At 43.6% G+C, this 72,089-nt stretch overlaps 1 long non-coding RNA gene and 1 pseudogene across 1 annotated transcript; both read left to right on the top strand.

The window, feature by feature from the left end:
- The first annotated feature begins 14,719 nt into the window (after window positions 1-14,719).
- LOC119533039 lies at window positions 14,720-27,280 on the top strand (annotated as a pseudogene).
- A 9,558-nt stretch (window positions 27,281-36,838) lies between these two features.
- LOC119532488 lies at window positions 36,839-53,240 on the top strand. Its single transcript, XR_005216548.1, has 3 exons — window positions 36,839-38,650; window positions 42,885-42,921; window positions 52,475-53,240. It is a non-coding gene; the product is annotated as an uncharacterized LOC119532488 (long non-coding RNA).
- Window positions 53,241-72,089: the final 18,849 nt, after the last annotated feature.

Genomic DNA, 72,089 nt, shown 5'->3' with positions numbered 1-72,089 from the left:
ACTTCTCTGAAACATTTGACACATTCACTCCTTCAATTCAGTCAACAAACAGGCACGGTACCAGATGTCAGGGAAAAACAGTACTGCTACATATTAGGAACAAATAAATTAAGATGCATTCAGTAATCTTGAGCTACTCACTCAAAATCAGACATACGCAAAAATAGTTGCAACTCTAGGAGAAGTGCAATTATAAAGGTATAAATTAGCTTTAGCAGCAGCACAAACGAGAACATGATCAAATTCTGCTTGTGTTGATCAGGGAAGATTTCATGAGGGGACCACTGAACCTATTTTCAGGGGATGTGTTTTGGTCCACTGAACAGCCTGTCAGATGTTTTAGACAAATAGCATCAAGTGTAGTTTTGAAGTGGTTGAAGCCTAGGGTGTGTGTGGGAAATGACAGATATCAGTAGGGGTTCGAACCCAGCTCTTGAAGGGCTTTGGCTGGCATAGCCCTAAGACCAAAGAACATGCCAGCTACAGAGGGAGGCATGGGTTTATTAGGACTTACGGACAAGAGAGAGTTCTTCCTAGTGGCAGCCAGCTGGAAAATGGAATTAGTGTTCTGCAAGGGTGGGGAGTACAAGGTTGGTTTATAAAGATTTAGGATAAAGACATTCCATAGGGTATGAGAACAGAGTTTCAGTAGAGTCTCATGACAACAGGGGTCTGGATATTTGTTATCAACAGTGATCAGGGGAGGGGAGTTTCAATGCTTTGTTTACGATACCATCTGTACATACTTTCTTCCTTGATGAAGTCGGATGACCTTCAGCTTCTGTCCCAGTCACACTGACTACTACATGCTGTGGGGCCTTAATCCCCGTTAGGGTGGGGGAGTCCAGGCCCTGGGTTCCCACAGTAGGCAAGTGGGCAGGAGCAGGATGTGGAGAGTCTTACATGCCACATTCAGCAGTGTGGATGGGACTCTGTAGGCAATGAGAGGATATCCAAGTACTTTAAGCAGGGAAGTCACTTGGTCAAATAATTTTGACAACAGTCTGCAGAGTGGGCTGTAGGAGGGCAAGACAGGAGGGAAGAAGATTAGGAAAGAAGCACCAACAATGGCCCAGATAAAAGACTGGGGACACTGAACTCAGACAGTAATCCTGGGAATGGAGAGGAGGGATGAATTTGAGAGCCACTATAGAGTTAGACTAGACAGACAAGAGATAATGAGTGGTGTAGGTGTCCATGGAGCATCCCGGTAGAGACCAGGCCTCCACAGCCCACATCAGAAAGGGTCCTTTCCTTCAAAATACTTTCTGTTGGGAAAGTCTCATAATATACTACGTTTATCAGAACCAGAGAATTTTTATTGCCATCTGCCAGAAAATTGCAATGTATACAAATCATACAACTTTGGAATCCACAGTTTTAATTTTATTTTTTTTGTTTTAACTTCAAAATAATAATGGTATCTGCAATGTGAATGGTGTCCCCTTCACAAACACACTGCAGCCCAAGGAAGATATATGTAGCAGGCAGCTAAATATATAGGTTTGGGGGGGAGAGGCAAAAGAGAGAGTGAACAGTGAACAACGGGGTCTTACGGATGACCACAAATGTATAGATCAAGAAAAGGGCCAAGATGGAACCCTGAGAAATACTAAGATTCAACGAATAGTTGGAAAAATGGAAACCAATAGAGGTAAAACTTGAAAATGTCTTCTCCTTTGGCTTCAGGGACAAGCAGTTCTCAAATGTGGTGGATGGTCATACAACTTCCATTTGTGTACTTTATAAACTAAGACCACCAACTTTCCTCTCATGTGCCCAATTTGGATTTGTACATTTGCCCCCAAATCAACATTGTTGGCTATTGTACAGTGGTGCTGCCTGCCAGTCAAAAGTTCAGTTGTCTATAGCAGTGCAATCTTTGCACATTGGTACTTGAGCAAGGATTTTAAAACTGTCCTTCTTCAAGAAAAATGAGAGGAAAACCCAAGAAGAGAATATGTTGTTATTAATGAAAAGAAGCTTTTGGTCTCAGGTCAATATAACTTAGACCAGTAAAGAAGTTGCTGGTGTTCAGAAAGCAATAGATCTTTATCCTCAGTTGGCTGTTTATTGGACTTTGATTGTGGGTTTACTTGTGAAAAGGAACAAGGAGAAGACGAAAAGAAAAATACAGAACCAACACTGTAAATATAGTGAACATGGGGACCTACATTTCTATCCTTTTTGAGAATGGACCTCCCTTCCTGTTTGACCCAAGTATGTTCAACTCTCTCCCTCTGCACAGTGTCTGACTGCTCCTTCTCAGTCATCATCCTGTGAGCATTTTCTTGTTTATTACCTAACCACACAATTCCCTGGAGCTCTGTCTTTGAATGAATCCCTCTACATGTTCTCCTTCAAAGATCTTGAAATTCTCATCATTCCAACCACAAGCTTATGGTAGATACTGCCCTCTCTGGACCTCGGAGAGGCTCTGGCCCCTCTCTTAAACTCTGGCTTCTCTTCTTCAACTTCCTGCCTGACATCTTCCTCTGCTTGCCCAACCAGCGGTATGTCCATTTCTGTGTGAAATTCCTGCAAAATGGACTCTTCTGCCTCACTTTTTTTTTTTTTTTTTTTTTTTTTGATTAACAATGACTAGTATTTATTGAGTGCTTATTATATGCCAAACTCTGTAGTAACAGTTCTTCAGCCTGTGTCTTACTTATTCTTTTTTTTTTTTTTTTTTTTTTTAAATCATCATTTTATTGAGATATATTCACATACCACGCAGTCATACAAAACAAATTGTACTTTCGATTGTTTACAGTACCATTACATAGTTGTACATTCATCACCTAAATCAATCCCTGACACCTTCATTAGCACACACACAAAAATAACAAGAATAATAATTAGAGTGAAAAAGAGCAATTGAAGTAAAAAAGAACACTGGGTACCTTTGTCTGTTTGTTTCCTTCCCCTACTTTTCTACACATCCATCCATAAACTAGACAAAGTGGTGTTTGGTCCTTATGGCTTTCCCAATCCCATTGTCACCCCTCATAAGCTACATTTTTATACAACTGTCTTCGAGATTCATGGGTTCTGGGATGTAGTTTGATAGTTTCAGGTATCCACCACCAGCTACCCCAATTCTTTAGAACCTAAAAAGGGTTGTCTAAAGTGTGCATAAGAGTGCCCACCAGAGTGACCTCTCGGCTCCTTTTGGAATCTCTCTGCCACTGAAGCTTATTTCATTTCCTTTCACATCCCCCTTTTGGTCAAGAAGATGTTCTCCGTCCCACGGTGCCAGGTCTACATTCCTCCCTGGGAGTCATATTCCACGTTGCCAGGGAGATTCACTTCCCTGGGTGTCTGATCCCACGTAGGGGGGAGGGCAGTGATTTCACCTTTCAAGTTGGCTTAGCCAGAGAGAGAGGGCCACATCTGAGCAACAAAGAGGCATTCAGGAGGAGACTCTTAGGCACAAATACAGGGAGGCCTAGCCTCTCCTTTGTTCTGCCTCACTTTTTTGCTTTTATTCATGGTATCACGATTCTCTCACCAATCCACCATCTCACCTCTGCCTCTATGTATAATCAGTGTTTCTTACATAGCCCCTCCCATGGGGTCTCTTGCAGCCTTGCTCCCCTTTCCATTCTTACTGGCATTGCCTCAGGTCAGCCTCATCACCTCTAATTTACATTCTCTAATAGTCTCCCCACTTCCAATATTTCTCCTCACACATCCACCCAAACAATGGTGGCAGAGCACTCTCTTAACTTGGACTTCCAAACTTTTCATTTCCGTCCTTAAAAACCTCACTGTAGTCTGCCAAATTAAGCTGAAATGACCATGCTGAGTATTTGTTGCCCTCTTCAGTGTATCTCTTTTGCTTGCTTTTGTTCTCTTATCAAACTGAACTTTTCTGAATACAGGGTCTTTGCTGCTTCTGTATTCGCTCATGATCTGTTCATATAGTGAACAACTGCAGCTGTGATTTATGTCTTCCATCAGGCTCCCTCTCCCAACCTTCTGGTAAAGACCTCTCTTTGTTGAAAAGGACCCTAGCACTCACCCTCTGCCTACCCCTTACCAGGCCCAGCCAAACAATCTCATCTCCCCACCTACAGTTTACGGATGGACATCACATGACCCAAGCCAACCCCACAGAACCCTCCTGGAGAAGAGACTTTCCTCTTTTCTGGTGTAGCTAATTGTGTAGTAAAGAATTTGACCCCACCCAAAGAGAAGTCTGGCCTTTGCCCTCAGCCTCTAGGAGGTGATCTATGTCACATCTGATAGCAATGCCTTTATTTAGATCAGGAGCTGGCCATACCAGATATTAGGATGGGATTGGCTATACCCACTGGTCTTAGGGTAGGGCCTGGCCACACCAGAAAGACGAACCATGTGATTTAGAGTGCAGGTATTGGGTCATGTAGCCACTGACCTGGAGAATGAGATCAACCACGTGGGCAATCAATCAACCTTCATGCCTATGTAATGGCTCCCCAATAAAAGCTCTGAGCACTGAGGCCTGGGTGAGCTTCCCAAGCTGGCAGTACCACAGGCATATTGTCACACACAGTCACTGGGAAAGTACTGAGTCCTGACTCCACAGGCAGAGGATGATGGAAGCTCCACATTTAGTACTTCTCCTGGACTCTTCCCTGTGTGCTTCTTCCCTTGGTGGATTTTAATCTGTATCTTTTCCCTGCAATATGCCATAACTGTGATTATAATTGTTTTCAGTGAGTTCTGTGAATCTTCTAACAACTTCTAGAAGTTGAGGGAACCCCTCGAAACCCCTCAAAAATGCAGATGGTGTAAAAAGTGAGGGCGGTCTTGAGGATTGTTCCCTCCAAGTTTGTAGTTGGCCCTAACTCCTTGTACTAGTGCACATGCTTCTCCCTTCACTTCCTGCCACCAGAAGCATGTTGTATCTGGGTGTCAGAACTTCCCTGAAAGCTGGATAACTAAAGGGAATTACAAAAGAGGAGGAAAAATTTAAATCTCCATGCTAAATGTGACTATTCCCACAATCCAAGAAAAAAGCTGCAGGGAAGTTAAACATTTCTTAGAGGACACTTTCAGTTCCTAATCTTGCTCTCTGGATCAGACCTTACTGCCAAGTGCCTCTTCTAATACATATTAACTCTGTCTCCAGAAACGTGCCTGCCCCACATTCACTGCAGCATCCTCTTGGTGGGGAGGGGTCCAGATGCACAGGTAGAGTTCACAGGGCACAGGGACAGGGCAGGCACCCACCACTGGGTGGGCCACTTTCTCTTATGCAAGATAAAATTTCCCCTTTCCATTTTAACACCAGAATGGAGGCAGAGCTGACTCTCAGGTTGCAGATGTCATAGATATACATTTTACTGACCTTTAAATGCAGTATTCCAGGGCAGATTGATTAGTCAAGATATTTGTAAAGATTGAAGTGAGCCTTACTTTTTATAGCACCTGAATTGAACTTTACATACGATTTATACTCACATAATATAATTCCAAATAAATTGGTAAGGTAGGTTTTAAAAAACTTTTCATTTTGAAATAATTTCAAACTTACATTACAGCAGTTATAAAAAATAATACAGAACCCATAGATAGAACTCCAACTACCCCACCCCAGATACCTAGATCCACCAACTTTTAACATTTTGCCATATTTGCTGTATCATTCTGTCTATCCATCTAGCTGCCCATCCATCCATCCCTCCATCCCTCTACCTGTCTTTGTCTGTTTACTTTTAAACATTTGAGAGTAGGTTGTATACATCATGCTCCTTGATCACTTAATACTTCTACATATGTTTCCTAAGAACAAGGATATGCACTTATATAACCACCTTACATATAGTTATCAAGTTCAATAAATTTAACATTGACATAAAGCTTACAGTCTATATTCCAATTTTTTCATATGACTCAATAACATCCTCTGGCCTTTCATTCTCCATTATTAAATCCAGTCCAGGATAATGCATTGGATTTAATTGCCATCGTCTCTTTAGTCATTTTTTTATTGTGGAAACATATAACATAAACTTTCCTATCTTAACCAATCCCAAGCATAAAATTCAGTGGCACTAATCACATTCACAATGTTGTTCTACCCTCACCAGCATCCATTACCAGAACTTTCCCATCACCCCAAACAGAAACCCTGCATCCATTATGCTTTAACTTTCCATTCACTCTCCCCCTGCCCTTGATTACCTGTACTCTACTTTCTGTCTCTATGAATGTGCTTATTCTCGCTATTTCAAATAAGTGAAACCATACAGTATCTGTCCTTTTGTGTCTGACTTATTTCATTCAACATGATGTCCTCAAGGTCCATCCATGTTGTGGCATGTATCAGAACTTCATTTCTTTTTATTGCTGTATAATATTCCATTGAATGGATATACCACATTTTGTTTATCCATTCATCTGTAGATTGACACCTGGGTTGCTTCTACCTTTTGGCTATTGTAAATAATGCTTCTATGAACATTGGTCTAAGCTTCTATGAACATCTGAGTCCCTGCTTTCACTCTTTTGCATATATACCCAAAAGTGGGAATACAATCTTAAGATAGTTCTATCTTTAACTTTTTGAGGACTTAAACTGTTTGTCACAGGAGCTACACCATTTCACATTCCCATCAAGAATGTTACAAGGGTCTCTATTTCTCTGTATCCTTGCCAGAACTTGTGTTTTCCATTTTTTAAATAATAGCCATTCTAGTGGGTATGAGGTGGTATCTCATTGTAGTTTTAATTTGCATATCCCTAATGGCTAATGATGTTGAGCATCATTTCATGTGCCTATTGGCCATTTGTGTATCCTCTTTGGAGAAATGTCTATTAAAGAAGTCCTTGGCCCATTTATTTATTTATTTATTTATTTGTTTGTTTTTTGCTATGTGTATGTCTTTTTGTTGTTGAGGGTAAGGTAGTTTTAAAAATTAATAGTTATTTCTTGTATGGGAGGCCTGATGCCTTTATGCTGTGGCTATACAGCATCCAAACTGGGGTAAAAAATCTAAAACAAGACCATGAGTTTTAAAAATTTCCACAATGAACTCTGAGTCTCACAGGGGCTAATTTATGAAAAAAAATATGACAACCATTCCCACAATAGCGTTTTAGGTTGATTTTTAAAGGCAGGTTTGATGATTGAAAGTGATTGCTGTTATAGGAGAATTAAATTACCAACCAATAGGAAACCAGATTAAATGTTAGGATTGTATTATGGATGGACTTAGGACTGTCAAAGTTGATATAAGTATGGCCCCTTCTCTTGATCAGGGCTCACAAAAGACCCAAGCTAATATTGTCACTTAGCAATTCAGACCTTTGCGTTTAGATAACGATCTCTGCCCAGACCTGTGAAATGTGAGCAGAGAATAGGATCGGGGGTGAAAGGAAGGGTGAAGACTGTAAGTGGGTTTGTAATTAATTAATAAAAAGCTAGAAAAATCTATGGCTTTATTTGTATTACCATTGTCTCAAGAACACAAGTATAATTTTTCAGATAGCCTTGAAAAATCTGCAGCAAAAAATAATGGCATCATTATTGGGATTATAATATAATTCTAATGGGATTCTCTAGAGAGTGAGCCCAGGTTTCCAGGCCTGAGTCAGTCTCCCCTGGTCAGGAGGAAGATGAAATGGGCCCAGCTCGTTAATCTCCCCCAAAACCCTTCTCCAACCTCCACAGATTTCCTGCAATTTTCTGACTTATCTGTGAGTTCCTGGGGCATTTTGCTACCATCTTTCCAAACACTCAATATCAAGTATTGAATGTGATTGGGAGAGTGGTTATGCAGACCTCTCAAATCACGCTGTCCCTTTCCTGATTAAAGATTTGCCTCAGCACCTCTTGGCAGAAAGTTCCTGGATAAGATGGAAGCCAGAAGCTGAAGACTGATATCTCTGACTGGCTGGAAGTCCTCAGCAGGTCTCTTGGTCTGAGTTTGTTTCTTCACCTATAAATGAGGATGTTGGTGGTGGTGGTGACATTTGTTCTATCTGCCCACGTAGTTCTTAGGATGCTCAAGCAGGAAAATGGATGTGAGAGCCAAATGCCAACTCTAAATCTGGATGGAAAGGTGAATTTCTGGGGTTGGTGCTCACGGCTGGCACAAGGCTTGGTTCCTTGTTTCCCCTTCCCAGCCGACCATCCTCCACTTCAGAAGAATAAACAGAGTCATGTCTCCTGGAGTGCCAGCTCTCCTGGTTCACAGCAGGTGTCTATGGATCTACTTCATCTCCAGAATGAGCAGGGGATCCCTAACTGAAGATCCACAAAAGGGAGTGGGGATGGATTCTGGATCAGCTCCCCTCCATCTCTCAGGCTTTCTTCCTTTCAGACCCTAATTGATCCTGGACCAGATTTTATCAATCTTTCCCCCCTCACTCTTTCTCTTCACAAAAATGTTGAGACAGTTAGGATCTCTCCTCCCTTGCATTCAGTGGGTCAAGCCCTGTGTTAGGTGCTGGGGATAAAAGTTGCTCAAAGTCATGGAGAGAAGCCCTAAAGGAGTAAGTGCTACAGGACAGAGTCTGGGACTAGCCAAAGTTTTTACAAAATATGCATTATTGTTATTGTTACTCTTACTACTGGAGCATAGAGGAGTGACTTGGTTCTGTGTCTGTCCTTTGACTCCTTCAACCTATCAAATGAAAGTGCTCTTCAGCTCAAGATTGTATCTTATTTCATTGTTCCTGAAAGCACAGGCAGTCTGTGAAGGCTGCTTTGGTTTGTGGGAGAGCCAGGAACTGTTTTAAAGAAGCCCAACGCATGGGAAGCTCTGTTGTGGAGACCCAGGTGGCCCTTGGACACAGGCTTCCAGGGGGTGCCAAGCCCCACAGAGCCTGGCTGAGCAGACCAGAGTTTTCCCCAGGGATGAAACTCAGGGGAAAGCTCAGCTGCAGGCACCCGCTGGTGTTTCCTCTCAGCTGCCAGCGTTGCTCAGAGAGAGGAAGCTCCGGGGCTGCCTGGAAGGGCGGGACCCTGAAGATTTCAGACAATGATGAGCCAGGCAGCCAAGCTGAGTGTGGAAAATTACCCTGAGGTTGCTAGTGACACTTGATGTCTTCAAAGAATCCAAACCCTCTCAGTTTACAGCTGAAGAAACTGAAGGTGCACAGCCAGGGAGAGCAAGGACCAGGTCCTGCTTTACTCCTTCAAAATACTCAGGAAGGGGTTACGTTCCCATGGACCCTGTGCTGATTCCCTTGTGCTCTAAGTTGTCCGTTGCACTGAACACATTTTTCCACCAACACCTTCCTCATTCCACAGAAACCATTCCCCTTCCAGGGACACCTTCCCTCTTCTGCAGACACCATCCCCCGGCCAGGGGACACCACTCCCTGCCACAGGCACCTCCTCCCTACCAGAGACACCCCTCCCCTTCCACGGGTACCCTTCCCCTTCCATGGGCACCATCCTCTTCAATAAAAGAGGGCCCCAGTTTTGTAATACATGTATTCATTTTATGTAAATCACCAGTTGTGGCACAGTGGTTGGATTTCCCCTTTTGTCCTTGCAACTTACTATGATTTTACTGATTCACACTCACATAGGCATTGAAGGGAAACAGTGAGATGTTAATCTAGTCCCAGGGGGGCTCTCCAGATGCTTCCATTTTAAAGATTCTGTTCTGTTTGTTCACAATGTGGCAAAATGTTCTTGTTTTGTCTCTAATTCCACGGCCCTTCCTTGAACATAGGAACAGCGTCTTCTTTGCATCCTGCATGATCCTTTGCAGTTATCTGCCTGAAGAATATTTGATTATTCAATTCAATAATTAATTCAACTATCTCTTCTTGAACACCTATGATGTGTGCATCATTCCTGTAGAGTATTAAAAAAAAATAAGTAGAGGTGAAAAAAAAGTGAGGTAATAGAATAGAACAACTCAATAACAAAAAGACAAATTACTTGAATAGATATTTCTCCAGAGAAGATATACAAATGGCCAATAAGCACACGAAAAGATGGTCAACATCATTAGCCATAAAATGCAAATGAAATGCAAATCATAACCACAGTGAGAGATCATCTCACACCCACTAGAGTGGCTATTATTTAAACAACAGAAAATAGCAAATGCTGACAAGGATACAGAGAAACAGGGTCCCTCATACATTCTTGGTGGGAATGTAAAATGGTGCAGCTGCTGTGACAAACAGTTTGATGATTCCTCAGAAAGTTAAGCAGAGAATTACCATATGACCTGGCAATCCCACTGCTAGGTATATACCCAAAAGAATTGAAAGCAGAGATTCAAACAGATATTTGTATACCAATGTTCATAACAGCATTATTCACAATAGCCAAAAGGTGGAAGCAATCCAAGCGTCCATCAACTGATGAATAGATAAACTAAATGTGGTATATCCACATGATGAAATATTATTTAGCCATAAAAAGGAATGAAGTTCTGACATGTGACAACGTGGATGAACCTTGAAGACATAGTGTTGAGTGAAATAAGCCAGACACTAAGGGACAGCTATGGTATGATTTCACTTATATGAAATAGCTAGAATATTTGTAGAGATAGAAGTTAGATTACAGGTTACCAGGGCAGAGGTGGGGGTGGCGGCTGGTAGGGGAGTGGGAAGTCAATGCTTAATGGGTTCAGAGTTTCTGTTTGGGGTGATGGAAAAGTTTCAGTAATGGACAGTGGTGAGCACAGCATTTCAAATGTAATCATTGTGACCAAATTGTGTACTTGAAAGTGGTTAAAATGGGAAATCTATATTGTATATATGTTACCACAATAATAATTTTTTAAAGAGAGTGGAGAAAGTGAGTGTAGTAGCTTATTTCATAAAGGTTGGTGGGGATGAGGAGAGGCAAGGTTGAGACAAGGCTTGTAGACGAGGGCAGGGGTAGAGGAGAGATCATGGAAAATAGGGGAAGAGTGATTGTGGGTAGATAATTGATGGAGAGAGGTATGGAGGAATCCAGAGGGAAAGAACGATGTCGAGAGCACAGGCAGATGAACTGATTCTGAAAAAAGGAGGGTCACTGCTTCAACAGGACTAGTGGGAGGAAGGAAGGGAGGGGAAGAGGAGGGAGGGAGAATAAATACGTAACTAAAGTTGGACATGGAGGTGAGGGCAAGGACTGCATAACTGCTGTCCTTGGGTTTCCACTGATCAGTGGATGAACCAGGGGACTTGAGCCTCAATGTTGAGGAGCTTATGCTACCAAGGATTTATTGCTGAGGCTTCTTGGAAGTGGCATCTGTGATACTGAAATGGCCTTGTGGCCTGATCGAGGAAGATCTGGGAGGTAGCGGGAGAAAGAAATACCAAGCTGGGAAACAAGAGTTATCTTTAGGGGCACCGTTCCCTCCCTTCCACCCCATGTACAAAGATCCTGAGGTCCCCACGGGGACCTCCACCTAATTGGCCTACCCCAGTGCCGAAGGGAATGCTCCTTGCTGGGGAGCCATAAACTAATAACTGCTATTGTTTCAATAGGTGCTCATGACTTTGTGTGGTTTCCTGTCTCAGGTAACAGTGTGATGTGATAGTCGTAAGAGAGTGGTGGGGTTAGATTTTAATTCACACAGGCTTCTCTACAGCCCTGTATCAATTTGCCCAATTGTTAATTCTCAAAGATACAATTCAACAATCAATTCACCATATGACCAACTTACCAAAATCTTATTTCAAGGAGTATCTGTATGAATATATTCATGCACATATTTTTCTCAGATATACTCAGTGAATATAAATATAGTCTTCATGCATAGTCATTGATTCTGAATATATCCAATAAATAGGAATATATTTTTATTATGAACATAGCTGACATACATATTTATAGATATAATTTAATATGTATTCTTATAAATTTACTTTTAGAAGATGAGATGTATTTCATCCACATTTTAAGGAATGCTCAATTTGGCAAAAGCTTTGAAACAAAGAGTAGTTCAGACTTCTCATAAATATATTCAAGAAAAAAATATTCAGTTAACATATTCGTATTAGAAGATGTAACATCAAAAAAGAATTTGTTAAATTCAGTGGCTACTTTCAGGGAAAATATTTCTTAAAACAAGATACTGATAAATTTGGCTAATTGATCATTGATTTCCAGCCAATCTGGCTGCTTCCTCTGTTAGCACTGGCTGATTAGACTGGCCTCTGTGCAAAGAGTCTGGCACTCGGGACCTTGGGGTCTATAGTAACAATTCTGAATGTGTGCCAGGCACTGTGCTAGCTTCCTTCCCAAACATCATTCCCCAAATTCTCACAACAGCCCAGGAAATAGGCAGGTATCATCCCATGGTACATTTGAAAATGTCAGAACTTAAAGCAGTTAAATGATGCTCGAAGATCACAGGGCTAATCATTAGGAAGAACATCCCCTAGCTCTGACAGACCCAGGGGGCGATCCCAGTTCTGCTGGTTCTGGCTGGGTGACCCAGGCGCCAGTGGCTTAATGTCTCTAAACCTCAGTTTCTTCATTTGTAAAATGGGGACAATACTACCACTCACCTCATAGGGTGTTTGATTAAGTGCAATAACGTACCTGCTTGACACAGAACCCGGAGCCTAGAAAGTCCTCAAACGTTAGCTATCATTATAAATTTAGGGAATATGGTAAGTAAAAATACCAGACATTTTATGGCAGTGTTTGCAATGTGCTTTCTGTTTATCAGATCAGGAAACCAAGGCTGAGAGAAGCTGAGTGACTCAGTTGGGTGCCTCAGCCAACCAGTCATGGGAAGGGGACTCAATCCAGCCTTTTAGCTCCTACCAGAGCCAAGTTGCTTCTTCAGCCGATATCCTCGAGATATTCCGGCTCCCGAGTGCGCTTAAAAGTCAAGGTCTGAGGAGTGTGAGCCTGGTGAGGAGCAGAAAAATCATTTGAGGACTCTTGTCCACTTTCAATAAAGATTGCAGGTTTTGAAATCTTGCTTAAAGCCTTTGGCCCAGCTTCGTCAAGAATCTGCCGAGACATCTTACACTCCTACTCCCCAGTGGCCTGGAAAGATGAAAAAGAGCTGTGGGATAAAGTTGAATTTTTGAGCCCAACTCCTCCATCCTTTCTCTTGCAGAAGAAAAATGATACAACAAAACAATTCACTTTGTTTCATTTTCAGTTGATCCACTAGTATGAAGTGGATAGGGTTGTAAGTGAACTTTTTTTTTCTTTTGTCATTTCTTTTGATATGGTTGTAACGTTTTAATAAAACACTGAAAAACTTTAAAAATTTACATTAAACTACAAGCTTGAATGCAACCTAATAGAACAGGAAAATACGGTTTTAGTCTTCTCTTTAATTATGGTACTTGTTTAAGGTTTGCTTAAGCACTGCTCAGTTTTTAAAAATCTATTTTATTGAGCTAGTAGAACTGCTGATTTTAAAAATAGATTTTAAAGCACTCTACGTCTGTGTAGAAATAGTATAAAACTACAAGTTAAATTCTGTGTAAACTGAAATAGCACCATCTTGAATGTCAGGAAAAAGACAGACCTTGGAGATTGGTCTGTGACATACCACCCATGGGGCAAAAATCAGCCTCAAGTATTAAAGCTATAACACAGACAGTATTAAGATTATTTTAATTATTAGGTAACTTGCTAAGGTCAGTAAATAGAAATTCTCCCATAGTAACCAATGCAAATAAGACTACGGGAATACTCAGCTGGCCAACTATCTGAAGTATGTTAAAGGAAGGACTCAAGTATAAACAAAACACCTTATATTTATTTAGCACTCTAAGTTTTTAAAAGGTCTTAAGTTTTGTTAGTCTTATTTGATTTGATCCTTAAAACCACCCCATGCTGTAGGAAGGCCAGATATCATTCTGGTCAGTGGGACTCAGAGAGGTCAAGGTCACGGGGCTGGGAAGTGGCAGGGAACAGACCAGAACCAGATCTTTGGCTTCAGCTGAGAGATCTGTCTGCACTATCATCAGCCCAGCGTCTTTGTGTGGTGCCTGGGATTCACAGCCAGTGCACATGGATTGTGTGTAGGATATGGCAGTGGACCAAAAGCAAATTATGGCCATTCATACAGTCAGTTCAAAATGGCATTATCTATTTCAAGTTAGAGACTTTGGGACAAATCAATGTTCAGGTCTGCCCAGAACTGGTAAATGCAGAAGGAAAAAAGAGAGGTGATGAGCACTTTAACACAATTTACAGATTAATGCCTTTCTCACCAACAAAAAAGTTTCCCAAACCTTGAGGAAGTGGAGGAGGGTGGGGGGAGGAGCTCTGCTGGTGACAGGCTCTCTCCCTTGGAGGAGAGAGTCACACCTTCAGAACAGTGAGAAATGAATCATGTCTTTTGTATCAGGACTTTGCACAATTTTTCTGGGAAATGTGTCATTGAGGATACAATAGAGATGACCTTTTGGAGAGCTTAGCATTTTCTGGTGGGGACAATGCAAATCAATTTGGGGATTAAATAGCAAATTAAAATGAAAATTAAAGGCTTTTGTAGGCTGCATTCACCTTCCAAGGAGATCAGCATAACCAGCCTACTTGAAAGAGTCAGATTTGGTAGCAAAAGGGCAACGGGGTGAATTTTTTAGTCCCACCTTTCATATTCTGAGTGTCTCCTCTCTCCAAAAAAAAGGCAGGAAAAGCAGCTACACAGCACCCCTCGGTTTCCATGTGCATCGTTATATTTAAGCTTCACTGAAGCAGATGTGTGGTGCCTGTCTTGCAGATGTCATGGCTTAAGGCCACAGCTAAGGACATACATACCCTGGTGAATCCTCCACAGGAAGTAAAGTGATGTCCCAAGGATCGCAGAGGGCAGGATTTTCCTTGTTGCGAGTGCTGAGGACTGAGCGCTTCCTGCCTGTGAGGAGGCAGCCTCCTGGTGAGGCCTTGGGGTCCTTATCCCCAGGAGTGAACGAGGAGGCTGCAGGGTGCCTGGGTCGGGCCTGCCCCTCTCCCACACCAGGCCCCTTGGCAGATCTTGGTCTGGTTGGCAGTTGGGGAGCTGCTCAGTAAGCCCTCCCACTGATCCTCCCTCTCAGACCCGCCTGACATGAGAGGAGGCCCCGAGCGCCTCTGGGAGGCTGGTGCAGCCTGGGTGGTCACGGCTGGAGGGGGCTGCCCACAGCTCTGGGAACTTGATCCTTTTGGCTCTCTTGGCATCAGCCTTTACCAGGACAGTGAATGAATGCCAGCCTTCTCCCATATCCCTCCAGGAACTCACACGAAAGCAGCTGCTCATAATAAATGTGTGCGTTTCTTATTCTAAGTGTGTCTGAGGCTCTGATGAGTTCTATTTATTGCAGCCCTCAGCCCCGTAAAAGAGGAGGATGGTTCCAGATGGTTCCAAAGACATTCCTTAATGACTGAGGTTTTAAGAAATTGGGCTTTCACTTCTCTTGTGTAGTTTATTGTTGCAGGCAGCAGCCTTAATTTTGATGTTTTTATCCTGAACTATGAAGTATCTTCAAGAGAGAGAATGAATGAGAATATGAGTATGTGTGTGTTGTGTGTGTGTGTGTGTGTGTGTGTGTGTGTAAGAGAGAGAGAGGGACTGGCTTGGCAGACTGAAATGCTCAAGGCAGGATGGAAGATAAAGGCCCAGAAAATGTGCAGCTGCGGTGGAATCAGGGACTTAAATATGAGTTTTGAAACTAGACACAGAAAGTGAGGTCACATCACTCTGTACTCTGGGTCCGCCTTGCCCAGTGGCCTGACTCAAGCTGAAAACCCACAAGGGGGGAACTTGCTGAATTTCTCTCCTGAGAGAAACTGTAGTTTTGAGAGGAAGGGAAGAGCTACGGAATCAGGTGTACAGAATCTCTGCTTGCCCTGGAGACTCTCAAGGGCTCTAGGAGGACTGCTTGGGTGTTGCTTCATAAAACCAGGATGGCTACAGCAATACAAACTCAAAGATCTGCCATGTCACACCTTGTGTGTCAGGAAGAGTCCCATAGGAATTCCACAGTTCCAGGATCCACTCCCTCACCTTCCCCCCCACCCCCCACACACACATCCTGCAAGTGACTGACTTGGGAGGCTTGAGGGTAGAATAGATCTAGATTTACAGAATCATAGAGATTGGAAGGGACCTTGGAAGTCCAGTCTTTCTCTTTCACAAAGATGAAATTAGTCTCCCTCTTTGGCCTCACCTTGGCCTCTTTGGGCATCTGAAAATTTTAGTTACCTCAAAAGTTTTTTTGTGAGGATTAAGTGCAACAATGTGTAGAAAATGCTTGGCACTTATTCAATGAATGGGAGCTGTTATTATCACGTCAGGGGTGGCAGGATTGGGGTCAGGGGGAAGTGCTTCAGTGTAGTAAAAAAAGAGAATAGAGTTTCCTGAGACAGTGTTCATATGTACTGAGAGTCTTTAGGGCTGGAAAGAACCAAATAAATCACTCCATTCATTTGTTTTATAGATTATGAAAGTGAGGTAAGTGCTTGCTCAGGATCCCTTGGCTTTTCTGGAATTCCATATCCTGTCTACACCGTAGGGAAACCACCATGCTTTTAGCCTAATGTGCCAGTTTGGATATATTATGTCTTCCAAAAGGCATATTCTTTAATGCAATCTTGTTGGGGCAGACTGATTAATCTTTTTGATTAGGGTGTGACCTCTTGATTGAATGTTTCCATGGAGATTTGACCCCACCCATTCAGGGTAGGTCTTGATTAGTTTACTGGAGTCCTTTAAAGGGAGCTCACACAGAGAACAGAGAGATGAAAAAGTCCCGGGATATGCTAAGCCAGGACACGCAGATATTAGATACTTGGAAGCTGACAGTTGTTTGCTGACGCTTTTAGATGACGCTAGCCCAGAGGAAAAAACACCCAAGAGAGGCTTGCTAATGCTTACAGATTCTTGGAGATGCAGACAGAAGGATATTTGGAGATGCTAAGCTGAGAGAAACCCTGAGATATTTTGAAGAAAGCCATTTTGAAACCAAAACCCGGGAGCAAAGACTCAGCGGATGACATCTCATGCCTTCCCAGCTAACAGAGGTTTTCTAGATGCTATCAGCCATTCTTCAGTGAAGGTATACTCATGTTGATGCCTTAATTTGGACATTTCCACGGCCTTTGAACTGTAAATTTGTAACCAAATAAGCTTCCTTTATAAAAGCCAATCCATTTCTGGTATTTTGCATAACAGCAGCATTAGCAAACCAGAACACCTAGAAATTCCAGTGAGATGGTATCTTGTTTCTGCAGCAGCAGGTGGGGAAGGGGGCTCCTAACACACCAATGCAAGCACTCCGTTTTTACACACCACCTCCACTACTGTTACTGAGGTGGGCAGCGGAACATTTTATAGATGAGTGAAAGTGCTACAGTCTCAACTCCTGAGAGAAAAACTAATAGTTACCTACAAAGGCAAGTCCAGGTTTGAAATTAATGACTGTGGGATTGAGAAATGATTTTGAGATTTTGTTTAAATTAATCTGCATTCCAGTAGCCAATATTGCTTAGGAAAAACTGCTCGGTAGAATTTAAGAGATAAAGATCGTATCTGTTATTTTGATTCACGGCCTCAGGCAGCTTGGTGAAGGGAGAGACAGGAGGTTTTGAAGCTTTTAAGACTTGTGCAGAAGTATGTTTTTCTGAAATAGATTTGCTTTCAGTATGTGGTAATGACTAGCTTTGGTTCTGTTCTAGGGTTTTACCTGTATTTACTCATTAAATGTCCATAGCAACTGTAGGAGATAGGTGCTAGAATTATACCCATTTTACAGGCGAGAAAACCAAGACCAGAAACTAACATATCCAAGGTCAAATAGCTAATAAATGGCTGCATCAGGACCAAATCCCAGAGTCTGGCTCCAGAGCCCATGCTTTTAGCCACTATCCCCTACCACCTTCGGAGAGTCAAGGTACAGAACTGAATGTGACTAGGGACCATTTAGACCTTCCTCGTGAACAGGTGCTTTTCATCACATGACTATCCCAGGACTGAGTACATGGAGCTGAATCCTCATGGGACCCTAATGTCCTAGTCTGGCTGCCCCCATCCTGCTGTTGCTCTGGAAATTCCCCTGAAGCATGGGCGGGATCCTTTAGCTTATAAAGTCACCCCTTTATGCTGCTGGATAAAAATCAGGACCTAGCTCTGCTCATTAGCCCACAAACGGGATAAGGAGCCAGCACCAGGCTCAGTATTACAATTTTTTTTTTAAAGATACTATTTCTTCAGCCCTCAAGAATCCACCCAAACCAGCTCTAAGGAAGCAGCATATTTCAGTGAAGAGGATAATGAAGGATTCAACAGTAGTAAATCTAGCACCTAGTTTTTTAATTCCCCTCTCTCTTCTTTCTGATTCAAAGATGATGGCACCATAGAGTCTCAGAACAAATTAAATTATGTGATGAGTCTTCAGAGAGCAGCAATAAACTCAATAGCAAATACATGGAGAAGAGGCATTTACCCGAAATTTAGTTTGAAGAAGTGAGTGAGTGAATGCTTCAATATCCTTTTTATGAAAAAGGAAGTATACTACACACTAATATCATCACATAAATATTTACCTCATTCTTTCTCATGACTTCATAGAATTCCATTGTTTGGCTGTATCAGAATTTATTTAACCATCATCTATTAAAGAATATTTCAATTGCATCCAGTCTTATAACAAATAATGCCGAAATAAATATTTACACACACCTGGGAGAGTGTGTATTTTTGTTTTTGGTAACTTCTGTAATTGTTTTCATTGTTATTATACATGGGAGAAAGAAACTAGAATAGGAACTGTTAGGTCAAAGGATATTTGTATTTTAAACTTTAATTGATATTGACAAATTATCCTCCAAAGAGGTTGTAGCAACTTGCCCTTGGTGAGAAGGAGTTTTAAATGCTGAGTCTAGCCCTCCTGTTATCTGATTAGATTTTAAATACAGTTTTGCTGTGTCGTGACGGTTAAGTCAGATGTTGATGAATACATTAAACAGAATGGGGGCATTTGTCAAAATATTTTGAATTGCTTAGAGGGAGAGAGGGTGGGAGCCTAGTGGATCCCTGGCAATGACCCCCCACTCTCATGGGTCATGAAGAATAGAATCAGATGTAATGATCTTGCCTGCTAACTGGCAAATGGTCACTTGTGCATGATATTGTCATATTTCTCTGGGACTTCCCAATACAATACTGTTCGGATCTAAACCCAGGTTGGTAAAGGTTAACATCTATGATAGAAACACGTACACTTCCCTGATTACATCAGATAAGCATATAGACCTTATCTGTATAAAATGCACCTTTCCCTCTGAAATGTACACCTCAAGGTGGGCATTCCTGGATCAGAGTAGGCTTGGAAGACATTCTTCATCCAAGTTGCCCAAGAATTCAGCAATCCTTTGACTTGTGGTTTCTGCAAACTCCCACCTATGCTTGGAGGGTTTTGTGTGCAGGAAATAACTCCCCAGATCAGGGGTACTTCAGACTTGGCAGGTGTCTTAGTTTCCTAGCTGCTAAAACAAATACCGTACGATGGGTTGGCTTAACAACAGGAATTTATTGGCACCTGGTTTCAGAGGCTGGCAGGCTTACTTCTTCCCAGGGTCTGTATCTGCTGGCTGCTGGCAATCTTTGCTGTAGCCTTTTCCTTTCTCTTCCAGATTCGGTTGACTTCCAGCTTCTGACTGCTTCCCAAGGCTTACTCTCCAAGTCCAATTTCTTTTGCTTATAAGGACTTCAGTCATATTGGATTAAGCCCGCCATGATTCTGTTTGGGCCCACCTGAGCTAACAACATCTTCAAAGGTCCTATTTACACATGGGTTCCCACACACAGGACTAGGGCGGGACCTGAACATGCCTTTTGTGGGGGACACGATTCAATTCCCAGCTGCAGGGGAGAAGATTAAAGCTATCAGCCATGGCAAGCATTGTAGATTAGCCTGTGTAAGTTCTATTCTCATCCTTCATTATCAGGGATGGTTAAAAAAAAAAAAAAAAGTCAACCATCTTATTAACCTCATCTGTATCTGGTATGATTTTATTACTTTCCATTCTCAAAAGGCACAGACCAGCAGGTGACACCTAACCTAATCTGAAATTATATTTAGATGTTAGAAAATAAATTTCCTGCTGAGCCAGGCCCAGAACTAGATGTCCATTCTATTAACAAAATGTGCTGAGTGTCTTTGCCAGGCCCCACCCTGGGAAGGCTCTGCAGGGGACATAAAAGAAAAATAAAGCAGCTAGATGCAGGATAAATCAGAGCAGAAAAAGAGTAGATACAGAGAATAGCTAGGGAACTGTTACAGCAGTTCAGGAATGAGATGATAAAGGCCTGGAGTAGGGTGGTGTTAGCAAAAACAGAAGAGAAGCAGCAAATCTGAGGGTCACCGAAGGAAGAATAAATCAGACTGAATATTATAGTGCAGTGCAAAGAGCATGGGCTGGATTCCAACCTCTACCTCACAGCTGCTCAAGATCCCTAATTGTGCTGAGCTTCCATTTCCCACCTGTGAAAATAGGGCAGTTGTGCTATACCCACTTCTGTGGATTATCAAGAGGATTGGTGAGTTAGCACACATCTCCCAGTCTGACACTGTGGTGAGACCTCAAAACCTGTTTGTTCCCTTCCCCATCTCTCCATCTCTGTAGCCCACCCTTAGCCTCTTGGAAAGAGATTGCCTATAGAGAACAGAGGAAAGAAAGATGAGAGGAGGGAAGGGAATAATGATATCTGTTTTCTGGGAGGTGCCATTGGCCAGATGGGAAAAGTCAGGATGGGGAACTATTCAGAAGGGAAATTTGGGGTTGTGTTTGGAAATTTGGAGTTTGAAGTCAGGGTGGGCTGGTCATGTTGGTGGCTGAAACACAAGGGCTGGTGTGCCAGAGCGGTTGCAGAGAGGTTGGGGTTGTGGAGGCATGTGTCTCTGAATTCCTAGGGGCCATGAAGAAAAGATTAAACAGGAGCCCTGAGCTCTTGCTTGGGAAGAGGGGGAGTGGTAGTATGATGCCACATCCACTTGTCACTAAATGATGGTGCTGCACAAACATCTTTGCAGTTGGATTTCAAGTACAAGTAGGTTTTCTCACCAAAGAGGCTTTAAACTCTTTCTCAGCTTCTCTGCATAAATAGAAGAGGCAGCAGCCAGCAAGACCTCAAGGCTGGGGAGGATAGGTGGGAAAGATGTGGAGCAAGGGCATCAGCAGCCATTGCTGAGGTGGACAAGCAAAGACCTTGGGTCCAGTAATGAAGACCCTAAAGGTGAAGCCGATGTTGCATCACTGGCCACCAGGAAGTTATAGAAAATTAGACACCCATCTGAAGGTGACAGCAGAGACATCAGTCTCCTGGCTGCTCCAGTTACAGGTTTTTATCAATTTTTGAGGGAAGAGAACATGGAGACTGGTATCAGAACTCACTGCTTCTGCTTCTGTTGGACATCAAAGAGTGTCTGTGTGTCCCCTGCATTGTTAAGTCCTTGGGACTAGATGTATGTTTTGTTCGACTTTGTATATTGTTTTAGTTTCCTGGCTGCTAAAACAAATACCATACAGTGGGTTGGCTTAAACAATGGGAATTTATTGACTCATGGTTTTGAGGCTAGCAGAAGTCCAAAATCGAGGGGTCAGTAAGGCGATGGTTTTTCCCAGAAGACTGTGGTGTTCTGGAGCTGTCTGCCAGCAATCCTCGAACTTTGACTTTTCCATCACATGGTAATGCACATGGCCGCGTTTTCTCCTTTCTCTTCCGGGTTCTGTTAACTTCCAATTTCTGGCTGTTCCCCATGACTTCTCCCTCCATCTGACTTTTACTCTGCTTATAAAGGACTCCAATAATCTGGATTAAAGCCCAACCTGATCAGTTTGGGCCACACCTTAACTAATAACACCTTCAAAGTTCCTGTTTACAAGTGGATTCACACACATGGGCCAGGGGTTGGAAACTGAACATGCTTTTTGTGGAGGAATTGATTCAATCCCCAACTTATACCAAATAGATTTCCTGCTGCACTTGAGGCAGAAACAAAACTATCATTCTACTCATGTTTACTGAGTTCCTACCAGAGGCCAAGGTGTTTGACCATTCTCCATGAGCCACTGGTGATAAACTGACACAATACTGTATCTTGATTAGACCACAGGCCCTCTCCTCCTTCCTTCAAAACAGAAGGATTAAGTCACGATTCCTGATAGTAGATGATCCCAACAGAAGGAGCAGGAGGTTTAGAGTGGAGGACTGGGTTCATCTTGGGCTCTACCACTTGATAGCTCCATGACTGAGCAAGTCACTGAGCCTCAGTTTCCTCCTTTATGCAACAGCCCAGCGATACCACAGCTTTATGGCTAAGCCTAAATGAGCGCACATGAAAGCACTTTGTAAAATGTAGAACTCTGTGACAATAGTAATTAGTAGTAGTGCAGGCCCAACCCTATTTGCTCTGAGGGCAAATGGAGTTACCTCAAAGCTGTGGGTGAAATAATTCTTCTCAGAGTTAGCAATAGGGAGAGCAGCTATAAGAAAATGAAATTTGTTTCCCACCATAGGTGGTTCAATTGTGTCTCCCAGAAAGATATGTCTAAGTAAGTCCTAACCTCTGGTGTCTGTGACTGTGATCACATTTGGAAATAGGGACTTCGCAAATGTAATTAAGTTAAGGATCTCAAGATGAGATCATCCTGGACTCAGGATGGGTCCTAAATCCAATGACTGGTGGTCTTATAAGACAAAGGAGAGAGAGAGTTATGCCACAAAGCAGAAGGCCAAATGAAGCTGAGGTGGAGAGCGGAGTGATGCGTCTATAAGCCAAGGAACGCCAAGGATTGCTGGCAGCCACTGGAAGCTAAGAGGGATGCATAGAATGGATTCTCCCTCAGAGCTGCAGAAGGAACCAACCCTGCTGACACCTTGATTTTGGACTTCTCCAGAATTGTGAGAGAATAAATTTCTGTTCTCTTAAACCACCCAGTTTGTGGTAATTTGTTATGGCAGCCTTAGGTAATGAATACATCATCCATGTTGAGAAGCCTTGCAAGTGGGGTGGCCAGTCTGCTGAGTCACCCTCAGCTGTTCACCCATCTGTCCTTGAGGACCATATTCTCCCCTGAGCTGTCCATGCTTCCCTTGGCAGCTTTTGGAACATAGTTGCTGAGTGGCATACTTATATTTTGATTATGGCTGCTCCCCTTCGCAGAAGGCCACGGTGAGTTCCAATTGTTTCCAAATCATATTTAACACTTTGGTACATGCCTCAAGGTTTTGTTCTTGAAGGAAAGATCTGGACCATCTCATTCCCTGGAGCCATCAAATTTATTTTTTAAATAATAAACATAGTATTTATGCAGTAGTTTACAAAGCAAACCATGGCACATGATGGTCTCTGGATTTTTGCTTAGATCAGGGATTCTCGATCTTTAGGGTATATCAGAATATTCTGGAGGGCTTTTACAACACAGATTGCTAAGTCCCTTCTCTTCCCTATCTTCTCCCCCAGTTTCTGATTCAGTACATCTGGGCTAGGGCAAGAGATTTTGCATTTCTAACAAGCTCCCAGGTGATACCAATGCTACTGGGCTGTAGATTACACTTGGGAACAGCAAGAGCTGTTGTAATAGCAAAAGGCTGGCAGCAACCCAAATGTGGGCACATTAGGATCATCTAGGGGAGCTTCTAAAACTCCCAAGCCCAGCCTGCATCCCACACCTATGATTAGAATTTCTGGAGGTGGAAGCTGGGCATTGGTATTTTTTAAAGTTCCTCGGGTGATTCTAATATGCAACCAAATTGAAAACCAAAGGCTTAGAGGTTCCCCCCACCCTACTCCCAGAGAGAAGCTGAGAAGCTGGGAGATGGCTGGCCAGGCTGGGGGCCCATCCCTGTGCTCAGGCCTGGAGCTCCAGTCCATGTGTAGGTAAAGGAAGAAGACAGATGAGACAGTACCTCCCTTGTGCCACCTGCCCAGAGGCTCAGTCTGGGGACCCAGCAAGAGAGTGATGCTGTAGCTGGGGTTCAAATGTCCTGGAGGAAAAGCCCTGTTTCTGGTCATTTATTTGCTTTATGAATTTGATCACATTGCTTAACTTCTCTGTGCTCTACTTTCCTTATCTATAAAATGGGGATCATAAAAATACCTACCTCAAAGCAAAGCTATAAAAGAGTAAAGAAGAAAATGTATTTAAAGCACCTGGCCCAGGTGGTAGACATAAACAGTAGACACTCAGTAAAGGCTAATTTCCTTTCACCACTGTATTAGTCAGGGATCTCTGGTGAAATGGAACTGACAGGAGAAATCTGTAAATATTATGAGATTTTATAAAATTGTCTCATGCAACTGTGAAGATGCCCAGATCCAAATTCCATAGGGCAGGTGGCAAGCTGGGAACTCTGATGAAGGATTTTGATGAATACCCTAGGAGAATCTGGCTGGATGGAAATTCGCTTTGCTGACTGCTGAAATCATCACTTCTCCTTTTAAAGCCTTCTACTGATTGGCTGACATGTCTCTCATTGCTGAAGGCAATCTCCTCAGTTGATTGTAGATGTCATCAGCCATAGATGCAATCAACTTACTGATGATTTAAGTCCATGAAATATCCTCACTGTAACAATTAGGCCAGTGCTTGCTTGATGAAACAACTGAGCACCATTACCTGGCCAAGTTGACACACCAACCTAACCATCACAACCACCTTCCCCAGTTACTTGTTTTCTCCTCGTTCTCATTCTGATCTGGCTGGCTAGGAGAGATAGAACCCAGCACAGGTGTCCCTTGGTTTCTAGTTTCACTGCTGGAGTTTGGGACCTGTCATCTTAATCATACTATTTTTACTATTAAAGATGATCTTTAGGACTATTTTTTTAATCCTTCCAAGATTTCTTTTAAATATACATATGTCACTACCCTTCTTTTCTAAATGGTAGTATACTATATATCCTTTTTTCCACTTTGCCTTTTTTACTTAACTATATATCTTATTACTCCATATCAATGTGTGGAGATTTTTTTTTTATTCCCTTATAGAGCTGTGTAGCATTCCATTGTGGGCGTATATATAGAACTGTTTATTCAACCAGTCCCCTGTGGATGGGCATTTGGGTTGTTGCCAGTTTTTTGCTACTGCAACAGTGCGGCAATGAACATCCTTGTGCATGTTCTTCATATTTTTTGCCAGCATAACTTTGGGAAACATTCCTAGAATTGGGATTGCTGGGTTGTTCCAGTTTGCCAATGCTGCCAGATTGCAAAACACCAGAAATGGATTGGCCTTTAAAAAGAGGGATTATTTGGTTACTCAGCTACAGTCTTAAGGCCATAAAGTGTCCAAGGTAATGCATCAGCAGTCGGGTACCTTCACTGGAAGATGGCCAATGGCATACAGAAAACCTCTGTTAGCTGGGAAGGTATGTGGCCGGCATCTGCTCCAAGTTCTGGTTTCAAAATGGCTTTCTCCCAGGATGTTCCTCTCTCATCCACAGCTCCTCTTTAAAATGTCACTCTCAGTTGCTCTTGGGGCATTTGTCCTCTCTTAGCTTCTCCAGAGCAAGAGCCTGCTTTCAATCTGCAGCTCCTCTCTCAACTCCTGTGTGGTCATCAAAGTGTCCCTCTTGGCTGTAGCAAGCTCACTTCTTCTGTCTGAGCTTATATAGTGCTCCAGTAAACTAATCAAGGCCCATGCTGAATGGGCAGAGCCACACCTCCATGGAAATTATCCAGTCAGAGTTATCACCCACAGTTGGGTGGGTCACATCTCCATGGAAACACTCAAAGAATTACAATATACTCAACACTGATACATCTGCCCCCACAAGATTGCATTAAAGAATATGGCTTTTTCTGAGGGACATAATATATACAACCAGCACACAGGTCAAAGGGTAATTGGATATATAATTTTGCGAGATATTCGCCTCTATGTGGGGTTATACCATTTCACATTCCTACCAGCAACAACAATAGCATTTACAGAGTTTTAGATTTTTGTTAATATAATAGGTGAGAAATGGGTATCTTCAGGTAGTTTGAATTTGTCTGTCTTTCATTCTGAGCAAAGTCAACAGAACCAAGAAGCCAGGAGAGGCTGCCATATGCATTGCCACCAGACAGAAAAGCCAGAGACCGAGGATGGCAGGGCAGCCAGCCCCAGAATGCCACAGTCTTCTGGGAGAAAGCATTGCCATGATGACACCTTGATCTTGGACTTCTAGCCTCAAAACTGTGAGCCAATAAATTCTCGTTGTTTTAGCAAATCCATTGCATGGTATTTGATTTAGCAGTGAGGAAACAAAAACACTTTTTGGTACCAGAAATTGGGGTGCTGCTCTTGCAAATACCTGAAAATGGGGAAACAGCTTTGGAATTGGGTAATGGGTAGAAACTGGGAGAATTGTGAGGTGCTTGATAGAAAAAGCCTAAATTGCTTTGAGGAGACTGTTGGTAGAAATATGGATGTAAAAGTTACTTCCGATGAGGCCTTAGAAGGAAATGATGACTGTGTTATTGAAAACTGGACAGAGGAGATTATTGTTTTAAAGTGGCAGAGAACTTGGTGAAACTGAGTTCTGAAGTTGGGTGGAAGGCAAAAGTTAAAAGTGATGAACTTGGATATTTAGCTCAGGAGATTTCCAAGCTAAAGGTAGAAGTTGCAGCCCAGTTTCTCCTTGCAGCTTATAGTGAAAAGAGATAGGAAAGGGCATGGAGCTGGTGGCTTCAGTTGCACAGATAGAGGTTGCAAAGGCGGAGGGTGCGAGCAGCAGGGCAGCCTGGGGGGACCCCGTGAACTGGATGTTGCTACCTGTCATTGGGTATCAGGTTGATATTTATGGGCCTGGTCTTCTCTTCCATCTACATTTACACATACTTCTTCCTCGACCAGCTGGCCCAAAATAATTTCTTCTACTGTGGCATCCTCTATGAGGACCTCTTGTTCTCCTAGGCCCAACACAGGGATGGAGCTGCAGGCGGGCATGAAGATCTACCTCAAGGAGAACTGTAAGCCCATCAACGTGCCCCTGCCCCAGTTTGGAGATGGGAATCCATGACTTCCAGCAGGGTCTGACCGCCAACCATGACATCTCTCTGGACAAGTGTTACATTATTGAGCTCAACATCACCATTGTGCTGCTCCTTCGCAACTTCTGAGAGCTCCTCATGATCATGTAGAGGGGGCCTACCTCTCACAGATGTACATCATCCGGGAGGAAGTGGTGGTCTCAAGCACATCAGCAACAAGGAGTTGCTCAGCTCCTTCCTCTACCACCTGTACACCGGGAAGGACACTTGCAGGCTGCAGTGCTGGGCCACCTGGAGGCAGATCAAGAAGCCTGGGGCCCAGAGCTGTGATGCCATCCACTACTTAGAGAACACCTTCGTGGTGCGGATGCTCATCTGCGGGGTGGGGTAAGGCTCTCCCCGCTCAGGCTTCCCACCCTCTTCCTTTTCCTTCTCTCTGTCCCTCTTCCTACCCCTTGCTTAGATTGTACCTCGGACACTGCAAAGATGTGACGTCTCTCACCGTCCCTCCCCCTGCCCTGTACCCTAGTGTGGCACCCAGGCCCCACCTCTGCTGACCTTGGGTGTTGTAGAGGGGAGGTGCACCTAGGATGATTTCAGGGATCCACCATCTTTAAGTCTGGTCTGTGAGGCCTCGGCCCACAGCTGCACTGGCAGCCCAGCAGGGAAGACTGGGCAGAGGAGCTGAGCATGTGAGGAACTGGGCGAGGGGACAGGGCAGGGCAGGGGAGGATGTGGGGTTTAGGAATACCTGCCCAGGTGATGTTCCTCCCATGTCCTAATCCCTAGGCCTGGGGCTTAGGCTTAGGGTGGGGAAGCATGTGTTTAGAGATGGTCTCCCCAAAGCAGAAGGGAAAATGTCTATCCCTGGTGTATCCCAGGACTCCTGTCAGTGCCATCAGCCTGCAGGCAGGAACCCAGAGTTTGGGGAGTGGGATGAGTTTGTCAAGCACAATCATTGTCTTAGTGGAATGAAAGGAGCCAGGAGCCAGGGCCCCCAGCTCTGCCCCCACACTCACCCCAGGAGCACAAGCAGGGTCCTCCTGAGGAATGGGGCAGGGGAGGGTCTCCTGGGTCCTGCCCACTGGCCACCCGGAGGGCTGAGCCCTGAATAGAAATGAACTGCAAGTTCAGTTGAATCAGGTAGTGTTCATTGTTTTCTCAAGATTTAGGGCTGTTTTAAAAGAGAAAATTGGGGGGTAGGGGGGTGGGGTGGAGAGAGAATCACGTGGTACTTGTAAACCCTTCCAAACTCTGTTCAGAATTTTCATCTCCCTCCACTTGGGAAGAATGCAACATTTTTCTTTTCCTTCGCTCTTTTGCATGTTTTTACTGATGTTCCATATGCTAACTGTGTCTGCCCCCAGCCTTGAAGCAGAGGGTTGGATGCCTCCAACAAGCGTTCTTAGGTGCTTCCTGGAGATGTCACTCTTAAATACTTTGTGTATTTTCTCAATTAGATCTCTTTTCAGAAGTCTCTGTAGAACATAAAAATCTTTTATTTCTAAAAAAAAAAAAAAAAAAAAGAGCTAGGAAGGGGATAAGCTTAGAAATGAACTTCTAAGCACCAAGGAAACCAGAAATTGAATGTTTGGAACATTCTGAGCCTATCTAGATAATGTGCTCTGAGACTAGGGCCAGAAGTGACTTTATCAGGACCTCCCTGAGCTTCCAGAAAGCGAGTCCCCAGAAATAGGGTTCCCTTTGAGGGTTTAACTGAACATGGAAACAGTCAGCCATTTCAAGGGAAGTCAGGATTGGAAATGCAGTTGTGCAGGAACGATCTGCTGACAGTTCTATTGTCTGATGGTTGGGACCCCCTGTGAACTGCACACAAAACCACCAAGGTTTTTGTGAAATTTGAATGGGTGGAACCCCTGCCAGCCTGGACAGAAAGGAACAGAAAAGGGATGAATTGAAGGAAGAATGACTTCAAGAGCAGAACAACTGGAACTAAGGTCTGGATGGAAGATATCTTCTTGGGCCAAGAGAGAGAATCCACCCATGTGTGTAGAAAGGGCAGGATCACCCCTACGTTGGAAGGCCCAGGCCATCTGCCCCAGTGCTTGGAAAGCATGGGCGTTGCACCCATTGTTCAGGGAGAGTGCTGCCACCCCAATGCTTGAAGAGGTTGGGGCCCTCACCCCAGTGTTCAGGGAAAGCATGGCCACTGCACAAGTACCTGGAAAGGGTGAGGCTGCTGCTCCATCAGGCCCAGAGGACAAAATAGCAACCATAGATGACTGTCAGGGCTTGAACTCCAATGGAGTTTGCCTTACTGGGTTTTGGAATTGTTTGGGACCTGTGACCCCTGTTTTCCTTCCAAATTCCCCCTTCTGGAATGGGAATGTTTATCCTATGCCTGTCCTGCCATTGTATATTGGAAGCAGATAACTTGATTTCTAGGTTTCACATGTCTACCGACAGAGGGGAATTGTGCCACAGGACAGATGACACACATAACTGATTTTGATGAGAATTTGTACTTAGCATTGTTACTGAAATGGCTTTAGGCTTTGGGGGTGTTGTGATGGAATGAATGTATTTTGCATGTGGAAACAACATGTCTTTGGGGATCCAGAGGGCAGATGGTGGTGCCTTGGAGCTATACACCCCAGAAAAAAAACATGTTCTTAGTCTTCATCCATTCCTACAAAGGTATAGACCCAGTGTAAATAAGATCTCTTCAAGATGTTACTTCAGTTCAAGTGTGGCTGAGATGAATCAGGTTGGTCTTTAATCTGGATTTCTGGAGTCCTTTATAAACAGAGTGAAAGTCAGACAGAAAAAAAGCCAGAAGGAGCAGCCAACAGCTGAAAGTCAGTGGAACCTGGAAGAGAAAGAAGCCAAGTGAGACTGCCATGTGCATTGCCATGTGACAGAAAATCCAAGGACCAAGGATTGCCAGAGCCAGCCCTAGGACACCACAGTCTTCTAGGAGAAAGCACCACCTTGATGACTCCTTGATTTTAGACTTCGAGCCTCAAAACTGTGAGCCAATAAATTCCCATTGTTTAAGCAACCCTAATGAATGGTATTTGTTTTGGTAGCCAGAAACCAAAACAAATGGGACAACCACAATTAAAATTTCCATTTGGAAAAGGATAGAATGGGAAACATGGTAGTTATAAAAGCCTATTGGCAAGAATTTCAAAGACTCCCTGCTCTGGAAGTTAAATAAATTCTTTGGTTAGACCTTTATCTGCTAGAAACTTCCTTATCCATTACCTTTTGTGACTCTTGGCTTTACCGTCTAGAAGATTCTTCCATGTCCATTACCAACTCTGTGGCCGTGTCAAAGTGATCACTGGGAAGTAAGCTGTCCTTGGTAGGGTTGTCAGATTTAGCAACTAAAATACAGGAAATCAGTTAAATTTGAATTCCAGATAAGCAATGAATAGTATTTTATATGAATGTAACATTTGGAATATCCTTTTACAAAAAAATTATTTTTCTACCTGAAATTCAAATTTAACTGAGTGTCCTGCATTTTATCCAGAAACACTACCATGGTGGCTACACAGCTTTTGCAGCTTTCTCTTCAAGGGCTATTCTAGAAGCAGCAAGAATCGGCCAACACACATACCCTGATATTTCAAATTTTTTCAACCAGTCCCATGTAAATTACAGGTTCTGCCAAAACATGATCAAGCTTTCAAGGTATCATTAAATGCTTTACCATAGCATAAAAATGGGTCACCAACTTTTCAACCTGCAGTAAATGTTTCTTCTCTATCCATTTTCCTGCCTCTAAGCCCATGCCAAATTTTGTAGATTCTGTTAAGGCAAACCCACTTCTGGTAACAAATACTGTATTAGCCAGATTCTGGAGCAGGAAAAAGAAACCACCTGTTCTGGTTTGATAATGCTGCTATTGTGCAAAAATACCAGAAATGAGTTGGCTTTTATAAAGGGGGTTTATTTGGCTACAAAGTTACAGTCTTAAAGCCATAAAGGTGTCCAAGCTAAGGCATTAACAATAGGAAGGGAGGAAGGCCAATGGGGTCCAAAAAACCTCTGTTAACTGGGAAGGTATGTAGCTGGCATCTGCTCTTCCTAGGTTTTGTTCCAGCTCCTCTCTCAGCTCCTGTGCATTCTTCAAAATGTTGCCCTTGGGGCATTTGGTCCTCTCTTAGCTTCTCCGGAGCAAACTCTGGGCTAGCATCTCCAAAGCATTAGCAAAAGTCTGCTTTCAATGGCAGTCTCCAAAATGTCACTCTCAACTGCTCTGAGGTTCTTCTGTTTCTGAACTCTTTTATAGTTCTCAAGTGATTAAATCAAGACCCACCCTGAATGGGCTGTGTCCATATCTCCATGGAAATAATCCAATCAAACGTTTCACTCATGGTTGATTGAGTCACATCTTCATGGAAACACTCAATCAAAGGATTCCAACCCAATCAACACTAATACATCTGCCCCCACAAGACTGCATCAAAGAACAGGATGTTTGGGGGGACATAATTCATCCAAACTGACACAACATCTTAGGTATTTTAAGCAGATTTGTAAAGGATACTAGGTGGGTACAAAATTGTGGGAATTGCTAGAAGAATAGGAATCAAGGTGTCTCACTGGAACTACTCAATTCAAGAACACATCACTGTAGCCCACAATCCAGGCCACAGAAACTCTCTGCTGCTGTTCTTCAAGACCCTCAGCCCAGTTCTGAGACACTAGACCTCTAATTCCAGCTTCTACAATGACCTTTACACACTATCTGGCTTGCCAGCAGAAACTGCAGTAAGAAGATGGCCTCTGCTTCACTTTTGTCCTGCAAATCTCATACCAGGGCATCTCATGGGGGCAACCTAATTCATAACTAGAACTCTAGCTGCAAAGGAATCTGGGAAATGTAGTTTTTAGCTTTCTTGTTTCTACCAGACAAGGAAGTTCACAGAAGGAGGTTGGAGTGGACACTGAGAGCCAATCAACTACATCCAGCTTATAGAGCTAGTTCCTTTGTTTTACAAATGAGAAAATTGAAGCTTGGGAGGTTATGTTATTTGCTTAGTATCACATATTTGGTTCACGGCATCTGATTCATGAATAGCAGCTCCAGCTTTTGCCCTCTCACTGTCCTGGTAGTTAGTCAATAAGAGTTCTTATGGTTGGACTTTCATGAAGTCAAACATCTTAGAAAAGTTGAATCTGCTCCATACATCATGAACCTTTTATTTTCTCTGTGAAACAAAACAAAACAAAAACCACCAAAGCCTCCTATGGATATATTATAATTATTGAGTAATTAGGGTCTTGTGAGAAAGGAGGAACATGCAACTCATGCAACCTATTTGGTCTCCCTTTATGAGTCTCTGACCTTGGTGTTCCTTGCCTTATATATTTCTCCAGCTGCCATATTGCTTCATCCTTCTGCCAAGTCAGACTCTGTCTAGTATCTTCTCCTATGAGGGGGTCTATCTCAGAAAATGCTTCCTGCATCTGGTGCAGTTTGGAGGTCTCTGAAACAGCGAATTGGCGGCAGCTTTAAATAGTGACATCACCGACCCATAGAAAGGCAATCAGAGCACCTCAGAGCAATCGCCTCATTGGGTGCCCAATGAAGATTGTTGCTCGTATTTCTAACCAACCTCTTGGGAAGCTGTGGCAGTCTTGTTTTAAATATTTGCCTTTTTTTTTTTCCATTTTCATAGGAGGCAAATGTGGCATGCCAAATGCGTTTTTAATGACTGAGCTCTGCATTTAGATGTATTTTCCATCTTTGCTGGGTCATTAAATTCCTCAATATCTTAATGATTTTTATAGTCCAATGATGTGTACGTTTGTTCAAGTTATCATTTCCTCCATGCCCCCTTGCCCATAAGATGCTTCAGCAAGAGCTCACCGAATAGTAATTTAACACATGGCATCATTCTGAATGGGCCCTTTCTTGGCAGCCAGATCTCTGTGCTGGCAATGATGACAGCTGAGCACAGCACACCCAGGCTTAGATCCTAAAGACTGTGAGTATGGTAAAAATTACCCTTGAAAATCCCTTCAAAAGTTGCGTTGTTGGAGACAATGACACCATTTCTCACCAAGACCAACAGATCTAGCTTTGCCTCCAGCGTTGGAACAGATCGTTGTCTCTTCAGTGGGGCCCCCAGTGAACTGCTGGCCTGTGTCTAGGAGTTGTGCTAGAACATTACAAAGCCTTGCTAGTGCTTACACAAGGAGAAGGATGCGGAAACTGAGGGTTATTGGGCACAGCAATTTCATATCCCCCTTCATCAAGTGGAATAGCAGGCACAATTGCCTGCACTATTTAAATAGTTATTTTCTCTCCCTCCCTCCCTCTCTCTCTCTCTCTTTTCATTTTAGTTTTGCTGAGCATGTGGCAATTTTCAGCATGGTAAGATCAAATATGGCAGACAGAGAGAATACTGGGCTGGGGTCCAGGATAGCCAGGTTCCAAAGTCTGTTCAGCCACAAGCATTTTAGAGAACACTAAGACAAAGAAAGGGTCTTAGAAGGCCATGGACTCTTGAAGCTGTCACTTTCTCTGGAGTTTAGTTTCCTCACCTGCAAGATGTATGCTTTTTGGCTTGATGATGCCAAGGCTCCCTCCCAGAGCCCTGACATTTGGCGAGTCCAGTCTCTAGACTCTCCACAGAGAAAGCCTGGCCACCTAGGACAGCCTCCATAATTCAATGACCTCCTGGCAAGTGCCAGTCCCCTTCTCCTGTGGGGAGGATCCCCTGTGTGGGGATGTCAAAAGACAGAGTTTGATAAAAATAAGAGCAAAGATGGGAAATGTATTCTCTCATGGACTGCTGGCAATTTGCACTACTTACTTCCTGTGTCTTTTCAGTTCAGCAGCTCTTAGTTTAGCACCTGGTAAAGACAAGATAGGGTGCTATGGATTTGAAAGGTAAAGATAAATAAACTGTCCATGTCATTATGGAACTCCCAATCTTGGTATAATTTTGAATGTTTTATCATAGGTGAGAATGTTGAGTGTTTTGTTTTGTTTCGTTTTGGAGTGAAAGCCACTGAGAACATCCATGGTATATCAGATGTTTTTAACTAATTTCTTTTAGTTAAAAACTTTTAACTAGTTTTTTTAGTTAAAAACTTTTGTTTTTAACTAATTTCTAGATTCACATCTCTTCAGGGTTGTGGTAATCACTAGTGCCTTTCACCACATATTTCCAGTTCACTTTTTATTGAGCATATGGTTGGATGGTACTTGCCTGAGCTACTGAAGTGTGATGTGGCCATATGACTTGCTTTGCCAATGAACGTGAACAGAAGTGACATGCGTCACATTCAGGCAAAAACCTTGAGAACCATCACATGGCTCCACCATAGTTTTTTCCCTCTGCCTTGGTAACCAGCAATGCTTTAGGTGAGAGAGGCTCGCTATCCTGTGTCACTGAATGAGGACAAAGTGGAGTAAGAGGTTACTGATCCATGATTGATGTGCAGCATGAACAGAAACAAATGTTTGCTGTTGTAAGTCACTGATATTTAAAAAATTTTTATTATGGAAATTCTAAAACATACATGAAAGCAGAGAGAATAGCATATTGAACCTGCTGTCCCCCTCACTCTGCTTCAACAATTATCAGTACATAAGCTACTGTGATTTAGGGCTTGTTGGTTACTGCAGCACAATCTAGACTAATACTGACTAAAATGAGAGGAAAGATGTTATTTTATAGAATTATTAAATGAGTGATAAGTAGGTAAAGAGAGTGAAAATAAACTTTACGAGATTTGATTTTTATGCCACATTTTTCTTAATTTTTTTTTTTTTTTTTTTTTTTTTTTTTTTTTTTTTTTGCTTTTAGGAATTCAGGAGACCTGAATATCTGCAAGGATTAGTTGAGGTAAAAGATGCTGGATGTTCAGAACAGGCTCTTTGTGGGATCCCTGCCTTTTCGTTTCAGCCTAAGTCCATCTCTTTCAGCTCACCCTCCAGTTCTTCTGGAAGTGGAAGCTGGAAGCTTCCCTTTTCATTGGGTACACGGTGATTTTCATGCAGGGAGAGAATGATCTGTGGCTTTGCACATGCACCTGCTTCAGCTTTCGATGCCTTGGCTTTTTTCATCTTGCACCACAGGGATGTGTTGCTGATGCTGACTTTAGGAGACAGCTCCAGAAAGTTAGAACTATAGAACATGAAGTACTGTTCTCTCCACAGAGCCAGTCTTACAGAGTTCATTCTGAGTCACCCAGGGATCTGAAAGTGCATGTTTTGTTATTCCTCAGGTATGCTTGTTACAGGTATAGTAGTGTAGCAAAATATCTCAACAAAACTTTAATTGTGGTTTAACCCACTGAGAACTTGTGTGTTTATGTTGTTTCTATATATACAGTACGTGGGTTTGTTGCTGAGCTTTCTGTTCTGTTCCACTAATCTATTTATCTGTTACTGAGCCAGTAGCAAGCTGTGGTTATTGCCATGGCTTTACAGTGTATTTGATTGGGTAAGTCTCCCCTCTTTACTCTTCCTTTTTAAGGTTAACTTACACAACTATATAATGGTACTGTGAACAATTGAATGTATGCTTTGTATGACTGCATGGTATGTGAATATATCTCAATAAAAATTAATTTTAAAAAAAGTTAACTTAGTTATTTATCAAGTTCCTCAACAAGAAATCCAACTAGAATTTTTATTGGAATTACATTGCATTTACAGGTTATTATTTAATATAATTAGGTCTTTATATATTGAAACATCTGATCCAAAGCATGGGATATGCTTTATTTATTCAGATTGTTTTGTTAATTTATATGAAATTAAATTTTTAATTAGTTTTCTTGGTTGGCTCCCAGATAGTTTATAATTCCTGTTGCACTTGTGAACAGTATCTTTTTAGTAATATTTTCTAGTAGCTGTTGTGGGTGCAGAGAAGACTCATTGTCCAGCAGTAACACCCAAGGATGCCTAGGGGACTCTGGTTACCTAACGTTGGGACAGGGAGACCGGAACTCAAGCACCCAGGAGGCAGACTCAGGCACCTGACAATGCCCTCCCACCACCAGTCTCGGCTGACCGGTTCATAGAGCCCTGTGCAGGAGGAAGGCGGGCCCCATCAGGGTCACTGGGCACAGCAGCTGTGACCCTGACTAATGCCCCCAGCTGCCTCAGCCCAGGAACTTGTCTTCTCTGGGTCCCAACCTCCTTCATCCCCAGAACTCCCGGAAGTCGGAGGCTACCCCACACAGCGCTGCAGAATTGGGCTCCCAGCACTCGGTCCTATAAAGCAGTCTGCTGAGGGTGGGTCAGGAGTTGAGAATGTTTTAACCAGGCAGCTTGTTTGCTTTGTTTAAGGAGAAGCTGTAACTAAGCATTACCGTTGCTTTGTTTTGGAAACTTCCCGGCACACCTGAGGGACGGGTGAAACGGGGCCGTGGAGGCAGGGTGTGGACGCCCTGGTTTAACATCCGTGATCAGTGACCCTGATTTCAGTCACGGGTTGACTGACTGTAAAATCAGGAAGTGGGAAAAAAAAATTCCGGAAGTGAGGAGGGTTTTTGTGTTCTCCTCCCTGTCCGTTGCCGTGAATGAAATTACAAACACTTTAAGTGTGACTGCTGCCTGCTGACCTCTGCTCTCCTTTGGCCACTTCACCTAATTTTAATAAATTCTGCACCCCAGGCACTCAGAGCTCTGAACCTATGGAATCTCTCCTTGGAAAATTTGCTGTATTTTATAGAGGCTGTGATGAGCTGTGGTGTCCAGACTCTGTCATGTGCTGAAAGCAGATGTCTGCAAGGCTCACCCACATGCAAGACCTCTTGGGCCTTCAAGGGGAGGCAGGCCTGGCGCTGCTTGTAAAACACCCTTGAGGAGGCCAGACTTTCCTTGTAAATTCGTAAGTGAAAGAAAAAAAAAAAAAAAGAGGAGGCTATTCTGGAGTAAAGAAGCCATAAAAAGGGCCAATGGGAAGAGAGAAAAAGCCTGGTCCAGGAACCCAAATCCCCAAGTGTCTCAAAGAGCTTCAGACGGCTGAACAGCCAGGGCCAGGCCAGACCCAGGGCCTCCCCAGAGCCTGTGGGTGGGGCCTGTGTTTCTGGGTGTGCTCCTCATTTCCTCTTACAGCCTGTCTCCACAAGCCAAGCGGCTGTGAAACAACGGCTTACAGTGACTCAGCTTTAAAAATAGGACATTTACAGTGAAAATTACAGGAAATTCCCAGTCTCCTGCCTGGGCTTATTTTAGGTGTGCAGCTTACAAGAGTGAAGTCCCAGCCACCCTCCTCCAGCCTCCACTCTCTGCAGCATCCTTGGGTGTCTGATTTGGGGCAGATCTCTTCTGCTCTGTGACCGGAAACCTCCCTGGGGGCAGTCTGAGGGGAACACAGAATGGAGGAGTCCGTGCCCAGCCTTGTTCAGACGCTTCCATGGGAGAAGGACAGCTAAAATTTGTCTCCCACTTCCCATGGGCCAAGCACTGTGAGTCTTAACCTGTGCTCGCTCACTGACTTTCATCTACTCCCAGGAAGAAGGTACATTTATTATTTCTGTTTTGTAGTTGGGGAAACTAGTATTCAGACCCAGGTCTGACTCACTCTGGATTTCAAGAGTGTAACCACAGACTCAGCTTCCCCTGAAAACAGAATAAGAAGACAAAAGGATCGCTCTTTTTCTGGAGAGAAAGACAGGGGAGGGTGCCAGTACCCTGGGCTTTTGATTATATTTCCCTTTCCTTCCCCAGGGACACATTTCTTGGCAGGAGGCCTTTTCTGGAAAGCTGAGCTTGAGCTTTCAGGGGTTCAGTTGCCCCTGCTGTACCTGGATTTGCTGGAGAAGCTGAGAAAGCTGCCTGCACCCCAGTAGGAGGCTCTGCAATGGGGGACACAGGCCACTTCAGGATTAGGACCTAAATGTTGTTCAGATATTTGCCCAGCAACTCCCAGTGTGCTTGGGAACTAGCGGCAGGAGCAGCCCTCCCTGAGTCATTGAATGCCGATGCATTAATCAGAAATGTGGATGCAATATTTTTTTAATGGCTCCCAACTTTTACTCCCCATAATTAGCAAAGGCCTCTCTCACCAAGGGTCCTTGTCGCAAGGAGAGGGCACTGCTTCTGGGCTCCTGGGTAAAGTAGCACGTTCCACATTCTTGCGATGAAGCTGGTGCACCCATGCTTTTCATCAAGCACCTGGAGCCGTCAAGGCTTTTCTGAACCACAGAACTTTGTTTCCAGCTGTCTATGAGATTTCTCCTCCTAGATGCCCTCCAAAGCTCCTGAATTCATCAAGTTCAAAACAGTACACCCCAAACTGGCTTATCTCATATTCTCTTTTATGGTCAATGACCTCACCTTCTACTAGTCTCTCTAGTTAGAAACCACTGAATCATCCTTAATTCCTCTGCTTCTCTTCTCCTCCCCATCCCGTGTCTAATTGATTCTCCCTCCTGGCATCTTTTGCCTTCAGTCATTTCTCCCCTCACTGCCTGGAGTACAAAGCAGATGCTGTGTCCCGACCCCTCCCCTGACCTGCCTTTTTTTGACCCAGGAGTGGATGCATGACCCAAGCTGAGCTAATCCGAGGCCTTTTGCAGGATATTTCAAACTGGAGGAAATTTGATGCTGCTTTCCTCTTTGGTGTCTAGCTGGAAGGCTGGGAGTCCAGAGAGGCCTGTGGCCGTGTGCCCTGGTGCCCGGATAAAGCCTGTCTTCAGCAGGACAGAAGGAAACCAGACTGCAGAGAGAGGCCACGGTGAAGGACAGACAGACATGTCCTAATCCAGGCATCCCCGAGCCCAGCTGCCAACTCCAATCCATCCTCCACAGGACCACCAGGTTTCTTTTCCATGTTTTCCAACTTTTTATTTTGAAAAGCATCAAACCTACAGAGAATTTTTACAGAGTAATCTAATGAACGCCTTCAGACTCTTCACCCAGTTCACCACTTGTTAGGCTTTAGACACATTTGCATTCTCTCTTTTTCTCTGTGTATGCACGTACATATTTTTTCCTGAACCATCTGAAAGTAAGTTGACGGCATCATGATACTTCTCCCCTAAATATTTCAGCATGTATCTCCTAAGAAAGTGAACAATGTACATAATCACAATTCCAAGATCACAATCAAGAAATTTAACCATGCCATAAGAATATTATCTAATATATATCCATATTCAACTTTTCCAAGAGAAATTTGAGCATGATGTGTATTAGATAATATTGTGATAGTTGTTTTTCCCCTTTTCAATCCAAGATCCAATCAAGGATGACATATTGCACTTAACCGTCATATCTATTTATTCTCCTGTAATCTAAAATATTTTCTGCTGCTCTCTTTTGTATTTCATGATGTTAGTATTTTTGTAGCATATCCCTCAATTTGGACTTAACTTTTGCTTGTGATTAGAGTCCTGCTATATATTTTTAACAAGAATACAGATTGGATGGTGTTGGGTTCTCTTCAGTGCATTACATTGAGAGGCACATGATGTCAGTTTGTCCCAATATTGGTGGTGTTAGGTTTGACCACTTTGTTAAGGTGGTATCTGCCGGATTTCTCCATTGTAAAGGTACCATTTCCCTTGGTACCTGGGAAAAATTAAATATGTATCTGTGAAGTCTTACTAGAAGCCTATTTGAATAGCTTATTCCACAGCAACCTCTGATTCATTGTTGATCCTGTCAAGAATGAAATATGTAGAGTAAGCAAATTGATAGAAGAAGAAAGTAGATTAGAGTTAGAGGTTACTGGGGGCTGGGGGGAGGAGGAATGGGGAGTTATTGTTTAATAGGTACAGAGTCTCTGGGATGGTGCAAAAGTTTTGGTAATGAATTCTGGCGATGGTTGTACAACACTGTAAATATAACCAATGCCACTGAAGCACTTAAAGTGGTTGAAATGGAAAATTTTATGTTAAATATATATGTTACCACAATAAAATTTTTTAAAAAAGGAGTAACAGGTCTGAGATTTGACATTACTCGCAAATTAACAAGTTAGCCTGCCACAGTTTCATGATGCTGGTAGAAGACGCTGGGTCAGAGACAAAGGATGTTATGACTCACGGAATAATGGTGGTCAGAGATCCAGCATTTGCTTGTGCTGATTCCCGGAGCCCCAATGCCCACAGGTCTATGCAAAGAGGACCAGGTGACACCTGCACATGCTGTGGGTTGCATTACAGTAGAAGAGCCCTGAGCTTAGAGAATCAAAATCCTTTAAAAAGGGCAGTAATTTTGCCTGCCCTGTTCTGCAGAGGGAGATATCTTCAGTGTCCTGAACACTATGCATTCCCTCTGCTCCGAAGGGAGATGCTGTCTCTTTCATCCAAGATTATTCACTATAGAAACATCCTTGAAAAGATAGTACAGAACAACAGCAGTTGGTGCTTCTGCTCGTCAGATATACAGCAATGCAAGAGACCCATGGACAACTGTTGCCCAACAAATCCTTGAATATTATCTTACTACAACACAGTCCAATTATGTTATTCCCCTATTGTGACTTGTCCCCCAATATTCATTCTCTCCATCTTCAGTAATGGGCTTTGTCCTCCCTACCAGCTGCCATAGTTGTGCACATGACTTCCCAGAATTGAGGTGTGGCTGTGTGACTAAGTACTAGGCAATAGGCTGTAAGTGTAAGTAGTGCATGCAGCTTCTGGAAAGTTCCCTTGAAGGGTTGCGGACATTCCTTTTTCCTTCTCCTTCCTCCTTCCTGCAGTATAAAATAGCAACCTTCCTCTCCCTTGGCACTTCCTGTTCCTCTCCGTTGTTTCTCCATAGCATATAACACACTTGACATACTATTTATTTTGCTTATTTTGCATATTGTCTGCTTTCTCTCACTAGAATGACAGAACAGTATACATGTATTTGTACCAGTTGCTAAAATATTGAAATACTTCTGTACCAACTGGCAACTAGCCACTGCCCAAGTTCCCATGTACCCTCCATGGCACCTCTCAGATACCCAACTAAACTGGCATTGACTGATGTCAGAGGGCTTCCAGGTCCCAGATTCTGCACTCTGGCAAGTGATGACCTGATTCTTCAGTGCCCGTGCTACACCCCTGACCTGCTCAATAAATACCTGATGAATTAATGCCTGGTGGATTCTAGGGTGGCTCCATGCCCATTGCCCATCTGGAACTCAAGAGGAGCTGAAGTCAGGTTCTTCATAAACAAAAATCGGGAAATACACCAAGCAGCAATCCTCTGCTATTTTTAAACAAAGGATTTCTTGTACCTGTTCTCAAGTCCTCCCTGCCAACATGCCCCCCCTGCCCCCCAGAGTGGGGGGGAAGAGGAAGTGACTCTGAGCAGAAACCTAGGAGAGGATCATTCTTTTCTTTCCTGAGACAAGTAATTGCCAGGATCTTCCCTTGATGGTCCATGAGGGATCAGATTGGGCAGGAGAGGAAATGGCTTGAGCGTGAGTTCTGGAAGGGAACGGGAGCCCATCAGCCAGAACTCAGAGCCACACAAATCCTCTTGCTTACCTTGCCTCTCAGGAGTTCCATTCTGCACCAAAGGTACAGAGTGGTTTAAAAGCATATATCTATTATGCAAAAAATGTGCAAACCTCATGAACCAAGCAATTTATCTTTTTGGTGTCTACCTTTGAGAAATATTCCCACACATGCACGGGGATGCAGATACAGGCAAGTTTATTGAGGCATTGCTTATAACAGCAAAGAAAGTTTAAATAAGCTAGTTGTCTAGCAATAGGGAAACAGCTAAATAATTGTGGTATTTCTACAGCATACTATAGCAAGCCATTTAGCATTTTAAAATGATGAATTGATCTATGTTGCCTGATGTGAAAAGATCCTTATAGATTTATTGCTGAGAGGAAAACAGCAAGTTGAAAATAATTGTTACAGGATTTGTATACAAAAACTCAAAAATACTACATGTTTTCTTTTTAAAATTTCCTTAAAATGTAATTTTTTTAAGCACACAGAAAAGTTTGAGGAATAAAATAACAAATACTTGTGACTACACCACTTGGCTTTGTTAAATCTCAACTTTTTGCCTTTTTTGTTTTATTTATTTTTTTCATACATGTCTTTTTGTTATTACTCATCTACCCATACACCGAATAAAGGGAGTGTCAGTCACAAGGTTCTCACAATCACATGGTCACATGATAAAGGCTGTATAGTTATACAATCATTATCAAAGAGCAAGTCTCCTGGATTAAAGTTCAACAATTTCAGGTATTTCCTTCTGGCTATTCTGATACACTAGAAACTAAAAAGAAACATCTACGTGAGTCAGTAGTCATAATCATTTATCAAATTATAATTTTCTCAGTAATATCTCTTCCTTCTCATTTGATCATTCAGTCTTAAGGGATATCTAAGCAATGACCATTTTAGGTTCTTTTTGCTCAAAAGGGATGTCAACCTGAAGGCGTAGAGGAATGGAACTGTTTTATATTCTTAGAAAGACTGGTACCTCTGGATTTTAGGGCTTATCTGGCATAGGAACAATCTGGAGGCTTTAAGTTTCTGAAAAATATAAACTTACTAAATAATACGTTTATAGTCTTAGATAGAGCCCAGGGTATTTTTTTTTAATCATATTTTTTATTGTGGAATATAACATATATACATAGAAGTGATAACTTTCCAAGTGCAATTTAACAAGTAGTTAAGAGCAAATTTCAAAGAATGTTATGGGTTACAATTCCACAGTTTCAGTTGTTTCCTTATAATGTGATATAACGTATAGTCAAGAAGGTAATATCTTTCAAAGTATGATTTAACAAGTATAGTTATATAGGAAATTTCCAAAAATGTTATGAGTTACAGTACCATAGTTTCAGTTATTTCATTGTTGTGAAATATAACGTATATACAAAAGGTGATAACTTTCAAATTACAATTTAACAAGTAGCTATAAAACAAATTTCAAAGGATGCTTAGGGTTACAGTTTCACCATTTCAATTCCTTCTAGCTATTCTAATACCCTAGCAAATAAGAAAAAGAAAATTATATAGAGATCAGTATTCGTAATCCTTGGTTAAATTCCATCTTGTCTGTTGCTTACCCCTTCCTCTAGGTGAATCACTTTCCTGCTCTTCAGGAATGTCTAGGCGGTGAGTGCCCTAACTTGTTCATGTTGAAAAGGGGTGTTGACATTATGGGAAAAGGGGACACATCTAGTTACCATTCTTGAAGAGGCTATTGCCTCTGGGTTTTGGGATTTAGCTGGCATAGAAGTTCTTTGGAGGATTTAAGTTTCTGAAGAATAAAGTTAGTGAGTGAAATTTTTATAGAGTCTCAGATAGGGATCCAGGTATTCTTTTGGGTTTGGGGGACTACTGTTATCTTGGGCTTATCATACTGTGGCCATTTGGCATTATCTAGCCAAAGCTTGTATAGGAGTAACCCCCAGGACAGCCTTTTGAGTCTATTTGAATTCTCTTAGCCACTGAAACCTTATATTGTTGCCTTTCTTTTCCCCCTTTTGGTAAAAAAGGAATTCTCAATCCCTCAATGCCAAGGCCAGGCTTATTCCCGGAATTCATGTCCCATGTCACCAGGGAGATTTATTCATCTGGAGAGTCCTGTCCCACATTGGGGATGAATTTATTTGCAGAGTTAGAACCCAGAATATTCTTTAGGGTTTTCAGAAATACTACTGGTTGGGGCTTGGGATATTGTGGCAATTTGCAATATCTGGTTGAAGCTTGCATAAGAGTACACTTCAGAATTGAACTCTCAACTCTATTTGAAATCTCTTAGCCACTGAAACCTTATTTTGTTACCTTTCATTTCCCCCTTTTGGTTAAAAGGCATTCTCAATCCTGTGATGCCAGGGAATCACGTCCCATGTTGCCTGGGAGACTTACACCCCAGGAATCATGTCCCACATAAGGGGGAAAGTAATGAGTTTATTTGCAGAGTTGGCTTAGAGAGACAGAGGCCATATATAAGCAATGAAAGAGGTTCTCTGGGGGTGATTCTTAGGCATAATTTTAAGTAGACTTAGCCTCACCACTGCAGAAATAAGTTTCATAAGGGCAAGCCTCAAGATTGAGGTCTTGGCTTATTAAATTGGGAGTCCCTAGTGCTTGAGAGAATATCAGGAATTCACCAGGTGGAGAAGTTTAATAGTTCCACATTTTAACCCCAGTCTCTCAAGGGGGCTTTGCAAAGTTTTTATTTTCTGCCCCCAAAACTCAGGAATGTATCGGGGTATAACCTTAACCTGTACAGAGTAACAAGATATCATTCCCTGTTTTAGGTTCCATGTAATTAGGTTGTTTAAATACACTGACCAGAGAGGTTAGATTAGATTAGACTGTATGCTACAGAAAATTTAAATTTTGGACAAAATAAACCTTGCTTCCTTTTGGTCTCACACAGAAGTTGGAGTTTTAAAATACAGATAATGTCATCCTTCTTGCATAGACTCTGAAAACCGAAGTACAGAAGAGGTTTATTGAGCTAAAGTAGCATGCATGCTGGAGCAGCACCAAAGGGGCAGGGTTTGGGAGCTTATATGCCTGTTTGGGACAAAGGGAAGATGTGGCAGGATGGAAAGGGGCAAGAAAGATGTGAGTTGTGAGGGTAGCATGAGCTATGTGAGCTGTGAGGGGGGCATGTGTTGCCCGGAGCAGGGTGTCTTTAAGTCATAGTCCGTTCATTAGCAACCCAAACAAACAGGATTGTTTATGCAAGGTTTGTGTCTATCTGGTGAAGATTAGCAGACTTGCTGGCATCACTTTGACACATTTATCACAGCAAGCGCAGGGGTCTCTATCAGCACTGCAGGGGGTCTCTGGCATGTCAGCCTGCCTCAGTTGCCCTCAGTTTCTTCATTGTAGTTTCTTGGGTAAAATGGGGCTTCAAGCAGATCAAGATGATTAGTAAAGCTATTTACCATACCAATTTCACAATAGGAGCCATCTGAAATAAATGTATTTATTCATTCAACAAATATTTGTTGAGTATGTAATATGTGTCAGACATGGAACTAAAGGTTGTGCTAGGTGATATGAATATAACCATGAATGAGACAGACAAGGAACCTGCCCCTATGCAGCTTAAAATTTCTTGGGAAGACAGGAAACAAGCAATAAAACAAATGCATGATTACAAATTGTGATAAATGATATGAAGAAAGCAAACAGTGGACAACAGATTTGACCTCCTTTGGCCAGGAGGAGCAGGGCAAGAGTATCTGAGGAGGTGACCCAGGCATGAGCTGAGAACTGAAGGATGAGAAAGAATCATCCATGGAAAGAGCAGTCTGGGCAGAGGCCCAGATAATCTCAGAACCAGGACTAGGTATATGATTTCAGTGTCCAGTACAAAATGAAAATGCCAGACCCTTCCTGGGAGTAGGAAGGTCAATCTCCCCCTTACATGGACTCACTACTCCAACCCACAGCAGGCAGGAGACTCCAAAGGATTACAACCTCTGCCCCAGGACATGCCTGGTACCGCGACTGGGGGTGGATGATTGCCTGCCAAAGGCGACTTGGTGCTGCCAGGCCAGGGTGGAGATAGCTGCTGTTTTGCCTCATCCCGAGACACTGTGGGTCATGCGTCCAACTCTGGCCCACCCTACATCTGTGCCCAGACCCCTGCCATGGGTGAAGGGCAATGGTGGAATGTGGGCCACCCCTGCCAATGCAACTGGTCACCACCCCGGGCAGAAGGTGGCAGTGGTCAGGGGATGGTGGAGAGAGTAAGGAAAGGAGGGGCCTGGTGACACTTGGGGCCCCAGAGGGCAGGGAGGCAACAGGAGGTGGGTGGCCAAGTCTCCAAGCCTCCAGTGCATGCTCCATTGTCCCATCAGACTTCATGTACAATACATTGTCCCATCAGACTTCATGTACAATACACAAATTCAAAGATAAAATTATTAAGAATTTCAAGACGGCAAGAGCAGAGCATCAGAGCCCCACGGGCCCCCATGTGGGCACTGGGCCCCATGCGACTGCACTGCTCCCGTGACCCCACTCAGAACTCACAGGAGGTCAGCTTGACCCATCACAGTCAGTGGTGGGAAGCAAGGTAGGAGATGAGGGATAGGGGGCAGACAATGCAGGGTTCTGGATGTCACTGTAAAGATTTTTTATTTTATTCTTTGTCCAAGGAGAAGTGACATTTTAAGGTCATGCTGGCTGCAGTATGGAGAATGTGTCGGACCATGAAAAAGTGGGAATGTGGCTGACCTGTAGGTAGTCTAGATAAGAGATGATGACGACCTGAAGTCTGGCAGAGGCCATGGAAATGGAGAGAAGTGGATGGATGGAAGACAGGAGACATTTTTTGGAAATAGCATGAAAGAAATGGAGATGAAGAGATCAAGGAACTGAGAGTCCAGGCAGGTGTTGAAGTCATGGAGAAAAGAGACACACTGTGGACTGGAAGGACGATGGCAAACTGGAGAGTTAAAGCCAGTACCAGACCTGGTTCCAGTTCCCAGGCATATCAGTTTTGCAAACGGTACTTGGTTGTGTTGCTTTTGTGTCTGCATGAACTAGGGAGAGCGAGCTGAACTTTGCTCTGTCATCCTAGCAAGTTGTACCTCACCCCCCCAATCTTTTCCACCAGACAAAATCCCAGAGGATTCAGCTTGTTAGCTTGCAGGATGACTTGTCTGAGGAAACCAGTGAAGGGCGTCTGTCCCTCCCTCCCACTCCTCGTCAGCCAGGCATGGTGGCCTTGCCTATTAAAACCCACATAAAAGGACGGGAACAAAGACGAGTCTAGGGGACTCAGAGATGAACAGGAGAGCGGACAGTGGTTCTATCTGTGACTTCAGCCTAAACCTTGGTTATCTTGGATGCAAAGTGTGTCCTTCCTGCTTGCCCAAACCCCTTCCTCTTCTTAGCTCTGAGGACCTGTGGGGATGAAGGGCGCCCTGGCTGTTCTCTTAAGAAGTGGGCTATGGTTTGGTTCCCATTTTCATTCAACTACCAATTACAAAGAAACCTCAAGGTCTCCCTTTTGTAAACCAGTAACCCAATAAGAAATTTCCAACAAAGGAAGAGGCACAGAGGAGAAGCAGGAGGGGGAAGTGGAGGAGGGAAGGAGGAGGGTGGGGGTGGTAAGACAGAAGGACTAAGGAGGAGGGAGAGGGAAGAGGTTTGCAGAGCTGAGCGTTGGGTGTTGGGTGAGAGCTGAGCGTTGGGTGAGAGCTGACTGCCAGCTGTCCAGGCTTCTGGCAGGCTGTCTGTGGAGACGTGGCTACAGGAAGCAGTGAGTACAGGAGAGCATTCTTACAAGCTTTGCTAATGCTGATGCACGAGCACAATGGGAAGAAATGCAGTCCTGGTTTGACCTAAGCATCCGTCTCTCTTTAATCACTATTAAAAGCAGTCATTTTCTCCCTCCGTGGTGCCACTGGGGCGCTGGAAATGTTAGCGGAGAGACATTAAACTAAAAGAAATGTCTTAAGCTTGTTAATTTAGATTGGCCAGAAAGAAAAGGGGCTTGTAAAAGAAAGAACACCCCTGCCTTTGTTTCCCATTCATGGGGCCAAAGAAAATTCCCTCCTCCAAATTACTGGGACATTTTCATTGTTCTCTTGTGACTGCACAGAGCTCTGGCTAGCTCCAAGGCTGTGTTAAAGAGCTCTCAGGACAGATATTTAATCTAGTACAGACAGCATGAGAGGGTCCAGCTTTTCTCAATGTGTCTATGGAAAGATAATACAGAACTCCAAGAAACAAATAAATTTGGGAAACATTGGGTTCAAAGAAATAAAACAGGTTTCTTTACTATGGAGACTTAAATGTACTAATATGTAATGCAAATCTTCAAGAAGGGTGTGGAAGACCCTGCTGTTTCCCTGCTCACCAACATTCCCAGCCCCACCTCCACTTCATTGCTAAAATAACTTCGATTTTATTTAGTTATGATACCTGTGTGCCTCCAGGGCTCTCTCCAGTTCCAGGGAGGAATGTTGATCAGTGGCGGCCATCCCCCTTGCCCTTGTGATTGTTTTAGGTATTGCTTTTAGGCAGATGATGCAGCCCTGCCCATAGGTAAGAAAAATCAGGCGTAGGGACTTCTGGAATGCTTTCCTTGCTCTTAGGACAAGAGACAAGCCGAGTACTTGCCTTTTCTGGTCTTTGGGCATTGTGGTGTGAAGGAAGATATGAGCCTTGGAGCCGCCGTAGTCATATCCCAGTCACGAGGGGAAAACCAAGGAAGTCCCAGGGATGCTGATCCCCAGCCCTGAGCTTGTTAAGCTGTGCATGGAGCACCCCTGGAATGGCGCTGCCTCTTCTCTCCTGGTTTGCTTCTTCGTTGTTCAGGCCGTGGGGTATGCGGCAATTTCCAGCTGATAGCATTTGATACCAAGGGAAATACAGTCTGCATTCGTTCCCAAAATCATTCGACTACGGAAGACATTTATTGCCAAGGTCCCTCTGGACTAGTGCCCTACTGAGAATGCTTTGGGAAAGGCTGACTGAGGGATGCCGAATCGGGGATCAGAAGCCCCAGGTTCTACTTTAGGCTCTAAAAATCACAGGAGCTCCTGGGCACCCTTTTCAGCTCTGTGAAAAGAGAGCGCTAAATAAGACAACATAAATCAAGTGCTTAATACCGTGCATGGCTCATGGTACATGTGTCATAAATACTTTGTTGTTAACAAAATGGGGGAGGAAAGAATAATCCAGTTTCAACATCTCATTTATGCCCAAGAATTCTAACCATTCAAAAAATAGAATCCCTGAACCCCGGCCTCATTGCCATTTATAGACCCCTCTATTCCACTGGAAAAAGATAAAATAAAGATAACACTGATGTCCTAGGTGAGCACCGTTGCTCTAGGGCCCCCAGTCCCTCACCCATCTGCTAAAGCAAACCCAGAGTTCCTCTGGCTGAGCTGCCTGCTCAGTGAGTGTCCCTCCATGCATGCTAATGGCTCTGGGCACTCCTCAGGAAGAACTCCACATGCACCAGATGCCCAGTCTGCCCCAGAAGGTCAATCTCCAGTCTAGAATATCATGGAGATGCCAAGGGGGTTGATTTCCACCTCACTGGTGAGTCCAGAGCTCTGGCTGAGACTCAGGGCAGCAGCTGGCAGACAGCTGACCCAGGGCTTTGCTCTTTTTTGTTTTGGCAGATGAATGGCATAGAGCTGGAGTGGCTTGTGTGTGTGTGTGTGTGTGTGTGTGTGAATGTGTGCACACGTGTGCCACACTCATGTCTAGTCATGGTGGGTAGAAACACTTTACAGAAGGTGTGATGTAGACCAGTAGACCAGGCAGGGATTATTATCTCCCTTTGACAAAGACGAACTAGAGGCACAGAAAGGTACAAGGGCCTGCCCAGGTGACATGACTAGGAGGTAGCAGAGCCAGGTGTGAGGAGAGGGCTTTGGCTCTAGTCCACTGCTTTTCCCACCCTATGAGGAATATCTATCTATCTATCTATCTATCTATCTATCTATCTATCTATCTATCTGTCTGTCTGTCTTTCTATGTGTCTTTCATCAGTCTAATCTATCCCAAGACGTTGGATATACGGCAATGAACCTGATAATCACTGTTCAAAGATGAGCGAGACAAATACATAAAGAAACATTACTACTACAACTTGGGGCTTGGAACCCACCAAAAGCATCACATACTGCCCACTTCATTCTTTCCCGCTTCCCCACTCTCTGAGGGGAGAAGAAACAAAGCCACATAGCAGGTTCTCAGGAGAAAAGCAGACAGGGCCAAAGAAGAACTACAGCACTCAACAGACCAGGTGAGGCAGGGAGATCTGGCCTATGGGGAAGGCCTCCTGTGGGCCTGTGCATGGGCAGAGCGGAAAGGGGCTAGAGGTGCCAAGGTGGAGGAAGAGTCTGCAAGAATGAGAAAGAGATGGACCTTTGACTTTGGGAGTGCCTGGGGATTAAAACTCCTCTTTGGACCGTACTTTAAATCTTACAGTTCTCTGTGACCGGACTTAGGAGTCCTAACCTTTTAAGTGTTACATGTGCAGAGGTAGTGATGTACAATATTTTCTTGGAGGAATACCTGATGGGTGTGTGCATGTCTGGGAAAGCTGCTTAAAAGAGGTGACTCCTGAGCTGAGTTATAAAGCAGTGCTTCTCATACTCTGATGTTCATAGACATCACCTGGGGCATTGATTCAGTGGGTCTGGGGTGGGGTCTGTGATTCTGCATTTCTAACAAGTTCCCAACTGATGCTGATGCTTTGCACAGTAAAGTTATAAAGGATGAGTAAGAGTTACTCCCCGGAAAAATAGAGGACATTCTTGGCAGTGGGCAAAATAGAGCAAAGGCCTAAAGTGTGAAGTAGCAGGGAGAGCTTGAGAAGCCATGAGTCCTGTTTTGTGGCTGGAACCGGATTTGTAGGGAGGGGTTGGATGAGGCAGGATAGATGGGCAGAACCTCATCCAAGAGGGCAAGGACCCCATGAGAATGGCCTGGTGAAGTAAATGATGGAGCTTGGATTCATTCATCATCCTGTGGATCACAGTGTTTCTGAAAGTGTAGACCTAGTCCCACCTCTATCAGAATCCCTTGGGCACTGGTAAAGAGTATACATCTGTTGGTGCTAACCAACAGGGCCTTGGATGTATTGGGTCTGGAATCTACAATTTTTAAGGAGCAAACTAAAATTTTATAACATATTCTGGGTTATTATCAAAGGATTTCAGACTAGGGAGGGACAAGATCAGCTTTACATTTCAGATAGATCTCCTGGGAACCGGCGGAGGACAAGGTCAGGAGCTGGGAGAGCGGTGAAGGAGCTGCTGAGGTTGTGCAGGTCAGAGAAGCTGAGAACTTGGACCAGGACCCTGGCAATACGAATAAAGAGGAGTGAACTCAATAAATATTCATTGGTGATTCATGTCACCAGTGGAATCCCAGTCATGGGTATTTGGGGACAAGACAGATGATGAGTTTGATTTTAGACTTGCTGAGTTTGGGTGCATCCAGGTAGAGAATCGGGCAGATGGATAGGAGAGTCTGAAGTTCAGGGGCAAGGACTGGGCCTGTAGTGTAAAGTCAGCTGAATGTAGTGTATTTACCTTTAAACATCACAGTGAGCTTCATGTTGGCAGCAGTAGATTTTTGGATCTTCCCAGAGACTCTCTGGGTGGGGGGAGGAGTCAATCTGAAAATTAATTCTGTCAGGAGTCAGAACTATCATCAGCAATGATGTTGATCATTGTGTGGGCAGAGGCCAGACCCTTCCAGGAGAATCTTGAGCACAAAGGAACATAAGTTCTCCCTCTTAAAGGCCTTTTAAAGTCTTTTAAATGTTGAGTCTAGCCTGAATTGGTCTGGGAGAAGGGAGGTACTTGATAAAGGGTTCTAGCAAATCCATCTTTCTGTTGTGATTTGACCTTGTAACACACATTTTTCATCTCCAAGAGCAAACAATATCAAACACGATAGCATCAGCTCTCACTTTCTTTACTTATTGAACATTGTGCCAGTTCTAGTGAAAGTCTCTGCACTTAAGGAGCCCACAGTCAATTGGAAGAGACAGACAAGGAGTTGGACATCTATGGTACTTCTGCCTGTCAAGCACATGGAATGCATGAGAGAAGGGAGGAGAGGAATCTTGATAAAACTGGGCTTCAGGGAAGGCTTAGTGGAAGAGAAGACACCTGTTAAATTTTGGAAGACAAGTAGAAGTTGGGTAGATGAAGAGAGAAGATGGAGGAGAAGAAACATTCTAGGTAGAAGAAACAGCACATGCCAGGGGTCATGAACTAGGACATGGTCAGGGAATAGTAAATAATTAGATGTGGCCGGAGCAAAGGGCATATATGGGACAGGGACAGGAAATGAACCTTGGGGGTGTGCAGAGCCTGTCATGAAGGGATACATTATATGCAAAGATACAGAATTTAAAATAATCTTGCAAACTCTAAAGGGCTATTTAAGAAAGACCGCTAACTCTGATAGCTAGGTGTGGGATGCAGTGGCGAGAAACATGCAAGAGGTGCTTGCAATGACCATCCAGGCATGAAGGAGAATTGAACCAAGATAGAACAGGCTCAACCCTCAGCACTTCCTTCTGACCCAACCTTCAAACATATCTCCATCCTATCTCCTCCCCTCCTCTCTGCAGACAGCAGCCAGAATCAGCTACCACCTTCTCTCTCCGGGTCTCCCATGGTAGCCCCCTGACCAATCTTGCTGCTTCCACGGTTGGATTTTCCCATCTCTTCTCCACAAGGGGTTGGAATGACCTTTAAAAAATATAAGTCATATTCATATCCCTTCTCTGCTTAAAACCCTTCAATGGCTTTCCATTGATTGCTCTTGGAATAAAATCCAACATTTTCACCCTGGTGCACTTGAACTGGCCTTGCCTACTTGCCTGACCTCATTTCCTACCTACTGTGGTGATGTCTATGCTCCTAACATATGAGTCTTCTTTCTATTCTTCAGCATGCCCCACTAATTCCCATTTTAGAGCCTTGGTGCCAGCGCTTCCTTCTGCCTAGATCTTCACACAGTTGGCAACTTCTTGCCTTTCAAGTTTCAAGGTAAATATCACTTCCTCAGATGGACTTTTCCGACCACCTCTCAATCTACAGGAGCTACTCAGCCATTCTCTGTCAAATAACCCTGTTTCAATTCTCTGAGTAGCTCTTATTACTATCTGGTATTTTCTTATTTATTTATTTATTGTCTACCTCATCTGTAGTGGTCTCCAAAGACGGCTGCCATCAGTTCCTTCTCTCATTGGAAGAACATGCTGCTCCACTGATCAAGAGGTGGGGTCTGTTTCTCCTTCTCTTGAATCTGAGCTGGTCTTCTGACTCCTTACTACTTGTTTAGACTGATGGAAAGCAGCAGAAAGGATGCTGTGGCAGTTCTGGGCCTAACTTTTAAAAGGCTTGTCAGCTTCTGCTCTCACTCTCGGAGGCCGTGTAAGAAGTATGACTACCCTGAGGCCACCATGCTGTGAGGAAGCCCAAGCTAGCTGCATGGAGACAGGCCACGTGGAGGGTTGCTTAAGTGACAGATATGTGAGTGTCTCCTTCTTCAACCTTCTGGCCCACCCAGCTATCAACTGAATGCAGATGAGTGAGTGATCCCACCTGACACCCAGTGGAGCAGAAGAGCTGCCCAAGCCTCACCCTGGTCAAGTTCCTGACCAGAAAGTTGAGAGACATAATAAAACCTTCTTGTTTGAAGTCACTAAGTTTTGGAGAGATTTGTCAGGCAGCATTAGGTAACTGAAACATCTTTCCACTAGAAAGATACTTTATGATCTTTGCCTAGTAGTACATGGCACATATACGGACTCAGTCAATATTTATTAAATGTGTGAATTTGGGGAAAATGGAGATGTCCATTGACCAGAAGTCTTAATAAAGCAAAAATGAAGATGTTTGACAGTATGAATGTTAGAAATCAAGGAACTGAAGTTCAAAAGTTGGATGTTAGAGTTTTTAGTTTAAAACATTTTAAACACTTTTTTTTTTTTTTTTTTTTTTTTTTACTTGTTACTACTTTTATTTATATTTTGAGTATATTCTTCTTCTCCTGCTTTATACCAGGGTAGATGGAAAATGTGCTGGAATTTACACTGCCTAATTTCCAGTTTGTTTACCACTTACCAATTTTTTTTCTATTTCTAGTATTATTATTGGTGATACTTCTAAAAATGATTAAAGTCATATTTTCTTTCTCAATCCTTGATCCTTTTTTTTTTCTCTCCCTTTCCTTTTTTCTTTTTTTTTTTTTTTAATCATCATTTAATTGAGATATATTCACATACCACGCAGTCATACAAAACAAATTGTACTTTCGATTGTTTACAGTACCATTACATAGTTGTACATTCATCACCTAAATCAATCCCTGACACCTTCATTAGCACACACACAAAAATAACAAGAATAATAATTAGAGTGAAAAAGAGCAATTGAAGTAAAAACGAACACTAGGTACCTTTGTCTGTTTGTTTGCTTCCCCTACTTTTCTACACATCCATCCATAAACTAGACAAAGTGGAGTTTGGTCCTTATGGCATTCCCAATCCCACTGTCACCCCTCATAAGCTACATTTTTATACAACTGTCTTCGAGATTCATGGGTTCTGGGTTGTAGTTTAATAGTTTCAGGTATCCACCACCAGCTACCCCAATTCTTTAGAACCTAAAAAAGGTTGTCTAAAGTGTGCGTAAGAGTGCCCACCAGAGTGATCTCTCGGCTCGTTTTGGAATCTCTCTGCCACTGAAGCTTATTTCATTTCCTTTCACATCCCCCTTTTGGTCAAGAAGATGTTCTCCATCCCACGATGCCGGGTCTACATTCCTCCCCAGGAGTCATATTCCACGTTGCCAGGGAGATTCACTTCCCTGGGTGTCTGATCCCACGTAGGGGGGAGGGCAGTGATTTCACCTTTCAAGTTGGCTTAGCCAGAGAGAGAGGGCCACATCTGAGCAACAAAGAGGCATTCAGGAGGAGACTCTTAGGCACAAATACAGGGAGGCCTAGCCTCTCCTTTGCAGCAACCGTCTTCCCAAGGGTAAAACTTATGGTAGAGGGCTCAACCCATCAAACCACCAGTCCCCTATGTCTGTGGTCATGTTAGCAACCATGGAGGTGGGGTAGGCGAATACCCCTGCATTCTCCACAGGCTCCTCAAGGGGGCACTACATCTTTTTTTTTTTTTTCCTTGTTTGTCTTTTTTCTTTTTTTTTTTTTAACTTTCCCTTCTTTTTTCAAATCAACTGTATGAAAAAAAAAAGTTAAAAAGAAAACAAACATACAATAAAAGAACATTTCAAAGAGACCATAGCAAGAGAGTAAGAAAAAGACAACTAACCTAAGATAACTGCTTAACTTCCAACATGTTCCTACTTTACCCCAAGAAAGTTACATAATATAGCAACATTTCAGTGAACTTGTTCCTACTACATCCATCAGAAATTAACAGACCATAGTCATTTCTGGGCATCCCCAGAACGTTAAATAGCTTATCTGTTCTTCTTGGATTATTGTTCCCCCTTCCTTAATTGCTCTCTACTGCTAGTTCCCCTACATTCTACATTATAAACCATTTGTTTTACATTTTTCAAAGTTCACATTAGTGGTAGCATATAATATTTCTCTTTTTGTGCCTGGCTTATTTCGCTCAGCATTATGTCTTCAAGGTTCATCCATGTTGTCATATGTTTCACCAGATCGTTCCTTCTTACTGCCGCGTAGTATTCCATCGTGTGTATATACCACATTTTATTTATCCACTCATCTGTTGAAGGACATTTGGGTTGTTTCCATCTATTGGCAATTGTGAATAATGCTGCTATGAACATTGGCGTGCAGATATCTGTTCGTGTCACTGCTTTCCGATCTTCCGGGTATATACCGAGAAGTGCAATCGCTGGATCGAATGGTAGCTCTATATCTAGTTTTCTAAGGAACTGCCAGACTGACTTCCAGAGTGGCTGAACCATTATACAGTCCCACCAACAATGAATAAGAGTTCCAATTTCTCCACATCCCCTCCAGCATTTGTAGTTTCCTGTTTGTTTAATGGCAGCCATTCTAACCGGTGTTAGATGGTATCTCATTGTGGTCTTAATTTGCATCTCTCTAATAGCTAGTGAAGCTGAACATTTTTTCATGTGTTTCTTGGCCATTTGTATTTCCTCTTCAGAGAACTGTCTTTTCATATCTTTTGCCCATTTTATAATTGGGCTGTCTGTACTATTGTCATTGAGTTGTAGGATTTCTTTGTATATGCAAGATATCAGTCTTTTGTCAGATACATGGTTTCCAAAAATTTTTTCCCATTGAGTTGGCTGCCTCTTTACCTTTTTGAGAAATTCCTTTGAGGTGCAGAAACTTCTAAGCTTGAGGAGTTCCCATTTATCTATTTTCTCTTTTGTTGCTTGTGCTTTGGGTGTAAAGTCTAGGAAGTGGCCTCCTAATACAAGGTCTTGAAGATGTTTTCCTACATTATCTTCTAGGAGTTTTATGGTACTTTCTTTTATATTGAGATCTTTGGTCCATTTTGAGTTAATTTTTGTGTAGGGGGTGAGGTAGGGGTCCTCTTTCATTCTTTTGGATATGGATATCCAACTCTCCCAGCCCCATTTGTTGAAAAGACCATTATGGCTCAGTTCGGTGACTTTGGGGGCCTTATCAAAGATCAGTCGGCCATAGATCTGAGGGTCTATCTCTGAATTCTCAATTCGATTCCATTGATCTATATGTCTATCTTTGTGCCAGTACCATGCTGTTTTGGCAACTGTGGCTTATAATAAGCTTCAAAGTCAGGGAGTGTAAGTCCTCCCACTTCGTTTTTCTTTTTTAGAGTGTCTTTAGCAATTCGAGGCATCTTCCCTTTCCAAATAAATTTGATAACTAGCTTTTCCAAGTCTGCAAAGTAGGTTGTTGGAATTTTGATTGGGATTGCATTGAATCTGTAGATGAGTTTGGGTAGAATTGACATCTTAATGACATTTAGCCTTCCTATCCATGAACATGGAATATTTTTCCATCTTTTAAGGTCCCCTTCTATTTCTTTTAGTAGAGTTATGTAGTTTTCTTTGTATAGGTCTTTTACATCTTTGGTTAAGTTTATTCCTAGGTACTTGATTTTTTTAGTTGCTATTGAAAATGGTATCTTTTTCTTGAGTGTCTCTTCAGTTTGTTCATTTCTAGCATATAGAAACATTACTGACTTATGTGCATTAATCTTGTATCCCGCTACTTTGCTAAATTTGTTTATTAGCTCTAGTAGGTGTATCGTTGATTTCTCAGGGTTTTCTAGATATAAGATCATATCGTCTGCAAACAATGACAGTTTTACTTCTTCTTTTCCAATTTGGATGCCTTTTATTTCTTTGTCTTGCCGGATTGCCCTGGCTAGCACTTCCAGCACAATGTTGAATAACAGTGGTGACAGCGGGCATCCTTGTCTTGTTCCTGATCTTAGAGGGAAGGCTTTCAGTCTCTCACCATTGAGTACTATGCTGGCTGTGGGTTTTTCATATATGCTCTTTATCATGTTGAGGAAGTTTCCTTCAATTCCTACCTTTTGAAGTGTTTTTATCAAAAAGGGATGTTGGATTTTGTCAAATGCTTTTTCAGCATCTATTGAGATGATCAATTGATTTTTCCCTTTCGAGTTTTTAATGTGTTGTAATACATTGATTGTTTTTCTTATGTTGAACCATCCTTGCATGCCTGGAATGAACCCCACTTGGTCATGGTGTATGATTTTTTTAATGTGTCTTTGGATTCGATTTGCAAGTATTTTGTTGAGGATTTTTGCATCTATATTCATTAGGGAGATTGGCCGGTAGTTTTCCTTTTTTGTAGCATCTTTGCCTGGTTTTGGTATTAGATTGATGTTAGCTTCATAAAATGAGTTAGGTAGTGTTCCATTTTTTTCAATGTTTAAACACTTTTAACACCTTTGATTATAAGAATTTAACATTTCAGTTCTGAGTTTTGTGAACATCCAGGGTATGGACATGGCTGAAGTGGAGAGGAGACAGACATCACTGAAATTGAGGAGGTAAAAGAAGTTGAAGCTAAGGTACTGACTGAGACACCCATAGGAAAACTAAACTTTCCCATGATATAGCAGGACTGGAGGAGGGGAATAGCACTGGAAAGTTCCACTTGAGAATTGTGAGGAGCCTATGGGAGCAAGTGGTTTCCTTGGAAAGATCTAGTTTCAAAAGCAAAAAGGATTTTTGAAGAGTCTGAGGGAGTAGGATGGAAGACAGTTCACAATGGAACAGGGGTCTTGAGGGCCCAAAGGAAGGGACAGTCAGGGAAGGCTGCAGTGGAAGACAAGTCTGGGTGGAGGCGTCACAGAGCAAAGCTGAGTGGAGAATCAAGCAGAGCACAGATGAGTCTTTCATTCTGGGCAAAAGTGAAAGATGACTGGGGTTAAGATCTTGAAGGATGGCCTTGAGATTCTGACCGGTCTGGAGGCACAAAAATTTGGTTGTCCTGCCAGCACATCCAGAGGAGAGATAATGTTTGCTGTTGGGAGGAGAGTCAGCCATCTGAGACCTTTGCTCAGGATCCCAAACGAAACTCTAGAGAAAGGATGCAGGCAGGGGTGTGGTTAGGCCTAAGTCAGTAAACATCCAATGGGTCTGCAAAGCAGACCTGGCAAAGCAGCTCTGAGCAGAGTGGAGGTGGTGAGCAGGCAGGCTGAGCCAAGGGGCGGGAGACAATAGGGCTTGCTGGGGCTTCTATATACAGTGAAGCTTGGCTTTAGATGAGGGGTTGGCATGGCTGATCACAAACTGTATGGACTGACATGCTAGTAGTCTTCTGGAAAGGCACACTGGCCTGGGTCACGTCTTTTCAAATTCTCTAAGATACTATACTTTCTTTCTATTATCCATATTATAAAAGTAAAACATGCTTAAAATATAAACTTTATGTTCAAATCTTCAAAGCAAGAAGGCCTTCCACCTCATGCTTCTCATCCCTGCCTCCCCCTAAATGCACGAAACAATGAGCATGAGTAAGAGATTAAGTCCGTAACATACTATTAAATTCTCCATTATATCCAACATATTAATAGCCCTGTCGCAGTCTCTCTGGGTCATTCTATTTCCTGCCCTGTTTCTCAAGTTAAATTGAACTAAGCAGAGAATGGGTGATAGAATTAAACAAGGGATTCCTTCAACCCCTGGTGATCTATGATTCAGACTGAAAGGAATTTATCAAGGCCCAACTCTATTAGTCAGGTCTCTTTTGGCTGCAAGTGACAGAAATGCAACATAAACCAGCTTAGGCCAAGAAGGAATTCTGTTAGTTCATACAAATAAAAAAATGAAAAATGTAGATGCTCGGATTAATCTAGATGTTTAAATGATGTTAGTAGGAATCTCTGCCCTTACTGCCCCACCCTCAAAGCCCTGCTCTTTCAGTATCAGCTTTATCCCGGGCAGGATTTCCCCCACTGATGATCCCCAGTGCTCCAGGCTTATTTCTTATCAACTTAGTAACACCAAAAAAAAAGACACCTCTTTTCTTGCACAAAATTCTGGGGTATGGTTTTCACTGGTTGTGATTGGGTCACATGCCCATCCCTGAGCCATTCATGACCAGTAGAGTGCAAGGTTCTCGTCAACCAGACTGGGACCACATGACAACCCCTGAGGTAGGGATGTGGGTGTCAGTCCCATCCCAGCCACATAGACAGAGAAGGGTGGTTCCCCAAATAAAAACTGCAATTATCAGCAGGAGGGGGGTGGTGTGCCAGTTTGAATGTATTATGTCCCCCAAAATGCCATTATCTTTGATGTCATCTTGTGTGGGCTGATGTATTAGTGTTGATTAGATTGTAATTCTTTGATTGAGTGTTTCCATGGAGATGCGCTCACCCAGCTGTGGGTGATGACTCTGGATAATTTCCATGGAGGTGTTGGCCCCACCCATTCAACATGGCCCTTGATTAGTTTACTGGAGCACTATATAAGCTCAGACAGAAGGAACAAGCTTGCTATAGCCAAGAGGGACACTTTGAAGAATGCACAGAAGCTGAGAGAGTAACTGCAGAAGAGAGACAGTTTGAAGATGGCCATAGAAAGCAGACTCTGGCTCCGGAGAGGCTAAGAGAGGACATACACCTCAAGAGCAACTAAGAGTGACATTTTTGAGGAACTGCAGCCTAGAGAGGAACATCCTGGGAGAAAACCATTTTGAACCCAGAATTTTGGAGCAGATGCCAGCCACATGCCTTCCCAGCTAACAGAGGTTTTCCGGACACCATTGGCCATCCTCCAGTGACGGTACCCGACTGCTGATGTGTTACCTTGGACACTTTATGGCCTTAAGACTGTAACTGTGTAACTAAATAAACTTCGTTTTATAAAAGCCAGTCCATCTCTGGTGTTTTGCATTCCGGCAGCATTAGCAAACTAGAACAGGTGGCATGGCATGTGGGATTGATGAAAATGACAGGTAGCTGCTACACAGGGCCAGCTTCTTGGACATGCCACCTGTGCAGTTTCAGTCTCCCACCCCCTTGCTTAGAAGGGCCCCACACTTCACTTAATGCTCTACTGTCACCATCTTGAAATTCTTAATAATTTTTTAACCGGGAGTCCAGTTTTGCATTGTTCACTGAGTACCGCAAATTATGTAGCTGGTCCTGCTGCTACACTACTGTATGCTCTGAGAAGATTTCAAGAAACACGTGAAACACAGTCCTGTTAGAGACAAGGAAACACGGGGCACATTTGGGAAAAATCAAGTAGTCTGTGCTGGTTAAAACCTGTAAGGAAATAGTAGAAAGTCCCTTCACTTATTAATTCATTTAAAACTTTATTAAGGGGATCCTGCTATTGCAAGGAGCAGTGAGAGAAAAATAAATGACTGCCCTCAAGAAGCTCACAGTCTCTTGGAGAGAGAGCTAAGTATACAATTTCAGCACACAACACAGTAAGGGTTGGAATGAAAACAAGAGCGGAGAACTGTGGCAGCACAGAGAAGACACCACTAAGCCAGCCAGAGGTATGTACAATGCACAGTTGTTGCAATAGAGGAGTCATCTGACTGACCAATAGAAGCCAACAGTCACAGAGCATGTTAGGCTTGGTCAGTAACTCATGGGGAAATTTATGGAGATGATTCCATAGAGTAGAAGTCATGCAATAAGCTCCCAGATAGACACCTGTGGATGAGACATCTGTGTGGAGCACATGACACTCCCCAGGTGCATCACCCCACCACATCCCAGCCACTGAATATTGTTCAGGCCTGAATATCCCTGCAATCTAGCACCTGACCTACATGTCAAGACTTATGCAATATCAACTCAGCAGGAAAAATATTTTGCACATCTTGGGCAGACTACAGTAACTACTTGAATTACTCAGTGAAGAGGTAACAGAGAATCAAAGTCCAATCCCTGGACTTTTCACTTACATGACCCATTTTCACCTTCCTTTAACAATAGAATGATTTTTTCCATATATATATATATATATAAATATGAGAGTTTGGGACTCATAGCAGGCAGTATGATTTTTTTTTAGCACACTTTTTTCTATTTGTCCCTTTTGAGCATCATCTTGGACTTGGGTTTTTCACAGACTCAATTGGTTCCAATTAACTATAACCATTGTTTCCTTTTGGATGCTCAAAAAATAAAATTAAAACAGGATCCCTGCCCTCAAAAAAATTTACATTCTTTTTGGGAAAACAAGATCTAACATTCATGGGAAACAGAGTGAACAGAACAAAGCAGCACCTGACTGTTACTGGCTGTTTGGACTCAGATCAGCCTGTGAGGCTGGGCAACGCCTTTCCTCCCGAACAATTCTTTGAATGCACTAATTTACATGGGAGCTAAGAAATTTCCTCAAGAGAGAAAACTTGAATCCAGTCTACAGTTGGGTAGGGGGAAGGGCACATCCAAATCTGTACAAAGCTGGGGAGGGAGAAGCAACCTGGATGAATCTCCGGCTGCCAAAGGAGGAACAGAAAATGAGGACGAGGATAATTCATGGACCAACAGGAAACCTTGTTAAAAGAATAAGAGTAAGGGTTTCAGATGTCCACTGCTGAGTAACAAGACACCAGAAAACTTAGTGACTTAAAAACATCAGTAATCATTTTATTCTTATTGTTCATGGTTCTGAGGGATCCTCGCTCAAGTTTCTGATCTTCAGTTTCTGTGGCTGCAGCTGCACTCATCTCCAAAGCTTCTTTGCATTTATGCTGGCTATTGGCTGGAACCTCGGCAGGGGCTGTCAGTCAGAGCACCCATACATGGCTTCTCACTCTGATCTGCTCCCTCATGTATGATGGCTGAGTTCCAAGAAAGAGGCAGGGTGTGGAAGCTGCCAGTTTCTTAAGGCTTGGGGCTGGGAACTGACATGGCATCTCTTACTCTTGTCCCAGTGGTCAGCGGTTTCAGAGCCCAGACTCAAGAAGGGACATAGAGCGCCACCTCTGGATGGGAGGTGTGGCCAGTAATTGGGGACGCATGTTTTAAAAGTGAAACACTAAGTTTCTTGAGTGTGAAAGGCATTACATGAATTCCCTTTTAATTTTCATGGCAACTATTAGAACCATTTTACAAATGAGGAACAAGTTCAGAGGAAACAGACTCAGAGAAACCACGTGACTTGCTTGAGACCACATAGCACTCCAGCTCCAAAGCTCTGTGCTTAGCCACCACTCTCTGTTGGGTTCCAAATACGCGGAGAAAGAGAAACCTTCAAGGGGCTGAGATCCTGAGTGGGCAGGGACCCCCAAGCAATCCTAACCTGGCACTAGTAAGAATCTGATTACATTTGTTCAGAAAGTCTTCACTCAGAGAGCCTATAGCACTCGGCTTATATATTCAAATGCTAAATTACAGGATATAGTCTCTTTGCTTCGGAAAAAAAAAAAAAAAATGGAGATAGGAAAGACATTGGTGTGGCCTGACTTCCTTCAGAAGCCTTTGTGGGTACAATGGAACTTTCTTTAGTTGGGCCTTTGAGGGAAGGTAGGATGTGAAGTTGTGAACATGAGTCATCCTTTCCCTATATTTCTTCTTTAGGGGACATGTGGTTTGACAAAAAGACACTGAGTTAAACTATAGTAATTCTATGCTACTGTACACAAAACTTATACATGGTGTGTGTTAGTCTGTGGTTCCCTCACAGAACAGAAGAGAACCTTCCTTGACAGGAAACCTCAGTGGCATGTTTCCTCTGTGTGGCGGTGTGTTGAAAGGACAGGGAGTATATTTGGCAGAAAAAAAAGTTGGATTTACAGCTTAATTCTGGTCTGGTCATGTGGTTGAAAGGTCAAAACAAAAAGCTGCAGCATGACTTTTTGTCAAAAGTCCACTTGGAAAGATTGCATGAGACTCTTTGATCTTGTAGGTCAGAACACTCAGGCTTCAGGGCTCTCAAGTTTATTTTGTGGTGAGGCTGCTGGGTTTCTGAATAAAGACCTGTAGTTATAGTGTAATTTCCTGCCCTGCTCTCTGCAGTGTGGGCATGGCCTGCATCACCCAGCTGAGCTGGGGGGAGGAGGGACCTATGGCTACAGTCTTCCAAAATCATCCAAATGAGAACCCAGAAAGAAGAGAGCTTTGAGGCCCAGCAACTCTGAAGAGATCCAAGAAAATGTTGGGATGAAAGGAGCTTCTTTCTTAAAGTGAAGGCAGTTTGTCTGGGATGCTAAGCCCTGAAGCCATGTAAAGGGGTTGAGAGTTGCATCCAGTGGTGAAGATAAAATAGATGTTTAACCTTGTTGATAGAGGAAGTGCAGCCCTGTGACCAGGACAGTGTCCAGGGAAACTTTGCTTCCTTTGCCCACAATAACTTATACCCAGACAGCACAAAGCCAGACTTCAAGTTCAGAGGAGGCGATCCATTTCCAGCAGGCTAGTTAAAAAAAATTAACACAAGAAATACATGCTCATTGTAGAAAAAGCATAAAATGCAGAAAGGAGACCAAAAAAAGAAAAAAAAAAAAGCCACCTGTAATCCTATTACCATAAACCATCACTATTTTTATATGTGTGTGTGTGTGTGTGTGTGTGTGTGTGTGTGTATAATTTCCAGACTTTTCTCTATGCGTACATATACATGCATACATGGATGGTTATGGGCTCATGTTGTTTTGTTACTTGCTCTTTGTATTAGTTTCCTGCTATGACAAATTACCAAAATCAGTGCCTTAAAACAATACAAATTCATTGTCTTAACAATTCTGAAGTTCAGATGTTCAAAATCCATCTCACTGGGCTAAAGTCAAGGTGTTAGCAGAACTGGTTCCTTCTGGAGACGCCAGGGGAGAATCGATTTCCTTGCCTTTCCCGGCTTCTACAGGCCACTGCATTCCTCAGCTCTTGCCCCCTTTCTGCCATCTTCAAAGCCCATCACACCAACCTCTGCTTCACAGCAACTTTTTCTCTGATCCTCCTGCCTCCCTCTTATGAGGGCCCTCATGATAACACAGGTTCACCTTGGATAATCCGGGAGCCCCACATCTCAAGATCCTTAATTTAATCACATCTGCAATGCTCATTTTGCCAGTTAGGTAAAATATTCACAGGTTCCAGGGATTAGGACACGGACATCTTTGGGGGGACATTATTCTGTCTACCACACTCCTTTTCACTTAACCCTACATCATGAAACTTTTCCCATCTCAATAAATACATTTCAGTGACATTAAGTGTTTAATAATATTCCTTAACTGTGTTGGGGACTGAATCATGTTCTCCGCAATACCTGTTAAAGTTCTAACCTCCAGTCCTGTGGGCGTGAACTCATTTGTAAATAGGAGCTTCAAAGTTCCTTTTAAGATGAGGCCAAATAGCATCACGGTGGGCCCTAATCCAATATGACTGGGGTCCTTATAAGCAAAGGAACTTTGGACATGGAAGTACAAACAACAGGAGGAGACGGAAAGAGATGGAGCACTATGTGATGGAGGCAGAGATTGATTGCCAGCAAGCCACCTCCAAATGCTACAGACTTCAGAGAAGGCACGGCCTGATGATACCTTGATTTTGGACTTCAAGCCTTCAAACTGTGAAGCAATAAGTTCTTGCTGTTTAAGCTAACCAGTCTATGGTATTCTGCTAAAGCATCCCTGGAAATCTAAGATACATGATTTCTTTCATTAAGTCTCCATTATTAAAGATTAATGTTGTCTACTTGCTATTAAAATTACAGTTGTAGTGAATATATGTAATAATTTCTTTAGGATATGTCCCAGAGAATGTAATTGATGGGTCAAAATTTATGGGCATTTTTAAGGTTTTTGATACTGCATCAGTTAGGATAGGCCAACTGTTGTAACAAATACCTCCAAATCTCAGTAGCTTATCACGATAAAGGTTTATTCTTCTCTCATGTCACAGTCCAATGTAGGTCATCTGGTTGGGAGTGGGGGGAGCTGTGAACAGATGTCTGAAACCAGGGCTTGTTGTATAATGGCTCTCCATTTCCCAGGGTCTTGGAGTTTTTCACCAGAACCTCTGATTTCAGCTGTTAGGCAAAGGGAGAGAGTGAGCATGGAGAATTACACAGGTTGTTTAGGACCAGGCCTGGAACTGACGCACATCACTTCCTCTGTCCACCTTCCAATTGTCCCGAACTCAGTCACATGGCCACACCTAACTGCAGGGGAGGCTGGGAAATGTAGTCTTCCTGTGTGTCTGGGAGGAAAGCAGTTTGGTGAATGCAGAGCATTGTCTCTCTCTCAAACATACATTAATAAGCTGTGAGCCAGAAAACTTTTTCCAGTTTATACTCCCAACAGCAGGGTATAAGAGTTCCTGTGTCCCTGTTCTCTCACCAATTGGCACTTGCAGTACACCTGTATGTGCCACAGTCGCTTCTCTGTATAACTAGACTCAGAGTACCTGTTTCTCTCTTTGGTGATAATCTCTCTTGGATGAGGGCCATACTTCCTGGAGAGCAAGGACTCTGCATTCCTGACTTACAGGACAGCAGCCTGCATCCCTCTCTCCCAGGCTGGTCTGGTGTCTGGGCCTTTCTCTATTCGTTCTTCCCTCTCCTTTTCCCCTCCATGCAGCAAAAGAAGGTGTTGGTGGGTGTTGCAGCCCGCCTTTCCCCAGCATCATCACTGAATGCTTGGCCCATTCAGAGGCATGGGGAAAAGATTATAGCTCTGCATTTTCTGTGCCTTCTCAGGGGTGTTCCAGCTTACAGTGCATTTTCCCAGAAAAGAAAATTTCAGAGAATGGAGTTGGGAGGCAAAAATAGCAGCCCGATGCTGACTTGGAACATTGACCTTGACCAAATCACCCAGTACCTTGTCCTTAGTACTCAGTATTCCACCAGAAGGAAGCCCTAGCAAGTGTGGAAGTCAGGATGACTAAATTGCTTTAAAATCACACAAGGAAGGTGACATGATTGTTCATAGTCTCTTCTTGTCTGTCTTCATATGAACACATATTGCTGAACACCAGCTATTGTCTGAGCTGTGGTTTCCTCCTTGGTTGGAAATCTAGTTACTAGACGATAGTGCTTTCATATGGTTTCTTGTCCACGTCTTCCTTAGAGATTACTGGTTGTTTTCTGGTTACAATTGTTTTCTGGTAATCCTGGCCTTTTGGCAAAGCAGGTTTCCAATGAGGTTTTTGCAAAAAGTTTCAGAAAGTATACTGGTCCACTCCCTTCAGGGAACTGAAAACACTGGGCCTCAGCACAACAGAGAAACACAACCTAGCAAGTCACAGATTTTCCAGGCCTTTGGGCTTAGGCATGCAGCATTCCTAAATGCCTAGCACAGTTCACATGTTTTCATCAGAACAAACCAGGTCTCTGAGGGGAGATAATAGTAGAGCCTCCCCGGTGAGTGAATCACGCCAACTGTAAGCCTGCCTTATGACCTAGAAAAGGAAGCAGGAAGTGGCTCAGAAATATAAAGAACACAGCCCAAGGAAGGGCTGCAGTGAAATTCTACTCAAATCAGGCGGTGTAAGATGGGCAGGTGGCAAGGGGCTGAGCGTCTTTTTTTCCCTCCATTATCCTGATGCCCTCTGGCAGGGCTGGACCCTCTGAATGATGAGTTTTCTTGGGGGTGCAGTACAGAGTGGTAGAGGGGGGAGCACTGCTGGATCAGTAGCCCCTTTACAGAGGGGGCCCATCTGTGGGAAGCCATGCCCCCACTTCACCCCATTTTAGCTAGTGGGCTTGGGATCTTGAGATGAATGTTGCCAGGCCTTATAAATCTAAACTGTCAAGCCATGCTTTCAACAAGAGGAACTGACTTGTGCCAGCTTTCAGGAGCTCCTGGAGGATGCCCTGAGCTGGGGGAAGGGCCCTCCATCCCATGAGTGGAGAAACGAAAGTTCATTGTCATCTCTGGATTCCCAGAGGGAACCTCAGGTGTCATGTCTAGGTTCCCAGAGGCTGCCCCTGCCTTGGGCATGGCCCTGGGGCATTCTGGCTGTAGGTAGGGGCTCTCTCCGTTCTGATGGAGGCTGCCACCCAGAGCTACCCCATGTTCCCTTTTCTGGCTTTCCCATGGAGAAAGGAGGAACACAGAGCTCAGTGGAGGCTGAGACCTGGGGCTGTTCCTGCTTCTCTGAAGTGGCTGGTCCTGCTGCAACCTCTTAGCTGTTCCTCTCAGCACCTCAACTACCCTTTCCAGGCTCCGTCCCTATTCCTCATTAACAGTGATTGCTCTTGTGTGTTTTTGCCATAGCTCACAGTGCAATGCAGTATCCATGCCCAGCTGGGGCAGGGCCAGGCCTGGGCATGGGAGGAGGAGCCGCCTCAGGGGTCATTTCCACCATCTGCAAAATGCCTCTCTCATGAGGAATCTCCAGAAGATCCTCTTCCAAATGGTTTCTCAAAGTGTGTTTCTCAGGCCACTAGCAGCAACATCATGGGGTGGGAGCAGGGGCTGATTCTTGGACCTCTCTGCAGACACCCAGAATCTAAATTTTTCAGGGAAAGTTCTGGAAATCTGGGTTTCTAGAAGTGCCCTCTTCCTGAGCACACTAAAAATTAAGAACTGTTCTCTATACCAATCCTGGATTTCGTTTACTATCCTTTTTTGTGAAAATAATGTGTTTCCTTTTCAACCTTTTGTGACCTCTGAAAATGAAATCTGAAGTAGAAGGAGCCACTTAAATAAGAAATGTCACCTGTGGCCTTGATTGGCAAGCTTGGATTGCTGTTTTTATCAGGGGATTTGACAGAAGCCAACCCTTTAATTATCTACTTTTCCACTGACTTGTGGACGTTAAAGGTACCTCCTCAGCTCTTCCTTCAATCCTCTTTTCTGCAAGGAAATGGGTCTGCTTCTCTCGAAGGCTGTGCTATTGGAGTCCTTTAGCACAGGGGCGAGTGAATGTAAACTTTTTCACATTCTCTGATGAAAAGAGAGTAGAATTCATCAACATTTCCCCAGAGAAAACGCTGTGAAGAGCCGAGAAGGATGACATTACAAAGATGTCAGGGAAAGCACCAAACACTGCTCACCCTGTGGCCTCTCCCTTCCCCACCAGCCCTCTCCCAGCCCCTCCCAGCCCTCCTCCCTGAGGGAGTAATGCAGCCATGTGCAAGTAAACCAGCTCTTTGGGGAAGAAAAGGGGGGGGGGGGCAGAAATGCCCTGATTTGTAGCATTTTCCAGTTTCCATAGTGTAAACACTGTCACCATAGCAGATTTCACGTTACCAATAGTCTAACAACTGGCTCACAATATTCTTAAATATTTAACAACTGGCTCTTGCCAACCAGGAGCAGCTGGCTCCAGGGCCTAATCGTCTCAGCCATGACTCAGAAAATCCCCAAATTATATATACCAAGGGTGAGCCTCACTTTCAGCTTCTCAGTCAGAAGGAGAAGTGGTTGAAATATGCCTCGACTGTTATGACTAAATATCACAGTGGTGAATGTGGGGGGACAGCATGCAGGGCCGATTTTTGGTCTGCAAAACTGGACACGAGTCTTCATTGCTCAGTCTTGGTATCTTATCTCTCTCGGGGCCAAGGGGAGTTTGACCGTCTCACAGGGCTCTCACACAGGAGCTTGCAGGCTCTTTCTTTTTTTCACTCTCCCTTTTAAAATCCTGTGATCCGGTGCCAGGGAACAGAATGCTCCATCCCCAACTGGACGAGCTTAAAATGGAGGGCTTGAGAACCCTCTGGATTACAGGTCCCGCCTTTGGGCTTGGGTGGTGCTAAATGGACTCTTTCTTAAAAGACTGGCCTCAGGAAGGGTCTCTCTTCGAGACCTTGCAGCTGAACAGCCTGAGCTGATCTTTTTCTGGTTTTTCAGGAGTCTTGGGAGCAGGCGTAGTGCTCATAAGGCTGAGCGTGACCAAATCCGCTCACAGCCTGTGGCGGCAGAGGTCACACACTCCTCCTTCCCCTTCAGGCCTGGGGGTGACGGCGGCTGAGGGAAGAGGCTGACCCGCTTTTCCTCACCAAGCACTGGGCAGCCGCTCGCATCTGAGGTCTAAACCTCACCCACACGGCAGCAGTTCCTGTTCTTCTCCCGGGCAGCTTCTGGCTGGAGCCAGTTCTGTCGCGTGGCGTTTGCCACAGGAGTCCTCCACAGACAGGCTGGCGTGACCACCCAAGCCCACGTCCTTCCTGGACCGTAGATGTGGGCGTTGGGCTGCCCGGCGCCTGGAGAACCCAGTGTGCCCTGGTCTCAGCTGGGAAAGTCAGTTAAAGAAAAAAAGGTCTTATTGGAAATGGCCTTGAACCTGGGGCCTCTCTGGTATTCTAGTCACTCAGAAGCAGTCTGTTAACAAATATGTATTGAAAGCCTACTGGGTGTCACACCCTGGGGAGAGAATGGTGAGGTGAGCAAAGCAGAGTCCCTGCCCTCATGGAGCTGACAGTCTGGTTTACAGGGAAGACATTCTTTACACAAATAATTACAGATCACTCAATAATTAACCAGGATGCAAAGTGCTTTGGAGGAGAAGCATAAAACGCTATGGGAGCATGAAACAGGGAGGCCTAACATAGACTAAGGGATCCAGGAAGGTTCCCTGAGGAAGTGAGGTTGAAGCTGATGCATGAGGGATGGTTTGCATGCTGTGGAATATGAGGTTAGATAAGAAGATCCTCCAGTACACAAAGAATGTACACTTCAGAAACATTCTTATCTCAAGGATAGGTTTGGGAATTTAGATAGTAACTCTCCTTCCTTCATATTCCTTCTTCTTTTCTTAATAACAGATCCCCAGTTTTTGCTGGGTACATAGCTATCAAGAGAAAATATTATATAGTCATATTATCAAGTTCTAGCCAATGAGATGTAGACAGAAATCTCTTTTCTGTTACCTTGCACTGGATGTGATGGCTGGAGGCTGTGCAGCCATATGGGACCATGAGGAGACATGCTAAGGTTGGGGGAGCTGTATATTAGGGGGCACCTGATTCCTGATGACCACTACAGGGCTGCCAAACCAGCCCTGGATTGCTAGATTTCTTTTATGTGAGAGAGAAATAAAGGTCTATCTTTTTAAAACCACTATTGTTTTGGGATTTTCTGTTATACACAGTCAAATGTAATTCTAACTAATAGACACAGATTTCTTTCAGCCTAATTAAAAGGTAATTTAGCTGCACTACATACAAATTACCCAGAGAAAAGTCTAAAGTCTGTAAAAATAATGTCTCCCTTCCCAGCTCTTTTCTTTCCCTCCCTGGTCCCTTTATCCCCCCACCCCCACCCACCCACTTTCACTGCCTCCAGGAATGAGCTAAACTCTTATCCAAAGGTTCTCTGAGCTTCTACTACCTTCTGGTAATGGCTGTCCTGGCAAGATTCCTGCCGCAGAGAATCACCCAAAATCCAGAGAGGCAGCCAGTCTTCCCTGCCCCTGTTAGCCCTTCCCAAGAAGGTGTGAAGTATTAGACTGATCAGGCAAAGTTGAAAAGTGCACCAATTTGGAGAAACCACATGAAACACTGGGGATACTTTAACTGAACCTCTTTGCATTGGGCTTTTCAGTTGTGCAGGCTTTAATCTGCTGTTTGCCAGTTTTCTAGCTAACTGAGTCCCAAGAGGTCAATAATCAAGGAAAGAAGGTCAGCGTGTCTGGTTATAAACCTCACTGCCCATCTGTGTCTGTGAGACTTTCAACAGGGAACAGAAGGCATCCTCAAATGAAACACTTGAAAGAGTTAAATGAAGGGACCATTAAAAAGGCAGGCAGGGTTAAGGGAAACAAAGGAAGGATGGTGGAATACTCCTACAGCTGTGGCTTTAGGAGAAGACCATAGAATAGGAGCTCTGCTGCTGTCAAAATGCAGCCCCACAGGGAGGGAGCTGGAATGACCGCCTCATCTCTCTCTCCTCCCACCCTCTGATCTCCTTCCAGTGTCTCCCATTAGCCATGGCAACTGAAGCCAGCAGGTCAGGGAACCCAGGGGATGCAGTATGTACAGATCAGCTCCCAGGACACTGAGCAGAAGTGTGGAGAGGACTTGGAAGGGCAAATGGAGAACGTCTAGCACAACATCCATCACATGAAATTACTTAAGCTACAATGTATTCAAGTCCAAGTAACCAGAGAACACTTGATATGAGGAGCCTCTTTTACTCCAGACCCCACCCCAAGCCGCAAACCAGATTGGCAGGCAGGCTCCACAGCTTCCAGTGGTCGTGGGCTGCAGTGACCCACTGGGAGGAGGCATGAGAGAAGATAGCCCAGGGCTGGGCATCAAGGGTCACTGGTCTAAAAAGATAGCCCTGACCATCTGGCAGACCAGCTTTGTGGGGTTTTCCCCTGCCTACCCCATGATTTCAGTATGGCCTTGGACCTAGGAACGTGTTGGATTGCCAGCAGCTCTGAAGGCCAGGCCAATTGCCAGCTCAAGGACATTCTCTCTATGCACAGGCTCACAGGCTTTCAACAATCCTGTCTGCACCTCAAATGACCAGAGCAGAGTCTCTTAGGCTTCTTAAATGCCTTCCACTTTTGCAGACTCCAAAGCCCTGAGTGGCAGATGAGCCCTTTATCCCCAGCCCAAAGCTTCTTCCTCCTTCTCTGTTCTGCTGTATCTACCTGCACAGTGCCTACCTGCCGTGAGCCTGCCCAACCAGGGGCTCCTCTATTCTTAGAGAGCTTCACGTCTTTTCTCGAACCCAGTGTTGGTTCTGCGGGCTGCAGGCCATCCAAAAGCAGGCAACCCCTAAAGTAGGGCTGGAGGGTGCTCCCCAGGCTACTGGACATAGGACAAGCAAGGACACCAATGTCAGAGCCAGAGCTTTGGAAAAAGACATCCTGCATTTTGAAAAAGAAGAGAGAATTGGGTGTCAGGGTACAAGTGGGGGAAGAGGAGATTCAAGGGACTTCCTGAAGGTGGATTCCCTGAGATGTTCCCTTGACGGGCACCACAAGCCATGGGGAGCTGAGAGATGGTTCAGGGTGCAGGAGGCAAAATCCCCAGAGCTGAGAAGAACCACAGCACCCACAGGTGGAGGTAAGGGTCAGAGAGGGATGGAAATGCCTGACCCTGAGCTCAGATGCCAGGGCTTGATGAGATACTGAAGAACTGGCTTTTCCAGAGTAGGGATTAAAAGGTAAGAGGGTGGGAGGCAAAGGGAATGGACACCCAAAAGCCCTGTTGAGGCAGGCCACTGGGCCGAGCTGCCACCAGCTGGCTCCTCCTGGCTTCCAAACCCCTCCACTTCACCTGTCTTGTGTCATCACGGCCCAAGCTAAGGCTGCTTTGAGCACATGGGGAAATTGCTAAACAGAAGCGAGGAATGGCAGCTGCTAAGCATCTGGGTTGCTTCTTAATCTGCCAATAGTTCATCATTTCTCTACCCTTTACCATGAGAAGTATTAATTCCATTTTTAAGAAGCTGGG

The sequence above is a fragment of the Choloepus didactylus genome, chromosome 4, assembly GCF_015220235.1.
Source record: "Choloepus didactylus isolate mChoDid1 chromosome 4, mChoDid1.pri, whole genome shotgun sequence".
Lineage (NCBI taxonomy): Eukaryota > Metazoa > Chordata > Mammalia > Pilosa > Megalonychidae > Choloepus > Choloepus didactylus.
Note: the sequence above shows the minus strand (reverse complement) of the source record. Positions and strands in the feature narration are given on the sequence as shown.